Raw genomic sequence first — 64,316 nt, forward strand, 5'->3', positions numbered from 1 at the left:
CTCCAGCACCCTGTAGAAGGTATAGAGCTGGTCCAGTGTTCCACGGCCTGGACGAAAACCGCACTGTTCCTCCTGAATCTGAGGTTCCACTATCGGCCGTATTCTCCTCTCCAGTACCCTGACATAGACTTTCCCAGGGAGGCTGAGAAGTGTGATCCCCCTGTAGTTGGAACACACCCTCCGGTCCCCCTTCTTAAAAAGAGGGACCACCACCCCGGTCTGCCATCCCAGAGGCACTGTCCCCGACCGCCACGCGATGCTGCAGAGGGATGTCAGCCAAGACAGCCCCACAACATCCAGAGACTTGAGGTACTCAGGGCGGATCTCATCCACCCCCGGTGCCTTGCCACCGAGGAGTTTCTTGACTACCTCGGTGACTTCAGCTAGGGTGATGGACGAGTCCACCTCTGAGCCCTCAGCCTCTGCTTTCACGGCGGGATTGAGGAGATCCTCGAAGTATTCCTTCCACCGTCCGACGACATCCCCAGTTGAGGTCAACAGCTGCCCACCTCCACTGTAAACAGCGTTGGTAGGGCACTGCTTCCCTCTCCTGAGGCACCGGACAGTTTGCCAGAATCTCTTCGAGGCCAGCCGATAGTCCTTCTCCATGGCCTCACCGAACTCCTCCCAGGCCCGAGTTTTTGCCTCCACAACCACCCGGGCTGCAGTCCGCTTGGCCTGCCGGTACCCGTCAGCTGCCTCAGGAGTCCCACAAGCCAACTAGGACTCCTTCTTCAGCTTGACGGCATCCTTTACTTCCGGTGTCCACCACCGGGTTCGGGGATTGTCTCGATCGAACCCACCACCGGGTTCGGGGATTGTCTCCAGTGCCTCGACAGGCACCGGAGACCTTACGGCCACAGCTCCAAGCAGCCGCTTCGACAATGGAGGTGGAGAACATGGTCCACTTGGACTCGATATCTCCAGCCTCCCTCGGGATCCGGTCGAGGCTCCGCCGGAGGTGGGAGTTGAAGATCTCTCTGACAGGAGGCTCGGCCAAACGTTCCCAGCAGACCCTTACAGTACGCTTGGGTCTGCCGAGTCTGTCCAGCTTCCTCCCCCGCCATCGGATCCAACTTACCACCAGGTGGTGATCAGTTGACAGCTCCGCCCCTCTCTTCACCTGAGTGTCCAAGACATACGGCCGTAGGTCAGATGAAACGACCACAAAGTCGATCATCGACCTACGGCCTAGGGTGTCCTGGTGCCATGTGCACTGATGGACACACTTATGCTTGAACATGGTGTTCGTTATGGACAAACTGTAACTAGCACAGAAGTCCAATAACTGAACACCGCTCGGGTTCAAGTCAGGGGGGCCGTAGCATTCTTCTTAAACTGCCACCTTAAAGGGGAAATGAAGCAGTCAGTCAAGTTTACATAATTTACAAGATGGATTACCACTATAATCAAAAATTATAAAAGAAACATGACAAATGTTAACATATAAAAGAAAAAAGAAACACCGTTATGTCTTTCGAGCGGCAAGGGCGCCGCCATTGTGCAGTATTATAACTGGTGACGTCACGGGGTTGGTTGGCTCTGTGCTGAGTTCAGTAAAATACAGTGAAAGATGCATGTAAGCAGGTCGATCCAGCGAACAACTAACGTTAGGTACAGTCATTGTTGGCTAACAGCTGTAAGCATGAACTAGCTAATGATAACTTAGTGTTTAGCTAGTGAACTTTATTAGTACCAGACAAAAAGACGACGTCTAACGTTAACAAACTGCACATGGAAACATTGTTCGTGATGTCTGCAATCATATTCCTGTCTCTTGTCAACACCATGGTCAAGATCAGCGTCTTGACAGCAGATGGATCGTGCTATCGTGGCGTAATAATCTGTTTGGTTGTAAAATGTATTACCTGAATGAAATGAAATTGAATGTATCGTCCTGTGGAATCATTCATTCACAGACAGCAGAAGATGTTCAACTAATAAAGATCTTCATCGCTGGCAAACAAATTGATAGATTTGCCGATTTGCTTTCACTAGACTGTACTGTAGGTCCACGGCCACTTCATCCAACGGTCTTGATGTTCTTAAATCTTCCTGTTACAACTCCGAGTCGAGTGTGAATAGAAAGCGCGTAAGTGATTCAGTGCGTGAGGAAACTGAACAGATCATTCAAACTGATTCGCGAACCGATTTAGACAGATCTGCCAACTTGTTTGATGAAGTCTTTGAACATAAACGACAAAAAAAAAGAGTGATTCATTTGTAAATTGAGCATCGCTCGTGCCCATAAAAAAAGATACAGCGCGCTTGGAATAAACTGCGCATTTAACAACATGTTTGCATTAAAATAAAGTGCGCCGTTTGCATCCCTGTATATAACGAGATTTGGGCCATTTGGGCTGTATCTTTTTTTATGGGCACGAGCGATGCTCAATTTACAAATGAATCACTCTTTTTTTTTTGTCGTTTCTGTTCAAAGACTTCATCAAACAAGTTGGCAGATCTGTCTAAATCGGTTCGCGAATCAGTTTGAATGATCTGTTCAGTTTCCTCACACACTGAATCACGACACTTACGTGCTTTCTATTCACACTCGACTCGGAGTTGTAACAGGAAGATTTAAGAACATCAAGAGCGTTGGATGAAGTGGCCGTGGACCTACAGTACAGTCTAGTGAAAGCAAATCGGCAAATCTATCAATTTGTTTGCCAGCGATGAAGATCTTTATTAGTTGAACATCTTCTGCTGTCTGTGAATGAATGATTCCACAGGACGATACATTCGATTTCATTTCATTCAGGTAATACATTTTACAACCAAACAGATTATTACGCCACGATAGCACGATCCATCTGCTGTCAAGACGCTGATCTTGACCATGGTGTTGACAAGAGACAGGAATATGATTGCAGACATCACGAACAATGTTTCCATGTGCAGTTTGTTAACGTTAGACGTCGTCTTTTTGTCTGGTACTAATAAAGTTCACTAGCTAAACACTAAGTTATCATTAGCTAGTTCATGCTTACAGCTGTTAGCCAACAATGACTGTACCTAACGTTAGTTGTTCGCTGGATCGACCAGCTTACATGCATCTTTCACTGTATTTTACTGAACTCAGCACAGAGCCAACCAACCCCGTGACGTCACCAGTTATAATACTGCACAATGGCGGCGCCCTTGGCGCTCGAAAGATATAACGGTGTTTCTTTTTTCTTTTATATGTTAACATTTGTCATGTTTCTTTTATAATTTTTGATTATAGTGGTAATCCATCTTGTAAATTATGTAAACTTGACTGACTGCTTCATTTCCCCTTTAAGGTGGTGGAGGGGTTTGAGTACCCGAACGACCCTAGGAGCTATGTTGTCCGGGGCTATATGCCCCTGGTAGGGTCTCCCAAGGCAAACAGGTCCTAGGCGACGGGTCAGACTAAGAGCAGTTCAAAAACCCTTATGAGAAAAATTAAATCGAGGACCGTGACGTCACCCGGTATGGCGCAGCCGGGGCCCCACCCTGGAGCCAGGCCCGGGGTTGGGGCTCGTATGCGAGCGCCTGGTGGCCGGGCCTCCCCCCATGGGGTCCGGCCGGGCTCAGTCCGAAGGAGCGACGTGGGGCCGCCTTCCCGTGGGCTCACCACCTACAGGAGGAACCGTAAGGGGCCGGTGCTGAGAGGATCGGGCGGTAGCAAGACACCTGTCAAGTTGAAATCCATCGGACTAATGGTTCGAACAACAGATTTGCCCTTTCAAAATCAGTTTTTGTTTGTGTTTTTAGTAATTGTTGGTTTGGTGTGTTTGAGTGCTTATTGTTGCAATTACACAGCAAAAGTTCAGTGACATTTTTATTTGCTGGTAGAAAGCAAATACTGATACTGACGTAATGACATACAATAAATATGGAAAATTGAACTATATGGTTGCAAAACAATTTATAATGGTGATATTAGGTGACATGTATTTGGGTATCTGTGTACATAGCAGGAGTTTAGATTATATTAGATTTACATTTGTGTCAATTTTGTTGTCATTGTGCAGATTACAATTGCAAGGGTACAGAGACAATGAAAGGCGGTGTATAGGCTATATTATATTTATATAACCTGTATATTATACGTGTGTGTGTGTGTACTGTATGTTTTTTTAATCGATTAATTGATTAATTGATTTGACAGTATGTATGTGCAAAATCAGTTTTTGTGTGTGCTTTTAGTAATTGTTGGTTTGGTGTGTTTGAGTGCTCATTTTTACAATTCGCCTTTGGCTAAGCCACATCCTAGAATGTAGATTGACCAATCACAGCGCAGCCAAGAACGAGCCCCCACAGAGGTCCGACACTTTTTCACAGCGCTCCATACGCTGATTTCACGCAGCCGCCATTTTGAAATGGCTCCGGTGGGAAGAAAACCGGAAGTGTCGCCTTTAATCATAGGAGAGTCGCGAATGCGATGGCGTATTGTTGTGTTTAATGTAGAAATGAGTTATTCTAAAAATGTACATACATTTCTTTCATACTTTAGACTACATACAGTGAAATTCATTTATAAATAAAACATTTTTTATATATATAATTCAGAACGTAAAAAAAGAAGCAGGAACGAACTATATACATATCTTATATTGGATATTAACATCCAATAGTGTAAATCGCGGCAGCAGCTTCAGGTTGGTAGTCCAAGGCATTGTTGTCTATCTGTACTTCCGGGGTTCTTGCCACCGGAGCCTCGCTTTCGATTTGAAAATGGCGGCTGCGTGAAATCAGCGTATTGACTTTAACACAGGCGTCTCATATTTTTGGTCTCGGCAGGTTATTACCGCCGTAGTTTTATCAAAAATATGGTTAAACGTTGTGCCTGGGGCATTTGTAACACAGATACGCGTTTCCCAGAGAGGTTGGAGGGGGGTGTCCGTTTTTTTCCCTTCCCAAAAGGGTTAGAATCCTGACAAGTGTCGTCTAGCACACGCTGCTAATAAATACAACGTTATACTCGCGTAGTCCGACCGTTTGCTTTGTAATAACGATTATAGAAGTGAATAGAGACCTACCTAGCTTTGCATGAACAATGTTGCTCCTTGATATTGTTAGTCCCAGCCTCCGTCTCGATTAGTAGGATATGCGGTGGTTCATTTTTTGACTGTGAGTGTGACCGGTATGCTTTTGCCTCTATTTGGATGCCTTGTTGTTCCTTGCGAAATAAGTAGGCAAAAGCGGCTGCAATATACTTTCGAAGGCTATATTCATGACATACAGGTGAAACACCTGTATGTCATGAATATAGCCTTCGAAAGTATATTGCAGCTGCTTTTGCCAACTTATTTCGGACACTTTATTTGCTGCTTTATACAAGTTTGATCAAATTTCAGCAGGAAGAGCTGTCACAGCATAAGCCATGTTGATACCAAACCAGAGCCCAGATGAAGTTTGTCGGACGTAGCAACGGTAACTAAGGGGGGCGGGGCTAAGCCAAAGGGGAATTACACAGCAAAGGTTCAGTGACATTTTTATTTGTGCATGGTTGAAAGCAAATACTGATATAATGACATACAATAGACCCCTTCAATGTTTGTAAACATTGGAATCCTAGGTTGGGTGCGCGCGCAGCATGGGGTCAGAAAAATGGCGCGGCTAATAGACCGGCATATATTGTGTCGAGTTATGCACTGTCTTTACCACCACAGGAACGGGAACAGTACCATAACAAACTTGTTTTAGTTAATGGCGATTGTCTGCCTGATCCCGAGCTCATAACAGAATGGGTAGACAACGTCAGCAAGTGGCCAGATATTCACTGGCCCGCAATATACAGCTATCTGGTGGACAAGCCGAGTGTTTACACACGCGAAAAACTCAAAGCCTACAAATCGCTAGACGCGTATAATTACGTAGTCTGTGGGCATGTTCAGCCGGTTTTATATAGCGATATAGGCGATGACTTTTGTGTGTTAAAAGCGGAGGTTTTACCGAGCCAGCGCCAAGGGAAAAATAGGCTACTTCCATACTGCAAATTGCACCTGCATGGCGTTAAGTATTTATCATATTGGAGACGGATGCACTGTAGACTGATTGACTTGATGGTTATATTTCCCTAGAAAACTGTCACGACTAGGCTACTAATCACTTACCCTGCATCCGTCACCTTTCCTCCAGGGTCATTCTTGCTAAACTAAACGTGTGTCTGTCATTTCACCAATTATCGCGGAGATGCGTGGAAATCGCGTCAGTGCGTTATGTCAAAAAAAAAAAAATACTCGGTTATGTCATTAGGACACAACACACGGTTAGAACAAGCATGCGTAGTGTATAGTAGCCTGTGTTATCTGCAGTATGTCTAGTATGTCACTGCAGATCCATTTGCTGAGAGCAAGTGTTTATTTCAAGACCCACTCATAACATGAAGGATAATTGTTTGACATGTAAATTATATACAGATGCACTTTTTATTGTTTGTTTGTATGCAGATGCACATCAATTTAAGACATTTACAATTCCATTTCATTATGCAAGAGCTTAAATAAAACAAGTGACAGTAAATTATTATATGTATATGATTTTCTTTATTGGAACATGTCCAGAAACAATGTTACATATTTTGACAAAATATAAAAAACTATAAATTAGTTTTTGACTCTTTTAGAATCGCCTCTGACCGCTTCAGAGAGGCTGTCTATGGGCATGCACAAACATGTCCTTAAAACAACCCTTAACGTTCGTTTTCAAAACTGTGCTTTGATGTTCCAAAACAAGTAGCGTAGTGAAATACAGTTTCTGTCATGTTTTATTTGGCATTTTGTAAAATCGCATGATTTCTGTTGTTAAATACCGGAATTATCCTTTAATCATTAAATATTTCAAATTAATTACTTATTTAGGAACCACACTTTTACAGAGGTTTGTTAGAGCACCGCACACAGTCACTACATCATCTAGCATATCAACCTGAGACACAGTAATAACAGTTTGTAAAATTTTGAAGTTTTTCCACCGACCAATGACTCGTTCAACATGAATCCTAACCCAAGACAGTTGTCTGGATGTGTCTACTTCTAGTGCTGACAGTTGCTTTTTCCCTTTAGTGAAATGAAGCCGGCTGCAAGTCAGGGCGTTCATCTCTCTTCCTTTTCCTTTGATACCTAAAGGAAAACAAAAGGAACAATTAGTGCTGTGAAACCATTTAATCATTGTCTAGTTAAACTAGGCCTGCACAATATTGCTGTGATATTGAAATGTTATCAAAGAATTCATATGAATTGAATGAATTTACATGAACAAGGAATTAGAATGCTGTAATTGTAATATTTTTAATCAGATATTATAGATAGATACTTTTTTTTTTATTCGTACCTTTCCATTTTTGTCTTAGGTGTCTGGCTTTGTTTTGTGTACACAAACAAGGAGGGCACAAAGTCAGGACTACTGGAGTCAAGTGAAGCCTCTCCTACAAAAAAAAGAATTACACACATTGATTACAACGTTAGCTATCTACTGTTGAAAGCGCTAATGTAAAGCTAGTCTGCTGGGTCTGTAGGGATTAATTGTGACACAGGTCACAATTAATGTCAGATATCAAATTTCACCTAATTATTAAATCAGTCTACATTTTACATAAAATATTTGTTTACTTAACGTTACCATGGCTAGAGTTAAGACGTGGTAAGTAAAATGTTGTTGTCACAATGTTGGCGCTAGCCTGCGGCTAACTAACGTTACCAGCAGCTGGCTAGCTGAGCATGACATTTAAAAAACTATTATCCTGCATAGCTTAATGTTATAGGCTAGGGTACAGAAAATTGTTCATGCAATCTTTCGAGTTTAATCTAATAGAAAAGGATGATGAAGGATGATTTTACCTGATATGAAGTGAGCGCAACAAACACGAGCCTCTTTGATCATCGCGTTGTCCCAGTCTGCCCGTTTAATGGCTTGCAGCCACATGTCGTCTATTTTTTTTTAAAGGATGAGATCCTCCAGGAATCCTGAAAAATTTGACTCCACAACTCGTGCGATTTGCACAGTCCACGACGCAACAAGTAGCCATGTTGGCGAGAAATTCTCTGGTTAAAACAGTCTATGGTTACAACACGATGGAATGAACTTTCTGACCCCGACATGCGCACTGCGCACAGCGAATTTTTCTGTGACGTCAACCGTGAAGGGGTCTATATATATGGAAAATTTAACTATATAGCTTGTTTTCATATGACGTCACGCCACTGCGTTGCCATGGCGCGAAATGCAAATGGAGGGCAGGAAGTGATTTGCTGTATTTAGAAAGCACTATAACAAACTCAAAATCCCTATATTTTGCGTCGTTTGTGGTTACTTAATTCGATCAAACCACGAGGAGTTTTTATCGTGTACCAAAAGTTGTTGTTCATAAGGGGGGAAAATGCAAGAAACTGACCGAAAAACTCCGGGAAAACGGCTAGCAAACCTACGTCTGCGGTCGGGAGGAGCCGAATGGGAAAATGCCCGTGTGTGCAGTGATCACTTCGTCAAATGGGGAGTTAATACAACTTAAGTGGCTATGTTTGAGTAACGTGTAACGTTTCCGAACTTTGTAAAGTCAAAGAATGTCTGTAAGACGAGGTAGTTGCTGATATCTACCGCCTCGATGGCAGGAAAATCTTTCAATTTAGTTGAAAAATCGCTCCTCTTCATAACGTAAGGACCACGTCCAACACATGTTTGATTTTTTGTTTATATCTTTCTCTTGTAATAGTGTGTAAAGTAGTACAGTACGGACTTTCCTCCATCTCGTCCATTGCGCTCTTCACTCCCTGCCCTCCATCTGAATTTCGCGCGTCATCATAATCACGTGACTGAAACCCAGCTATTAACTACTACTGACAACTAACTACTTCTGAATAACTACAATATTCAGAAGTAAACAGTGTAGCTGACTTAATGTTTAGCTGACAGAATGTTTATTTTTAAACCATTTAAACCACAACCCTCTCTAAAGTTAGAATGTTTATTTTTAAACCACAACTTCAATGTGTGCTTCTTTTACCGATATATTTACCGATATCTTTTGCATTTATAATCCAAACAACGTCAAACTCGGCACTGCACATACTCGTGCCCGTAGGAAGACACCCGTCAAGTTTGAAATCCATCGGACTAACGGTTCGAGAGATAGCCTATTTGATTAACAGACAGATGGACAGACAGACAGACAGACAGACACACAGACAGACAGACGTTCCTGTAATTTATAGATAGATTGGAATTTCTCTGAAATTAAAAATCTTTGGGAACTTTTGGGATATTGTAAATACACAACTGCAGGAAATATATCACACTGTGCAAGTGATTTTTGCATATTTTATTACACAATTCTTACATATTGTACCTTTAAAGATCTGAAATACTTCAAATTAGTTGTGCGGATAAATGTAAGTTGCTCTTATGTATGCATTTCTTTACAGAAGCTGGTTGAAGCAAATGGTGAAGGAAAAGCAGCAAACAAGTGTCCTGAGAGAGAGGAAAATTAAATATAAACATAGCCTAGTTTCTCGTTTTTTAATTTGTTTTACTTATATATTTTTTTAAACACACAAAAACTGAAATGAATAATCCTCAGGCTGGAAATGCAAATATATGCCTGTGCATTAGAAAGCGAAGTTTAAATCAGCTGTGCTGCCATTCTGGATTGCAGAAGAAGGAGAAGAAAGTTCAACGCTTCTACTACTTCAGCATTATAAACAAAACAAAAATTAAACAAATGTGATGTTTAACTAAAGTAATTTTTGCTTATTTGTATGGTTAAATTGAATGGTTGAAGGTCAGCAGCAAAGATATTGGTTAATAAAGTGAGATTAAATAGGCTATATTTCTAGGCAGGCCTATTTAACATAACATCAGCAAAAAAACGTAAAACCTTTTATGCGTTTTGGACGTTCATATACACAACAACAGCGTTTTGGGGGCCTTGCAAGTTTTTGCAAACGATACTGTCATTATCCCCTATCTACAAAAATGTGAATTTGTGAAAATGATGACGTCATGCGCATTAGTAGGCCTATTACATGTTCAGTTAATAGGTGCTTAGTGTTTCTTTACAAAGTCACTTTGCCAACTACTGACATGAACAATACAGTGTTTTTAGTCGTTTTCACGGATCCGTGTGAACAGGGATCGTTTTGACGTTGGTGTTGTCTGTACATGAAAAATGCAAAGGAAAAACTTCAGGTTCTAGTAGTAGCCATACATCGTGTTAACGAACCCTAAGTCTTGAACTAAAATAACCACACAACGCCTCTGCAGTTTTCTCCCGATTTCTCACAGACTAACACAGTCTCATCAGCCAATAAATGAGAAAACAAAGTAACTTATTTGAAAAATTAACTTAAAAGTAGTGTTACTTTAGTACTTGAAAAAAGTAATCTGATTACTTGTAATGCATTACCCCCAACACTGATATAGTAGTATAGATGTGTCTGGACATTTGAATGATATGTCATTTAATGCAGTAAATAATGCTGTTAAACAGCTTTTGAGAGCATTGTCAATATAGCATTTTAATAGGCCTACATTAAATGCTATTTATTTATTTAAAAAAAAAATTGAACAAGAAAGCACTGGATGCCAGAGAGTCTTAAAAAAGAGAGAGAAAAAGTCACGCACTACTATTATTAACACAATCCCTGCTAATCACATTCCCAATGGCCATTAAATTCATAGCCTCTTAAATATTATATCAAAAGCTGATCCAGTCATTGATCTTCTACACCCAATCCAAGTATATATTTTAGCTATTGTTCTATGAAGCTGATGTGACATAAGCCTCTTTACCAGGCAGAGGGAGGAGGAGCCTGATGTGGGTGTCTGTGGGAGGAGACGTGCACCTGTGAATCTACACCTGTTTGCCAGAGAGAGCGAGAGGGACAGCCAAGCTGAAGAGGAGGCAGAAGAGAAGAGACAGAAACTATAATTAAAAGCTGGGTCCTATAGGGCGATGACCTCACCTGCTGGACTCAACCGAACCAAAGGATAGTGACCCCTCTAAAGCAGATAACAAGTATCTCAACGGACTGCGCAGGTGAGAGAGTCTCATTATAGCCAGAATTCACTGAGGGGAAAAACTCTTTAAACTCCATGGAATATCATCAGTTGCAATTCGTTTCATATTGATAAGTTACTGTGTTTCTTGCTAAAGGTACAATCAAATGGAAATTAATACTGAGTTCTAGAAAAAAAAAAAGCTGATCAATTGGGAATTGATATTAAGTTCTAGAGAAAAAAAGGGAATGATAGCTGTGAATTTTAACAACCTTTGGACAGACACATGATTACACATTCATAGCAAACAGTGAACCTTTATCACTGACTAACCGTGCATAATGAGGAGCCTGAGATGAGTGTGTGCGTGTGTGTGTGTGTGTGTGTGTGTGTGTGTGTATGGGGGGGGGGGGGGGGATTATTGCAATCAAGTAAACACTTTGAAATGCAAAATATTTCTTTCAGTTGTCAATAGTACAAATTTAGCGGCCAAGATGATCGTCTCTGAACGGATTTTGAAAACCTAAGCCTGACAAAAACATTGCATTGGGAAGGAAGTTCAAGCCAAGAAAGTTCTGACTTCCTGAACTACTTGAATTAAAACTAAACAATCCACAAACATTGATTTTTAGCAGGAATGAAAGTGAGGCTGTGAGTGATAGACAAGCATCTCTTCAGTGGATGTACTGTTATTTGATGTGTTTTAAAATTTTTCTGCTGACGAAACACGGCAAAAATATCTTTCCAAAAAAAATTCATTATAGACAAAAAACACAATATAAGCTGTGTAAAGTGATCTAGGAGCTTTATACAGATTTTTACAGCGAATGCCATTGAAAACACTGTAAGTCTATCCCTGACAGCCTCGCTTTTTAAACCTCATGGCGCTTTAAAGTGAGTCTCTCTGTAATTAGTGGTATTCATAGAAGAATACCAAGGGTTTAAGACGAGATCTCATGTTCAACTATGTCTTAATATGCTCAGATTTGCTTTGTCCAAAGTCTGCAATTTAAAAGTCAGAGATCTCAATATGAGCTCAAACATTCCTCATCCAATTTTATCAAAACTAAATGATCTGCACTATACACATTCAATATACTCTTACTTTAGGTCAAAAATTGTCTTATTTGAGTGGGTTTTTATTTTTATTTTGAAGAAGAAGAAGAAGAAGAAGAGACATCTGAATCGAGATCTTGAACAATGGATATTTCCCATGGATGTTAAAGGTTCTTCATGGAACCATCGATGCCAGTAAAGAACCTTTACTTTTAAGAGTTTATTTTACTCGCACGCCCTTTAAAAATAGGGATTTATTTTTAAAAGGTGTGAGAGTAAAACGAGTCAAACGACATAAAAATAAACCTTTTTGCACATTTTGGGCCTGTAAGATTGGTCAAGCACAAGAATACTTCTGCACCTCAGTTCCTGTCATTTGCACTATACTTTTACTCACTTTAACTCCCTCAGAGTGTGACTGTTCCCAGAGCGAAGCTCTCCAAAGACTTCAAGTTAACACCTGATGTTTTTTCCAACCACCGACAGGAATAATTAATTAATCAGGATGACTACAGAGACGGCTACTTCTCATGGGAGCTTCTGTTGAAACTAAATGTACTTTGTGTCGTTATTATTGCTGGCTGAATTTTTTTTAAATACTTAAGAAATTTACAAGCTGTCCGTAGTTTGTGTAACAAGACAAATCAGAAGTTAGATTTTGCCACACCAAAGCCATTGGTTTTCTACATTATCGTGATATGTAAATCTTATCAAATCCTTGAATTATCAGCTCACAGAAAGTTCCTGCTCCATTGTCATGTTCCCGGAAAGCACTTGCTTTTCCCTCTGATTAATGATTTCCTTGAACCTTATCATTATTTTTATTTTCATATGAAAACCAAATGCTAACAACTTGGAGTGTGCATGTGCTTTGCGTAGAAGTTCTCTTTGCGTGCAAAGACAAACCTTCCTTATCCAAATCCTGACTAAACCATATTATTTCCCACGGTAAAACTGAGGGTGCATTGATACAGAACATTTCAAAATCCATGTTTGTATTTTTGCGCTTTAAACTTATTCGACATAACTGCAAGTGATAAATGTGCAGTAAAACTCAAGGCTTTGTGTAGTTTATTAAGAGGTGGCATCACTTTTTGAACAACCAAATCAAAAAATTTTTTATCAAATGCATACTTATAGCTTTTCAAATATAGAGCTAATGCAATATGGCTTATTGTTAAAACCATCTGGATTAAATGGCCTCTTTTAACGTTTTATAAGGTTAAAAGCGCCAGAAAAACAAGGCTGTAAGGTTGAAAGGGAGCTGGCCGGCACCACCTGATCTCTGTTTGCTCTCGTAAACATAAAAGCAGGAGCAAGAGTCAAAGCCCTGAGAGAGCGAACAGAAATTAGCATACTGTATGAAAATGACCACTTTGTTGCTAAGCAACAGAGCCAAGCCTTTCCCGAGAATGGATATTGTCACATGCTACAGCAGTTTTGTGTGAATTTGAGTGTGGTTGAGTTCATTTTTACATTTCACAGAAGGCTGATTCAGTTCAAGATATGACCATGGACAGTAAAGCAATAAACTTTTCCAGGATATGCAGCTAAAAGTGTTTGTTTATCGTTGTCTTTGTGTGATTAAGCGTGCGGTAAACCTCACAATATCATACGAAGTTTCATTTGGACAGTGTTTCACCGTGTATGTCAAAGGCGTGCTTGCTTTTATTGTAATGGTTTACTTCAAAGAAGCCATTCTGGCATGTGCATGAACCATAAACTGTCTCTTGAGTGAGCTCTTAACACGACAATGGACTGTGTAAAATCACGTAAATTAATGAATTAATCATGTCAAATCTACAACACACTGAATATTATGGCTAAAATGAAACCATCAGTCAGACCTAAGAAGTGAAGTCTCATGAGGTCAGATGATAATGAGTGTGCTCACGTATGGCCTGAATGGAGACAGTTACACATTTCTAAACAATTAGCATCCTCTTGTTTATTAAATATTATTAGGTCCATTTAACAAAATGTTTAGTCGAGTTAAGATAACAGTGTTAATAATTTCAAAGTGAATCACCACAATCAACCTTTACAGTTTTATTGAAGTACAAATTTACCATTCAAAAGTTTGGGGCCAGTAAGATTTCTCTCTCTATCTTTTTTTAAAGAAATTAATATTTTTATTCAGCAAGGACCCAATAAATTGATCAGATGTGACAGTAAAAACATTTATGATGTCACAAAAGAGTTCTGTTTCAAATAAATGCTGTTCTTAATAGTCATCAAAAAAATCCTGAAAAATGTATCACGGTTTCCCAAAACATTAAGCAGCACAACTGTTTTCAACATTGATAATAATAAAACATGTTTCTTCAGCACCAAATCAGCATCTTACAATGATTTCTGAAGGATCATGTGACACTAATAGAGAAATCAATTATTTTAAATTGTCATGATATTTCACAATATTACAATTTTGACTGTATTTTTGAGTGAACATTAAAAAAAACTGTATAGGCCACAAACTTTTGAAACGTAGCCTATATCGTCAATTTTATTCATTCAAAAAGATCAAATAAGCTGGAGGCTACTAATGGTGCGTTCACGTGCTATGGTAATTATGGTAAATACCAAAAGCCGACGTGGAAAATGCACATGAACACCCCCTCATGTGGTATTTTCCACTGGGCAGCTCGTAGAATATTTTGATGCACGAGTTGCCGAGATGAGATAACCTTTGACCTTTTCAAAATGGCGGAGAGCAACGTGAGAGTCGTGAATGGTACTATTCAGATTCTATTCATGATCTAGAAAATATACAGCATATTATTTACCGTTTGACTTTTGATAAATAATTTTCTTGCTGTAGCAGATGACTTAAGCAATCTAAAATAGTTTTAGCTTAATAACAGGTCTGGATCTCCATCTTTTTACCACATTACGACAACAGAAGCACTTGAACGCAACACACTGGTAAATACCAGTTCACAAGTGGAAAATATCATATTTTCCATAGCACGTGAACGCACAATAATTGTGTTCAAGTCATGTCAGAAAGATCGTATTTACGAGTTGAACGGACATGGACGCCACCACAATATCGTATGAGTGGGAATTTACCAGTTTGGGGCGTCTCAGTGAGAAACATGGCGGAATACCACAATACTTATAGATATTTAGCAGTGACATTGTCAGGCTTGTTTACAACAAAATTAGCTGACTGCCTGCACACAATTTGGTAGCATTGTAAAATAACAAAATAATAGGTAATGATAAAGTTCACAGTGGCTTCATAAATTAATTATAAATATAAAAAAGCTAAACACACCTGATGGACATTCTTTGGTCTTCATTTTAGAAGTAGAGTTTAAAAACCTTGCTGTATTTTTGTGTAGTTAGGCTAACTAAGAGAAGGCACACCGCCATCTTTCTCCGACGAAAGTGACTTCGTAAACCTGCCATCGTAAACACGACTTCCCAAGAGGACTTGAATTGCACCATAAGCAAGTGCTCTGTCATTTAGCATTAGCATGGTCTATAGCATTTCCATCCTCCTAGCATATAGCTGAAGTGCAGAGTGAGTGAAATTTGAGGCCTGTAACCAGAACTCCTCAGGTTAAAACCCTATCATACCTCTGCCATATGGTGCTTATTGAATTACACTAAAAAATTCATTTGCGGCTGCCCCTTCTAATGCAAGACACAGATCTTACATTAGTATTAGCTCACACCCTCAGGCCTCAGCTTACACATTATGACTATTCTTAAATTTTGTGTTTAAACAAAAAAAAAAAACTGATTATAGTTAATTTGCTCATTTAGGCATACTCTTTGGTCTTAATCATAAAAATAACACTTTAATGTATAGAAATCTCTCTGTCCTCCTTGCAGTTTTCATCTTGATGGCGACCGCAGAACCTGCACCGGCCTGGTGGAAACTGACCTTCTTGCGTAAGAAGAAATCAGAGCCGAAAGTGCTGTACGAAATCCCTGGAGACCACAGCAGCAACGCCGGGGAGACACCCGGGACACCCGACGCAGCTGCGGACAGCCAGTTTAACGCCCGCTTGGAGCGCATCGTGGACAAAACGGCGACAAAGGGACGCCATGTGAAGGTCTCACATTCGGGCCGCTTTAAAGAGAAGAAGAGAATCCGCTCTACGCTAGCAGAAAACCCTGACCTGTTCCCTGAGGGAGAAACTAGCGAGAATAATACAACTGGAAAATAGAGTCACTGTGTAAACACACTAGCATGTGTGTGTGTGTGTGTAAAACAGCTCAAGAGGGCATTGGTCTATGCAGCACTCTGATGTCCTCTGCTGTTCACAATCACCTGAGGCTGAGCCTGAAGCAAGAAAAGGATCTCTGAATGAATAGTTACTGATCTATACTAATGTTTGGGAACAAAGACAGGCATAAACCCAAAGATCAGGTTTCTTCACAGATACACAAGGCATGGACTCCATTGTGGTCGTCTGATGAAAGGCTGACATTTAGCAAATGTTTAGAAAAGAGAAGTACAGTAAGAGCCTACACTGAGAGGGAATCAAATCAATCATATATCAGCACAAGATATCAGTAATGATAGTGGTTTTTGTTTGCTCATTATATTTTATATGCTGAAAACTATAATTGTATCTACAGCATTTGTTTCAAACGATTTAAGGAATATTATCAGCAACAATACGCTACTGTTTTAAAGGATTATATGACTTTTATTTAGCCTACAAATTTAAATTGTAGCTAATTATATAAAATAGATTGTTATTATTTATGTTATGGCCTCTGAACCACCAACTAGACCAAAATATATTTTTTGAATACATGTGGCCGTTGCAATAATACACTATTTTATGTTGATGTGTCAGGGTTATTTATGATATGTGATTTTTTAAATTCAATTTGAACATGGTGGGGTTTTAAATTTTAGCCTAAATACTGTGTTTTTATGTTAAAAGAAATTGTCATATATTTGCACAATGCCTAGTTTGCTTGGCTGGGATTTTGTAAAAATAATAATAATAATTAAGTGTTGTGTTTAATAAACCCCTGTAGATAATAAAATAATGCATTCAAGATGTGAGTATTTTGTTGTGTAAATTTCTGTTTCATTTCTCTAAAAAAAATGTGTTTGAAATAGAACCAGTAAACAAATTATAACTTGCCCTGCCTGTTTACTACAACCTATTTCGTCTCTTTATTTAGGTTTGCCATCAGCAAGAGCAACGGCCTTTTCTTTCCATTGTCTTTTTTTTCCATAACAATAATTGCCGTAAAAACAACCGAGGCAAGACTCGCCCAGTTGTTTAGTTTTCGTCCAGCAGAGGGCGACAGATCATCATCCAACACGTATGCGGAGAATGTAATCTTCCCTGAAATGTTTGTTTTGGTTGACTTTGTAACAATGACACATTTGTTTGTGTGACAATGACACATTTGTTTGTCAATCTATCGGCAGACAGACAAATATAATGTTGATATCATCAGTCGGACTCTGATTATTCTTTACAATGATGTTTCTTAGCCCAATACCATACGTTTCCCTCATTTGACATTAACAAAAAGTGATGATCTTAAAATATTTAGGTGTAAATATTATGAATATAATAACTAGGAGATCTAAAAATATTTTTGAATTCATTACTTTTCCTACGCATAATGATCCAAATTGACTAAAAGTGATGGATCTATATGTTGTCTGCGCCCAGTAACACAAAACAAAACTCTCTGGCGGAAGGATATGTCTGAGCGGCACTGCGGCACTATATAAACATCAACTCGACGTCATCATCACCTGCAGTTCCGTTCTTCTCACAGCTGAATATTATTGATACCCGAGCGATTCTGCTCTCCGCCGAAATGGCCGTGTGACCTGCTGCCTGTAGACAGCGCTCAAACTCCTCAGTGCATCAACATTGTGCACTGGCTCCATACATTTATATAAAAATGGCGTAAGTATACGTTTAATTGTTTTTGTCTTAAAATGTCACGATCGTCTCACCCATCCGATTGGGCGGGTGTGTAACGTTAAATAGCTTAGCCTTATGACCATTCATGGTTTTAGGTTATTTCGTATTCGACTTAAATATATATTGTGGATGTATTCATTTTAATAGATTATGGAAATTGTTTGCGAATATTGTCATGACCTGCGTCTCGCGCTTTAAGCACCATATGTCTAACGTTACACGACAGTGACAACATCGGTCGATGAATTTGTAGTCATTTCTGTTTAAAAATTTACCATAATGTTTTTATTTTGTATAGTGAATTTATCTCCAACACTCCTGAATGTGTTTACTTTAAAATAAGCATGAGCGAGAGAGTTTAATCGACGTTTCTTTGTCACCGCGTGCTCTTTGTAAAATGGCGTAAGTTACGTTCCTGTAAAGGGAGCGGCAGGTCCCTGAAATGGCGGAGTCTTTATCCACCTTGATAAAACAATAGAACATCGGCGTACCTTTTACCTCAAACAGTTTACGCTTTTAAGAATGTTAAGATCTTATAAAAAAGTCATGAGATTTGGCCTCTGTTAAATTAGTGTTGAGATTTAAAAAATGGAACCCAGTCTGCTGACAGTAAGGGATAAAGAACATCACGTGGTAATGTCCATATATGGGTAGGTTGTGGGCAGATGATGTCATTGTTAGTCAGGAATAACTGAGGCTTTATTTTTTTTCTTGCAAAGTAGCTTTTGTATTTGTTTACATTTATAAAATTGTTGTACAACTGATTAACTACTTGTAATATCTGTTTGCAGGTCCTTCGTGGCAACTCTGACTTCTGCTGCACCTGACAGCACGAGACTATTCGAATTCTCAGTAGAAGACTCGTTGATTCAACTTGAAATAGATAGCCATGTCTTTGATGAGCTCACAGTTTGGCCAGGACGATATGGAGGTCCTTCTTTGGGACCCATCATCACCGATGGCTGACCCTCTGGGGTCTTTCCTAGATAAAGATGAGGAGGTTCTTCCTCTCGGAGGCGCTGAATCGCCCCTCTCATCTTTCTCTTCCTCTCCACTTCCCTCTCTCTCCCCACCCTGCACTCCTCCCTCCATTCAGAGGGGGGAGAAGGCTGGGCTCAATCAGCTGTCTCTGGCCTGGTTCCCCTCAGATGAGCTGTGCCTAGATAATCATGGCAATGGTGAGGTGTAGCAAATTATTTCAAATATACCTACAAGTGCCCTAGTTTCAGCATACTAATATATTAAACATTCAATAAAAATATCTAACATGTTTCCCCCCTCCCCCATTTCAGATCATTCATTCAGTGAAATGGATTGGATGACAGAGCGAATTGATTTGAGTGAGTTTGATCTGGAGTCTTTGATTGGCTCCTATGATTCTGAGGATCCACCTAGTTCTCCTGAGGAGCTCATCACTTCTCTAGAGTCACAGATAGACCTGGAGTCCCAGCCTGTAGCTTCTGACAATACGCCTTCACCCTCTCCAGCAGCGTCTGTCCCTGAAATCGATCAACTTTCCAACTTTTCCTTCACTTTGAATACTCCAGTTGCTACTCCTTTCATTCCATCACCCTGTGAAATTTCAGATTCCTCCTCTGTGGTCCCTGAGCCCCAGGCTGAGTTTGAGATAAAGTCTGAACCGGCCTCCCCGGTCCCATCACCTTCCATCCTTCCACCCGAGTCCCCTACTGATACTCTTGAGCTTGGTTGCGAGGTAGACATAGCTGAAGTTCAGAGTCCACCCCCCATCGAGATGCAGGTGCCCAAAATAGTCCTGTCACTCACCCCAACCCGCATTGTTCTTGTACTTTCTCCCAAAGAGGAGGTTAATGCGATGATTACCCTTCCAGGTGAGATGGTTGTGGAAAATTCCCTGAGTCCAACTTCCCCCGACCCACAAATCCCAACGTCTCCCCAGTCTCGCTCTTCTAGGGTGAAGCCCTACTCCACACCCGATTCTAAGCCCACCCAAAATCAGCAGTCAGAGTTGCCTACCCTTTCAGGAAGAGTGAAGTCAGCCAGTGGCTCAAAGGTTGTGGTTGAAAAGAAAAAGCTGAAGAAAATGGAGCAGAATAAGACTGCGGCAACCCGCTACCGACAGAAAAAGCGTGCAGAGCAAGATACTCTCCAGTCAGAGTGTACAGTCCTAGAGGAGAGGAATCAAGAGCTGGCAGAAAAGGCAGAGTCCATAGCTAAAGAGATCCAGTACTTGAAAGAGCTAATGGAAGAAGTCAAGAGGGCAAGAGAGAGCAGAAGTGTGAGGTCATAGAAAGAAATGGACACAGAGGCTTGAAGCTGATAGAAATGGACGGTTTCAGCATAGCCTGAAGTGCAGAACATTAGGGATGTTGGTCATGAAAGTATTTTATGAAGGGTGGAATAAATTCCTTTTTTTTTTTTTTTTTTACCATTGTCTGAGTAGAAACGCTTCCTGTAAACATGTCAGCAAAAACTGATTTTCTTTTACCAGTGCATTTTTTTTAGTCTTGTGTATCTATTGTATGCACAGTATTATATATAATGTGCATTGTCTGTTGTTGATCTTTGTTTTGAATTTTCCCAATTGAAATTATGCTGTACAAATGCTTAAAATTTCAACTTTCTTTTTTCATAGAGATGGTATGTGTGCTTTTATTAAATTGTGTAGAACTCAACATTTTGTGGTTGTATGGGCCTTTCACTGCATATCAATTACCTTGAATGTTATTTATGTAATAAACATTTAAAAATGTTTTTTTGTGCATTTAATCTTTTTATTATGAAATGGACACAGAAATGAGTTTTAATATTTTATAAAATTGTTTATTTGTTTTTGATCAATGTATAAAAATATATTTAGCCTGTTTAGTCAAAAACAATTTCCACGAACAGCATAACCCCACTGTTTATGACCAAGGAGAACTGTATGGCTGGCAGAAAATTAAGTGTGGTTCTCGCCTTTATGTTCTCTAGGATTTCACAAATCGAGATCAAGGAAATTCAACCTCGAAGCTGAATTTGATAAAAACACCCCTTGATATGCAAAATTATTCTTTATTGGTATGAAAATATGACGTGAAAAGCATACAAAAGCTAAACTCTTTAGTCATCTCAGTGTATTCAGTCAAACCAGCTGAAAGTCACATTTGGGGCTGATATGATTGCCTATGCTGTTGGGATTTCGTAGTATATTCTCATATTGCGCCAAATTATTGTGGACAAGATAAATATTACTATGCAATAGTAACAGCCATTCCCTGAATGCTCAAAACATTGGTAAATATGTTTAAGTGACGAGGGGTTACGGGGCAAGGAGAGAGAAATGCTAACTAAGATGAGCAACCCGGGAGTTCACATTAATAAAACTCTTAATACGATTTACAATGTAGCCAACTACGCCACCTCAGGACTTTCACCCAAGGATATGTAATACTCAGACAACACAGGTTCATTCTTCCCAAGGAGGACTGAGACGGTTCTGACAATTAAAAGCAATTTATTACGTAAAATCTTTTCACATTGAGAAACAACACATTCACTAATAAATACCTTTCAGACATTTACCTCTTAATTACCCACAGATGTTAATACAGAAAAGGTATTAAAAAAAAAAAAAAAAAGATAAATACTGGGGGTTAATCAAAGACACTAACAGGAAAAGAAATCCCTGACCCACCTTTTAAGTAATCACTCATTAGACTGCACCCACACGCTAGTGACCCTCACTACAAATGCAATGAAGCAAATCCACACTCAAGTGTGTTGAACACCACATCCCAAAAGCGGGTGGGCCAAATAGCCTTTCACAAATGTCTCAGAGGGAACCCACAGCACTTAAATTACAGGTTCCCTAAATGAATACTCACAACACACAGCATATTTATACAGAAGACAAAAGCAGCAATACATTTACAATAAAGACAAAACAGCAGCGTAGTCTGGGTCCGTGCGTCCTGCTGCGTCCTGCTGATTACACAGCTCCGAGCTGGAAGCATGCCGTTAGACACGACCCCCATCTGCATCAGAACAACGTATATAAAACCACTGCGTGCTGCCACATGCTCTCACTGCACTGCAACAACAGAGATTGGAGAAATAAGTAACCCAAACTACACGACTCCATCAGGGAAAGGAAGAAAATGGAAACCCAGACATGGCTAAACACAAGCTCAGCTTCCCGTGCGCCTTGCTTTTATTATGTGCAATCATGATAATGATTAACCAGCCGGTATCTGACACAGCTGAATCCATGGGGAAATTATTCCCATTCTCCACCAGGGGGAGTAATGGAGGAAAATCCCCAATCTGCTACAATCCACCCCACCCATTTGCATCGTCGTCCCGACGATGGACCACTAGCCGATGGATCTCAGCTCCAGGGTCTAAACAAATAGAGTGGTGTTAGGCACAATCATCCAGGAATTCATTACATTCCTCCCCCATTACATTCTGGCATAATCGCCCATTTTCTAACACCCTTTTCCCTATAGGGACGTACACCACCCTCTCAGTGGTAGGGAAGCTAATAGAGAATACTGAGGGCCGGAGCATTAATACTTGTAGGCCCTACGGCTGGTGCTTGACGCAGGCATGCAGTATCTGCCTCCAACCGGGCTACCAGCTCCAACAATTGTTGCGAGTCCTCTGCCATGACGGCTACGCAACTAGAAACATGAGTGAGACACTTGCTGCAGGTCCTCTGCTATGACGGCTACGCAACGAGAAACACGAGTGAGACACTTGCGGAATGTGCTTTGCCATAACGGCTGCACAATGAAAAACACGAGTGAGGCACTTGCTGAAAGTCCTCTGCCATGATGGCTACACAACGAGAAACACGAGTGAGGCACTTGCTGACGGCTACACAATGAGAAACACGAGTGAGGCACTTACGGAAAGTCCTCTGCCATGACGGCTACACAACGAAAAACACGAGTGAGGCACTTGCTGCAGGTCCTCTGCCATGACGGCTACACAACGAGAAACACAAGAGGAAGACATTTGTTGCAAGTCCTCTGCCATGACGGCTACACAACGAGAAACACAAGAGGGAGAAAACAAAAACAAAAAAACAAACAACTTCAAATACACACCTGCCCAACCTATTGGAGCCTACTGCTGTTCTGTCTTCCCAAAAGAAATACAAATAAAGTCAAACTTGAGCAGAACGTCTCCGCCACGATTGGGTTAGGATTTAGGTAGAATGTAATGCTGCCATCAAAGTCCTAAATGGTAAAATGGTAAATGGACTGCATTTATATAGCGCTTTCACAGACCCAATGGCCACCAAAGCGCTTTACAATTTGCCTCACATTCACCCATTCACTCACTCATTCATACACCGACGGGTGACGGCAGCCATGCAAGGCGCCATCCAGCTCGTCGGGAGCAGCCGGGGTTAGGTGTCTTGCTCATAGACACCTCGACACTTGGTCAGGTGGAACCGAGGATTGAACCACCAACCTTCCGGTTTGTAGACAACCCACATGAACCACTGAGCCACTGCCGCCCATCACTGAGCCACTGCCGCCCATGTGGCTCAGTGAGCTAGTCCTAAGTAGTTGCTAAACATATCAAATTCATAAAAAAAAACCCACAAGGTTCTTAAGGTGCTCAATGGAACAGTCTGTAGAACAATTGTAAATTCAAGAATCCAGGTGTACTTAATCCCAATGTACTTAGACTTTATGATAATATAGTGAGTGCATTCAAACTAAATGTAAGCAATATTCCAACTTTGTGAAATGCAGTTTTACTAAATATATGACACTGTTTGAATGTGCATGAAAAACGACGAGGTTGTGTAAATACTGTACAATACTCGGTATGACTCCTGCTTTACACTGTGGAAATGAATAGTCATTTGGTTTGTTTGTTACCACCATTCGTTTTATAACACTTGAAAATAATCAACTCTGAAACTATTGCATGGTTTTGGCGATAGTATCAGTATTTGAGTACGGTTATTTGTGGTCTCTAGCTCACAGGATTAGAAAAAAACAAGTTTATGTAAAGATTTTGTCACCAGAAAGTGCTACGTGCTTCTAGCAAAGGTGAATGTTCTTAATTTAAAACTTTATGAAAATGTGACTAAATCTTAACATTGCTCAAGAAACCAGAAATGTAGGTTGTAAGTCTAATTCTATCAAGATGACATACAAACAGTGTGAATGGCCTTATGGGTAATAATCAGTTGCATAAATACCGCTTGTTTTGGGATCAAAAAGGTCAATAACCTCTACATTCCTCTTAGATTTACCAGAGTTGCACTTTATGTTGGCTTATATTTTACTGTAGAATGCACCTTCCACTCGTTTCCTCCTCGTCCAGTTCTTGATTTACTGTAGAACAAGGATGCAATGATCAGGTTTTACATATGAGAAATATTCATATGAACAAATTATATCCTAACCTGATGTGAAAACCAGCAATAATAATAATATAAGATGCAAACTACTTACATTTGACAGGTAAGAAAGGTTTCTGTCCATTCTCTGCTACCATTTCCTCTATTTTCTGCAAGAGTTCAGTCACCTGTGTCCTGTCGTTGTTGGCTTTGGTACAGTCCAGCACATGATAACAGTTCCAGCAATGCTGCATCAGTTTCAGCAGCTCTCCTCCATCCCGCTGGATGTGATCCTCAATGGATGTGCCATACAGCCAATCGCCACATGAAAACAGCACCAGTGTGTGAAGACACGCCTCCTCGCCAAACATTTCCAACTGGCTCTTGAGGGCCTGCCTCTTTTTGGGTGTGAGGGTCGAGACTACAGGGATTACCAGTAAGAGTGCATGTGGGCCAGGATGGAGAAGCCCTGCCCCTTGTTTAATTTCTTTTCGAATGTTGCTCGGTGTGCGCTGGGCGGAGAACCAATCCCAACCTGGCGTGTCAACAATTGTGAGGCGCCGACCAGCAACCAATGCTTGATGACGGACAGACACCTCAGTGGGGCGTCCTGATTCAAACACACGACAGCCCAGTAGAAGATTACCTGCAGAGCTCTTACCTGCTCCACGCCAGCCTACTAGCAGAACCCGTAACTCTGTTAAAAAGAAAGTGGGAGATTCCAACAAAAGGAAATTCACATGATGAAAATGCACTTTGCATGTTCTGAGGAGAAAGTCTGCAAAGGTACCAACAAAACAAAGGTACAGGAGAATGAATCAGATGCGAAACTCACCTCTTGGAGGAGATCTAAACATTGCTGCTGTCCTCTCCACTTCTGGGACTCCATCCTCTTCTCTTTCATTTTCTTCATCATCGAATCCAAGGCTTGGCCTCACCATTTCAAAGAACCAGCCTTGATTCTCCCGAACCATTTCCTCGACTTTTTGTAAAAGCTCTGCAACTTGAGCACTTTTGTCTGAGCAGGTGTTATCCAAGGCATGATACCTGCAGCCACACCTCTCCACCAACCTTTGCAGCGCTGCCCCGCCATCCACAATAAATTCCTCAACACCCTTGTCCTGCAACTGGTCCGCACAGGTGAACAAAACCATGGTGTGCCTCCATACTCCTGCTCCCAGTTCTCTAACTCGGGCCCAAAGACCTTGCCAGTGGTTTTCGGTGAATGGAACTCCGATGGGAACCACCAGCAGCAGGGCATGGGGACCAGGAGAACATTGATCAATGAAGGACTGCTGGTTCTCTGAGTCCGTCTCATTAGTTGTGTCTTCGGTTTCCAGATTCCATCCTGGGGTGTCAATGATCAACAGTCGCCAGGTGAGTATGTCTACCCAATGTTGTTGGTCTGTTTGGCAATTGTCAGATGGGTTTTTATCCTGGCTCAAGATGGTATTCAGTGTTGAGGTCTTACCAGAGCCCTGGAACCCCAGCAACAGTAGGCGCCACATGGGTGGAGAGGGTCCCTCTGCTTTTGAGAGACAGAGATGAAAGCGAAGAGATGAAAAATTAAATTGCAATCAAAATAACAGGTATTTTAGTGCATGCAGACTACATCCACAACTCCCATTTGTTTACACTGACATTCTGAGCAACCCCAGAGCATTACAACTATATCATTGCAACCTGCTGATGACCGCCATAGTATATACAGTAAATTGAAAACTGGTGCATAGTCCTGCACTAAATAACCTGAACCGTAACTAGTCTTGTGATTGTAAAATAATAACCTAAAACGCGTACATTTGACAGGTAAGAAAGGTTTCTGTCAATGCTACCACATCCAGTGGTTAAATTGGGCCGGGGCTCTCCGGGGCTCAGCCCCGGCACATAAGCCTGCTCGTTTGTGTCCTGATGTGCCTGTTTGCAGTCAGTTGCTTACTGGAAATTATGTCACATAAAATTTGATGAAAGTGATGCTTTTGAAAACATATTTCTGACAATAAATGAAAGATTTTTGAAATGGCATGTCTATTTTGTCTCGGCGGAGCTGAGATGAGAACAATCGGAACACGGACGTATTCTTGTTCAGCTGCTTAATCTCGTTGTCAGTCGACCATGATCTTGCACCGCTCGCGCATGCACATCTAGGTGACACGGATAAATGTACGCAGCAATATATAATGAATGTTCCTGGGAGATCTGTAGTTTATTGTGGAAGCGTGCAAAAGTTCCAGAAATGTACAAAAAGTGCCCTGGCCTTGAATGACAAGGTAAGGAAAATAAGACTAAATCAAAATTAAATAACCAAGACTAGGTTGACCATGTGAGTCATCTCTATGTTTGGCACATTGTATGGACCACTATATCATAACAAGGGAATACAATGTGTAATCAACTGATGACTGATTAACAATAATGTAAATGCTAAATGTCTTAATACCTGTTGAAACTACAACAATGCAAAGTATATGCTCTTAACCTTGCAGTTTTTCACATATCATGTAAGACTCAATTTCCCCATTTCTTTGCACAAAACTCCCCAGAAAGTGCCATTTAATGGTTTATTTTTCAAAAAAAAAATCCCGGGGGTGGGGGTGGGAGGGCATACCCCCCGACTTCCCTAGGGAGAGCACCCCCACATAATAAATCCCAATTTAACCCCTGAATGTGTCCTGTTTTGGTACAGTCCAGCACATGATACCAGGTCCAGCAATGCTGCATCAGTTTCAACAGCTCCCCTCCATCCCTCTACTAAATAACCCAAAACGTTAGCCTTATGATATCATTCTAATGCTGAACCAAGATCAGATTCAGTGACATTTGTGTGGGCATCTGCTTTTGTATGATGACAAACTGATCTAGAAACAGCTGAGACTCTTCTGTCTGCATTAGAAATCCCCAGAGACAAAAGAAGCGCACGTAATATGCAGAGGGGAAGTGAGTCAGCTGCCTGTGTAGGTGGGATTTGAAAGTGGAAAATTGTCTGACAGACGAATGAAGTTAAAGTTTAATGCCACTTACCAGCATTTAAATCAGAAGAGACCGTAGCCATCTTGTGTCTAGCTGGTCCGTTGTCTCTCTCTCTCTCTCTCTCTCTCTCTCTCTCTCTCTCTCTCTCTCTCTCTCTCTCTCTCTCTCTCTCTCTCTCTCTCTCTCTCTCTCTCTCTCTCTCTCTCTCTCTCTCTCTTGCTGTTTTGTCTCAGCAGCCAGTTGCCTGTGCTTAAAACATTGTTCTCCCCTCCTACTCTATTTCCCTCGCTCTCCCAGTGATTTTCTGATTCTAAAACACCCTCACAACCTTTCTCTCTGCTTCTTTTTTTACTTTCTTTCCCTCATGAAATGATACAAGTAGGAGGAGCTGGGAGAAAGAGGCTAATAGAGAGCAGAGGATGTAGGGAGGGAGTGAGACAAATATGTGACTTGTGATTCATTTTAGTATAGAGTTAGTGGGCTGAGTTTTACTTTTATTATACGGTAAGTAACCTCCCAAAATTCTTAATAAGTGTGGAGTGGTTTGCTATTCTTTCATTGTGTAGTGCTGGGTTTGGGGGTGGAGCATAGGCTGTCATTAGACCAATGAAAAGATGGAAGTAACCAGTTTAGCACCACCCACCTGATTCTGCAGTATGACCTAAACTCAGCAGCATTGAAATACTAGAGCGAGTAAAGAAAACACTGGACAGTTTTTGTTCCTTATGAATAAAGTGTCATCAAACACTACTGTATTATACAGCAGTCTAGTGAGTATGAAAAGTAATATTTATATGATAAAATAATTGTAAAAATCAGAACAAATAAATAAACAAACTAATTTATTAAGGGAAATTACATTAATTTGAAAAGCTTTACAAGTTCCAAAGTCTAGGGTTTGGTGTTTCATATTCGACAAAGTTTCAGTACTCATCTTAAAATCTGTTTTACAAAAATAGTAAATGCAACTCTTGCTTTATGAATGTCCTCCTGTGAACCAGGAAAAAAGTTTTGTGATTTTTTTTTTAAATGTCTGCATTGTTTGGAGTAAAAAAAAACAAATGGAGAAAAAAAATATAGTTTATTTTTATTTTGTGCTATGTCACCAGGACTTAGTTATATATATATATATATATATATATATATATATATATATATATATATATATATATATATATATATATATATATATATATATATATATATATATATATATAAAGAAATAAAAAAAAAGAAAAGAAATGAAAAACAATGAAAAACAAAGGCAAAAACAATGTTCTTTTTTTCCATTCACCAATCAATTTTTAGGTTTTAGGCTATTTTTAAAAAATCAAACTTTGTGTAAAGATGATTCTCAACTATAAAAGATGGAACAGAATAATTTGATATACTTTTTTTTGCTTTATACAATATATGTGTAAAATGGCTATAGTCTCTGGTAGATAGGCTACTCAATGTGTCATCTTATTTGCATATTAATGTGTTCTTGGGGCAAATTATAATAAAAAAATATGTGTAACAATGAGAGTTTATAGGAAAATTGATGTAATTTCTTTCCCTATGTACTCCCTGTGTCTCCCCAAAATGCCTGATAAACATGCTGATATGAAATTGATGCTGTTTCGTAACAAAAAGTCATGTTCTGATTTGAAACATCCACCTGAGATGTTTATTTACAACACACAATTAGAAAATTAGTCTGATGGCAATGGAGACCAAGGAGAAGGAATTGTCATGGTGAAACCTCCAAACATTTGGAATGTCTGAAAAACCCTGAATGTGCTCTTTACAGGACATCCAGACTTAAACCTATGACATATGTTGTCAGAGAACTTCACTAAAATATAATGTCCTCTTCAGAGGACAATAGGCCAGTAAGGACTACTGTAGGATACTGTCTCATTAAAGAAAGCATTTTCAAAGAGCCTTGCTTGAGATGATATTTTTAATTACACATATTGAACATAAATATTTTATGGTAATATATATACGCATATAGCATTTATTTCAGTCTTAGTTTAAAAAATATAAATATTATATTGTTTATTAATTTTTCAAATGAATTAAAAACCTTAAACTAGAAACACTAGATGGCGTCAAAAGTCCGCTGTGCCCATGACTGTGCCTAGAACAAAGTCGTGATGCTCTGTGCCGTCGATCTATTAGAACTGTCGTAAACCCTGCAAGTCTCCTCTTGGACACAAGTTGCAACCTGGTTGCAACCATAGGAGTTCATCTTCACACATTCTTTGGTAGCGGCACTGGGCGCTTCACTGATCCGCTACTGCCATGGACGGATCCGGGGACGAGTATATGAAATACCGCTCACCGCTGGTGTCGCGGTACGCCAGCAAAGAGATGGCCTATAACTTCAGCGACAGGAAGAAATTCACCACGTGGAGAAAACTGTGGATTTATCTCGCTAAGGCCGAGAAGGTCTGGATATTTCTCTTACGTGTATTTCTACAGACCGTCTACTGATGATTTTGTTGTTATTGTGATCCTCTGAATGTGATCCTGTCTTGAGTTTTTGACCTTGAGTGAGTGAGTGGAGATCTCAAGTTGCCAACTCTCTTAGTCTAAAAATAGTTTGAAAGTTTGGACATGAGCTGTGCTGTAATATTTAATTTTTTAAAAGTGGACCAGGCTGACAAACTTGCCTATACAAAGAAGTAATGTGGTGGAAGCCTACCACGGTATGCTGATGGAATTAAATAATAATTTCATTGTACATTATTAATATTATATACCGCAGTACTGAAATTTGTGTACCCTGCTATAAGGCATTTTCAAGAGTATTATCATTGTACATGAACAGAACAAAAAGTGTACCTAGGAACTTCTTGTAAGTGGTGGTTATAGCATGGTTGGTGATTGTATTAATACCATGGTAGTTTGACATTTACCATGATACTGAATCACTACTATAATTATGTTCCATGGTATTTGGTGGTACTTTGGTAAAAGTCCAAAAAGCGAAACATTACTATGTGTCTAAAACCATTGTAGTGCCATGGTAATTTGATGTAGTAGTGTATTTTTGTATGCAGTCTATAAAACTTATGTCTCTGTTTTATAACTGTCATGTCTAGCTCCTTATATGTCAGGTTAAAGGTCACTGAATCTCTCAAAACATAAGCTCACTGTAACTCAGCAGTTTAGATGATAGTGTAGGAACCAAATTAGAAGAGAACTCTCAAATTCAGATAACAGATATTCAGTTTGCTGACATTAACAATAGTTGGAATTGATAAGAAATCAAATTATTGACTGTTGACTGGTGGACTTTGCTGGTTTAGCTGACATGGAAAGGCTTGCATATTGGTGGTTTGTTTGAAGTGTGTATAGAAATCAAGAACCAAGATGTTATGATCGCCCACCCAGTGACCCATAAATCTCCAAGTAAATGCCGCAGTCTGTTCGATGAGCACTGGTCACATGGCGGTCATTCTCTGACCCGATGATGAGACAGAAAGGTTTCTGTTTGCTGCTCTGGAAGTAAAGTCACGCTGCAGAACTTTACTAATCTAGTCCTTGGGACGCACAGTACTAGAGGAAGCCCTGGGAAAGATTGTACAAGTGTGTGTTTCCAAAATAGCTAATGTAAATGTCAGGGTAACAGGAGAGTGACTTATGAGGGTTGACCTTTACCCTCTCTCTGTGTATTGCTAATGATGAAACAAATTATGCTGATAAAATGTGTTACAGCAAAATGATATGAGGATGCAACAATATTGCAATTCTGGCCGATGTAATTAGCAAATAATTTATACTTTATATTTATAATAATTGTATAATAAACTAACTAAAGCATTAAATAAATAGATAGAATAAACTTTTAAAATGCTACAAGTGAAGTTAGATATGACAACATTTAAAATGAGCCATATAAAAAATGGATATTCATTGTAAGATTTGCAAAAAATATGATAAATATGGTAAATGATGAAGATAATAGAAATGGGAATGCATTAATAATTAATATTAAAAAATTATAATATAATTTAACAAAATCTCTGAAATTGGCTGATAACCAGTATGATATTTGGTATATTGTGCTTCTTTAACATTGTAAACAATAAGCTTTATTGTGAATGGAGCTGTTCAGGTTGTAGTCCTGCAACACAGAATAATAATAAAAAAAAAATGTTCAAGCCCTGTAAAAGTTCTAATCGGTTTTGTGACTTTCATGATACTTGTTTTGTCTACAACATAAAGTACAGTCATACCTCAAATGTGAGCTACTAACAAGCTTATGCATACATATTGCGACTTGGTGCTTGAATTACAATGGGAATGTTAAATGCGTGAAAATGCAATCTATTTTTAATACATTTCTTTATCGCTCTAATATTCTGTCTGCAGGCGTTGGGTCTCCCCATAACTGATGCCCAGGTGAGCGAGATGGAGTCTCACGCGAACGACATTGATTTCGTCATGGCTGCAGAGGAAGAGAGGAAGTTGAGGCATGATGTCATGGCTCATGTGCACACGTTCGCTCATTGCTGTCCCACTGCTGCTCCCATCATCCACTTGGGTGCCACTTCCTGTTATGTGGGAGACAACACGGTGAGCCAAAAATATTATCACACCACTATCTGTTCCTATTAATTGGACTCAATGCAAAATCCATGCAAACCATGCAAAATCCTTCTAAGAAAAAGCATGTTCTAAACTCAGTATATTATTTTAAAATGGTCTTATTGAAATGTGTGTATGCTTTATCTGTAGGATCTGATAATGCTGCGTGATGGATTTGATATTCTGCTACCCAAGGTTTGACTTTCTGATATTTTCCAGCTTATGACAACTGATGCTTATTAAGGTTCTTTGTTCCATTTAAATATAAAATTAAGAAATCAATTATCAATGTACTGTATTAAATTATTTTGACAAATAAATAGTGTTAAATGGTCTAATTAATTTAAGAAATGTAGTTACATTAAATAATAAATCACTTGTCAAATTAGCAAATAAATGTATGTTTAAAACATAGTTTATTTACTTAATGCTTAAAATGTTAAGTAAATGCAGTAATAAAATACCTTAATCATGCAAATTTTAAATGTGAAAAAAAAAATAGCTTTGACCACAAATTTGGCACACCTATTCCTCCATAATTTCCATCCACTGCAGTAAAGTGTTTATTGTTTTCAAACATTCTCTCTTCTATAGTTGGCTCGTGTCATAGACAGGCTGGCTAACTTTGCAGAGAAATACGCCGACCAGCCGACTTTAGGCTTCACCCACTATCAGTGAGTAAATTCAGGGTTTAGTGGATGTACTAAACCTCTCAAATAAGAATTTAGATGTTAGAGCATGTTTAAAGTGTGCATGTAAAATTAATTGTTTCTACCGGTTTCCTTTCTTCCTCCCCATCGTCTATTCATTTATGATCTGTCCATCGAATCTTTGACATCTATTCAGCATTTACTCTTTTTGCATTATTCATTTTCTTCAAATCTCTTATTTTTCATATTCCTTCCTTTCATCTTTTCTTCATTTAACACAACAATACTAGACTGGTTTTGGGTTTATTTCCCCTCTCCTCGTCCCCATCTTTTTCTCAGACCAGCTCAGCTGACTACTGTCGGGAAGCGTGCGTGTCTGTGGCTGCAGGATCTGGTCATGGACATGCGCAATCTTCAGCGTGCAAGAGAGGACCTGCGCTTCCGGGGCGTCAAAGGAACCACAGGCACTCAGGCCAGCTTCCTGCAGCTCTTCCAGGGGGATCATGAGAAGGTGAATGCAGCTGCATGAAAATCAACAGCTGAATCGGATTTGTATGCCTCAAGGTTACTTTATACCTAGTAGTGTGGACTTTGTCTCCAGCATACGTACTATACACACTACCTTTCAAAAGTTTGTGGTCAGTACGATTTTTATAATTATTATAATTTTTTTAAATAAATATATACTTTTATTCAGCAAGGATGCATGAAATTAATTAAAAGTGACAGTAAAGACTTCAGGATTATAAAAAAAAAAAAAATCAATTTCAAAATAAATAAATGTTATTTTAACTCATGAATAGCATGAATAAAATGTAGGGAGGTTTATAATATTAATCACTATTTAAGAGTGAAGCTGTTTTCAACATTAAAGGTCCCGTATTATGCCCCTTTTCACAAGATGTAAAATAAGTCTCTGATGTCCCCAGAATGTGTATGTGAAGTTTCAGCTCAAAATACCCAACAGATCATTTTTTACAGCATGTTTCAATTGTGATTTTTTGGGGCTCAGAAAAACGCGCTGTTTTAGTGTGTGCCCTTTAAATGCAAATAAGCTGCTGCTGCCGGCACAGGGGGCGGAGCTTCATGAGCTAGCCTCTCAGGACAATTTCATCTCACGGAATGATGATAATATCAGAAACTCTCAGTAACGGTGTTCATTTCGAGTCGGACAATAATGCCTACAGAGTCAGAGTGCTGTATAGAGATGGAACAGTAAGAGTTTTTTGTAAATTGCAATAATATTTCCTAATTACTTTTTTTCACTGTATTTTTAACAAAAACATGCAGCCTTGGTGAGTGTAAGAGACTTTAATAAATATGTAAAAAATCTTACTGACCTTACATTTGACCCAAAAACTTACATTTTAGTGCTTTATCTTTGTTGCAATGAATACATTTAGGGTACGTTTACACGACAAAGATGTACTAAAAGCGGAAACGTTTTTCTTTGCGCTTTTCGCGTACAGACGACAACGTTGTCAAAACGCTCCCTGTTCACACAGGTCCGCGAAAACGACTAAAAACGTTGTATTATTCATGCCAGGCCAGTAGTTGGCGAAGTCGCTTCATAAAGAAACACTAAGCACCCAAAGTCTGAACACGTAATACGCATGCATATGACAATAGCGTTTTCACAAATTCACATTTTTGTAGTTTATATAGAGACGATAACGGTATCGTTTTCAAAAACTTGCACTTTGAAACCTGTTTTTTTGAAAAGTTTACGCTTTCAGTCCCCCAAAACGCCGTTGTCGTGTAAATGAACGGCCAAAATCGTGATGATATCAAATCAGATAGGTGTATCGTCCCAGCTCTAGTATATTCTATGGTTGAACTGACTTTTGACTGTTTTCTCTCTTAGGTGGAGGAGTTGGATAGGAAGGTCACTGAGATGGCTGGATTTAAAAAGTATGCTCAGCCTATTTAATTCCTGCTTTCGTTGTTTTATAAATGCTTCAAATTGCTTCTAATTGTGTTGTTGTCTAGAGACTTACAGTGGGCATGTTTTTGTGTGCACATGGTTATTGATTTGTCTATTTCTCTAGATCATACTTGGTGACTGGTCAGACGTACAGTCGTAAGGTGGATGTCGACTCGCTCTGTGTGCTGGCCAGCCTCGGAGCCTCCGTACACAAGGTCAGACATGAATATCAGATCAGCTTTATGAACTTATAAATGAGCTGCTTTAACAATCCACACTAGTCAGCACACAAAAGCAACAGACAATATTTGTTTGATTAGAACAACCTGTTTTTGCTGTAGATTTGCACTGATATTCGTCTGTTGGCTAATCTGAAAGAGATCGAGGAGCCGTTTGAGAAAGAGCAGATTGGTGAGTTTGTATGTGAGACAGGATTTTGATCACATTTTAAATCAACTTCTGATCTGTCATGGTTTCCTCTGTTTGTAGGTTCCAGTGCTATGCCGTACAAGAGAAACCCCATGCGTGCTGAGCGCTGCTGTAGTCTTGCTCGCCACCTGATGGCGCTGGTGTCAGACCCTCTGCAGACCGCATCAGTGCAGTGGCTGGAAAGAACCCTGGACGACAGCGCTAACAGGCACTGTTATGACATCTGTTGTCTGACCATATGATGTGGCATTGCACCATTTTGGCTTTGTGAAGATGAAACTTTAGGCTCTTTCTTTCACCAACATCCTGTCTCAATATTTTATTTTATTTTGTGCTTATTTAGGAGGATCTCATTGCCCGAGTCCTTCCTCACAGCTGACATCATCCTCAGCACTCTGCAGAACATCACTGAAGGGCTGGTGGTGTATCCTAAGGTGTGTGTGTGCAACTCTCAATGCATTTTGACTTCTGGGTCGTCTCTTTTCAACACACATTTTAAAAAGTTTTCATCAGGGCTGGCAATTATCAGTATCAGGTTTTATCAAATGAACTAAATGAGACGCTGATTACTTAGTACAAATAATTGCATATACACTACTGTTCAAAAGGCCCTTTTGTTTTTGAAAGTAGTCCTTTATGTTCACTAAAGCAAATCTAAAATACAGTTAAAAGAGTAACATTGTGAAATATTATTACAATTTAAAACAACTTTTAATATTTTAAAATAAATTTATTCCTGTGATGCCAAATCTGTATTTTAGAATCATTACTCCAGTCGTCTTCAGTCACATGATCCTTCAGAAATCATTGTAATATGCAGGTTTTCTGCTCAAGAAACATTTTCTATATCAGTGCAATTATTAATGATATTTAAACCATATAACAATATTTGATGAGTAAAGCCCCAAATGAAGATAATTCAAAACATTTACATTAGACAGTTTATTATAGATAATTATCACATTAAATTTACAGCTGTACGGTTTAAAGGGGTCATGAATTGAGAGATACAATTTTCTTGATCTTTTGACTTATAAGAGGTCATTGTACTATTAAAAGAAAATCCTGTAAGTTTCAGAATTCAAAGCCTCCTTGTTAGTCCAAAAACAGATTTTATTGAAACCAAGCTGCTCAGTACCTCACAAATACTTAAGGAATAAATGAAGAGTTTGGTTCCAAAACGCGATAAACGGCATTTAAAAAAAAAATTAGTTACTGCAAAAATCAGTATTGTATCTGGTTGGTATTGAAAAGTCAATGTTTAATTTTAAGTAAAATGCAATATCCGCCGTGTTATTCTGTCATGTTTTCTCCCTTTCTTTCCAAACCGCGACCAACGCCAGTCTCCCTTCTCGGCAGAATGCGATATATCCGCTCAACCGATCACAACGCACCATTCCACGCAATGTAAACAGTAACGGCAGCGCCTTAAATACACCCGGCTTCCTAGTTTTTCTTATCTATTTTGTACTTTTCGATCAACAAACAAACAAAAAAATGAATAATTTTGACGGCATTGATGAACCTGTGGTTGTTTCTGCGGTGGGTAAGAAACGTAAGGCATCGAAATCGAATCATTTACGTGAGGAGATTAAGAAGATGAGGCACTCGGGAGGAGGAAAAATGTTTTCAATCTTCTTTACAGTTCTATTTTGAACGGTTTTACACATATTTTATATTAATGCAATAGATTTATAGTATGTACAAGACAACAAATTCAGTGTATAAAATGAATGTGATTTTTATTCATTGTTTAAAACTTGAAGCATAACTCTGGCATTATTCAACCCATAGCCCTGTTGAGCAAGGTTACTGTGAGCTATTGATAGCTATTCCTTTACCTATCAATAGCTTGTGGTGACCTTGCTCAACAGGGCTATGGGTTGAATAAAAATCTTTAAAAAAATCGTATAGGCCTAAACAAGTGATATAAAATTGTTACTATAATATGTGAATCTTTGAAAGTATGTGTTTTTGTCTGTGAAAACTTACTAAAAATATTATACTAATAAACTTACGTTGTTGTGTATTTTCAACAGTTTCAATATGAAAAATAAAAACTTTTATATTGATTCAATGGATTAATTGCATTTTGAATTTTTTTTTTTTAAATGGATTTATTGCATTTTGGGGAAAAAAGAATCCGTTTTTATAATACATTTTTGAAAATCAAAACCTGGATTTAATTTTTTTTTGTTATTATGACCTACAAATGCTACATGAAAGTCTGAAACAGAAAATAGTGGTTTTCATCTTTCCACTTTCTTGGTAAAGAAAACACATTTTTACTCAAATTAATCTAAATGGATTTATTGCGTTTTGGAACCAAACTCTTCAAATATAAATTAATTGCCACGCTGTCTTTGAGGGGTAGACTCTGGCTCGAAGCCTCGAACATGTATGGCTGAATTCTACTGGTTGCCTTTTTTCAACATCGGAAGTTTTCAAAACAGTTGCACGCATGTAATGGTGGGGACATTGAAAAAATATTTTAATATGCAAAATGTTACAAAAATGTTACCCAATAATAGTGGGCGTTTACTTCCAAGTCTTGAATGTGGCAGCATGTTTCAAAGAGAGGGTCAAAAAAAGGAAAGAAAATAACCTATTACTTCTCAATTATGATGTTTTTTTAATATAAAAATCTTAATAACCTTATGAGGGGATCTCAGAGAAGATTATACATAAAAAAAAACAATGCAGTTCATGACCCCTTTAATCATTCTCTCTTTCTCTTTTATAGGTAATCGAGAGGCATATCCGTCATGAGCTGCCCTTCATGGCTACTGAAAACATCATCATGGCCATGGTGAAGGCCGGAGGAAACAGACAGGTCAGAACAATCAGCGGTTAATGAATGAATGAAGAAAAATCTTGTCTTGTAAATAAATTTGCTTTGGCAAATCAACCCCAAGATGTTTGCATAAATGACTTGCTGTAAATATTGTTTCTGTGAGCACAGCAGATGTTTATAGTGCCTAGCATTGACTAACACATCTGTACTAAAAAAACACACTCAGGACTGCCATGAGAAGATCCGTGTGCTGTCCCAGCAAGCTGCGGCCGTGGTCAAACAGGAAGGGGGAGATAATGACCTACTGGCTCGGGTTCAGGCTGATCCATATTTCACCCCCATACTCGGACAGCTGGACAGCGTTCTGGATCCCAAAACCTTCATCGGCCGAGCCCCGCAACAGGTACACGCATGCAGCCTAGACACACATGTTCATCTACTGCTGTCCTATTAATATTTATCACATGATTAACATAATGCTTTAATCATGAGGTAGGCTGTAATACCCTTCCAATCGCTCCCTCTCTTTCTCAGGTTACAAGATTTTTGTCTGAGGAGGTCAGAACTGTTCTAGAGCCGTACAAAAGTAAAATGGACGTGAAGATTGAACTAGAGCTTTAAGACACACACACATGTGACTCTGTGACTGATGCATCAGAACTGTATGACAATGAATAAATGCTAAGCTGTTTAACTTTTCGTGTGCTCTTTTATGTGACATTTTGACAACATTTAGTTCTCAAACTCCAGGGTAGGGTTGTAGCAGCCATTCGTAAGTTCTTTCTTAAATTGGAACGTTAAGTCCACTCTAGAGGCTTAGTAACTACTAGCTAGTTTGTAACTAACTCTGTGCTTTATTCGGTCGCACCGTTTGTTCTTAAGGCAGAACGTAACTAGTTGGTCGTAAACTCTCCGTAAAGTAATGTGTAGTCGCATGATATGACGTTTACTCTCTCAATATTCTAATAGCAGCATTCAAATATGTGAGCAGTAGTTGTTGAAATGCCATGAATTTCAGTTTATCCTTCATTCTAACTTCTTTTGCCTCACGTTACTAAAGGTAAAACAAGTTTAGAAATTCATTAAGTATGATATACTTAATCATGAATAACATAATGCATGTTTTATATAAATAACATTCAGAAACTTTATACTGATACAAAAAAACATTAGAAATGACATTTATTGATTATGATTTTATTTGACATGCACAACACGGAGCGATGGGACAGATGCACATAGTGGCTCGATGTTTAGGAAAGGGTACGTGTTTAAGAGCCGCTAACAAAGTAATCTTTTCACATAATGTTCTCTCTTTTAAAATGTAAGTGAGTGTAAATGTCAGCATTATCATATATGTCTAAAGAAGACTTAAAGTCTGTCGGGTAAAACAAGAGCTTATTTATGCAGTTCAGTCCGTCTGCTATTTTATTCCGTAAATATTTCGTTTATACGTAGAGTTATGCTTCAACTAAGTTTAAGGGTGTAACGCAAAAATACTTAGTAGTGCTAACTTATTTGTAACTTAGTGCCCATTTACATCAAAACGCTAAGTTGTAAGTTGTAAGCTGACCCCTGATGTATAGTAATATTAATGGGTAAACCTTCTGACAAACGAAATGAAAAACATTTTGGCCTTTGCATTTATATTGTGATGAGTGAAATATCAGGGGTTTCGTTTTCCCCAATAGTTTAAATGAGTTGTGAATGGGGACATTGAGGTTTTGTGATCAGAATAACAGCTTTAATGGTATTACCATACAATACAATGGTATTACCATGTATAAATCTTTTTTTTATGGGTGTATATATTAAATAAACAATATATCTCAGGAAATATAAACTGTAAAATTGAAATTAAAAATAAATGTTTAAAAGATAATCCTTAAATTGTAAAATGATGGTCTCACTTTAGATTAGGGTCCAATTCTCACTAATAACTAACTATTGACTATGACTTTTGAGTTTCAAGTTTAGGTTTTGGTAGGATTAGGGATGTAGAATATGGTCAATTAGAATACTAATACTAAGAATAAGGCATTAATATGTGCTTTATAAGTACTAATAAACAGCCAATATCCTAGTGATATGCATGCTAATAAGCAGCTAGTTAATAGTGAGAATTGGACCCTAAATAGTATTGGAGAAGTATTAGTTCTTGTCTACGAACTAGTTAATCATATACACGTGGTGTTAAGTAATAATGACACTATTTAGATGTTGAAAGGTTTCCTTTACCAATAGCTTAACTGGCTGTATAATAAAACTAATGAGGGAGGACACAAAATATTGTGTCTCTTGCTATTATAACCGTGGGTGTAAAAACTTATACAGTACAAACACACTTTGCTCTGTCTTGTACTAGTTCAAGCACGCACACCTCTAAATAACTCGCAATAGTCGTGCAGCTATAAATCAATTATCCTGGCGCAAAGTCCATAGTTACAGGGTTTGAAACCTGTTGTACGTTTACTATAACGTCAGCTTGAACCAGTCTGGCGTTTCCGCTCTTATTCTGCAGATTAACAGGGATTAATCTGCCTGCAGATACTCAGTCAAATCATCCCATGGTAAGAGTCACTTCTTATGTCATATTTCGTTCACATTTTGTAGTTTGGTTTGAACACTTGACCATTTGCGTACAGCAAGTGGCTGTCTCTCGATTGGCTGATTAGCTGATTACTTGATGAATAAAAACTAAATAAATAATACTGACCCCAAATTTTAGAATGGTAGTGTATGTGTAGTGTACATATGCTTCTTTTATAAAATGTTCAACTTCTTTTGCTTACTTCAATGCCTGCTCTCTACTTGTAGTTAAGATTTCTCACATTTTATCTTAAATTGAAGATGATGTTAACAGGTTTTCAAGTGAATTCTAGGCAAAGTGGTGGTTGTGTTGTCTTTTCTGTTGTCAAAAATAGTTAAATGGATCTGACATACAGTAGTGGTTGTGTGTTACAGATCTCAATGGATGCTACTGGTATAAGAAATCCTTTCTTTTTTTGTCTCAGTCTAATGCTTTGCATTTGTACACTGAATTCAGATTATTCTAATAATTGTCATGAAAACAGTTTTACAGGATTTTAAACATCTGACGTTATAGTGGTTGGGAACAATTTCCACAAAAGCAAAGACGAAACCCTGAGAGCAAAGCTTTAAAGGGGAATGTCATTGTACTCTGCTGGCCTGTGAAAATAATACATGAGAAATAGACTGTAATATTAATTCCCACTGAAGCTGTAAACCGCAGTCTCAATATCTGCATGCCAGACTTTGCCATTTAAAGAAAAACTGGCAGATGTACAGCTTGTAAAAAAGTGCTGAAAGAGAATTTGGTTTTGAGGTTTTAACAGTCAGTAAAGAAGACCATTTTCATTTATTTAGATGGTTGTTCAGAATAAAATACCTGTTGAGCTTCAACACCACTGTAACCAGGACTGGTGTGTGGAGTAAAACGTGAATCTCCCTTAAACTCGCTGCTTCTGTGATAACTTATTCTGCCGGGGTTGTAAAAATCGAAGCAGATATATGCTAACTCTGTTTATCTAGAGCTGCTTTCTGATTCACAGGTTCCCTTTGCAGGCTTTTGTTATTCAAAATACATGATGTAATATATTGTTTCATATATAAATGTTTACAGAATATATCCATTTGTATTCATTTAAAAATGTATGAAATATTTATTAATATAACATATGTGATGTTTAACATAAAAGTAAATGTGTCTTGATAATGCCGTTGTAACAGTCACATCTTTATTTCCTAAAAACAATAACACCTGAGGTGAATTAACCTGAATACAAACGCCAGGCACTTGATTCTTTTGAACTGCATTTAGTTCAGTTTAGTGCAGTACCAAGGTTGTGCACAATGACTGATTGATTGCTAAATTTCCCTGTGCACTTCCTGTGATGTGATATTGTATATGCCTACACTTGTTCCCAATGCCGTTGTTGGATTTTAAACTGGTTCACTTAAGATGGTCGAATAGCCTGTAAAGGATTCGTAGGGAACAGTTCGGTTATTGGAATGTTTGTTTGGTCCCAGTGATGAAGGGATTTTAAATTTATACATGCTAATAAATGTGATCTCATAATAGGTAAAGAGACACTTGATCTATCTACAGGTGATCTGATTGGTCCATCATGTGGGCGTGGGCGTTACTCCCTGTCATTCTGGCAGTGTTTGGAACAATTGGGCTTTGGGTTGTGTGAGTATTTCTTTCAGTTTCGCTCACTCTTTACAAAATCATCTTTTTTTTTTTTTTTACTCTTTCTGTTCTTGTTTGTGTGCAGGTATGCCATTGCAGTGTCCAATAACACTGTTAATATAACTGCAGAATTCCCTTACATCAGGTTTGTAATTCAGACATCATAGTTTCTTGAGTAGTTGTACTTGACTAAGGATAAGTATAATTTTTTTTAGGAATTTGTACTTTTGTTGAGTATTGAAACTGAATACTTGGTAGTAGGCTACTCTTACATGATTACATTTACAAAGCACAAATTATACCTTCTGCTTATTGCAATCTCATTTAGACCTTCAAGTACAAAGTGCTAAGTCATCATGACTTAAATCTTTCATCACTATGTTCAATTTACTGATCTTACAATACAATCTCCAATTTCTGACATCGGTGTAATCTGGTGTAAAAACAGTTTTCTTGGTGTTATTGTAGTATTGTTGAATGTCGTGAATCATTTCTGAATTTGCAAAAGTCATTCCTGATTCTAATTGATTTGCTGTCTTCCCAAAGATTCACACCCTAACATACTACACTGCCCAACAGAGCACAGCATACAAGATGATACTAGCTAAGATTCCCTGATTAAAATAAAAAAATAATATATGAATATTGTTTCCTTCAGCACATGTGGCTCATACAACCCCCAGAGCTGCCTGTTTTCTCAGATCTGCAATATTTGCTGTGTGTTGGGTGAGTCCGTCATCTCCTTTTGAAAACAGGCCTTCTGTACTGTACCTTCTGCGTGACCTCTTTTTCTTTCTTTAGCTCTATGGATTGTCACTATCAGATTTCAACAGATCCGGGACTTGAGTTGTGCGTCTCATTTAAATACAGCAGGTCTGGTGCTTGGCTTCATCTCTAGCATTGGCATTTCCATTCTAGGAAACTTCCAGGTACAGTTTATGTGTGTGTGTGAAGAACGACTGGAGGTTACTTGAGTACTTGTGAATTGTGTTGGGCTTATTTGTGTTTGCTCTTGCATTAAAACCCTGATATACTCCAAGCAAAATCGAAGAACAGACTGGTGTCATTTCAGAGCCTTTGTCACTGTCCCAAATGGCACACTTCATATGCTCTTACGGTCTTGTTGACTTATAATGGCTGAGTATAATGGCAGTTTACGTGTCTGTTAAGTCCATGAGACTGTAGGGTGTCCCATTTGTAATTTTAGGTGTCATAAGGGTGCTCGCGCAGTGGTTGATACGCGCCCTCCATGCGCACTTTTGCCAAATACCGCACTGGTGCGAGCACGGCAGCAGACTTCTTCCCAACAGTCAAAGCGGCGTTACGTCATGAAAGTGCAGACTCGAAGGAAGACCGCGAGTGCTTAGGGTGCCATTTGGGACAGGGCCCTTCAGACTGGACTCCATCGCAGCTTTCATTGGCCAAGGCCCACCCAAGAGGATGTTTGACCTACATGTAACGCAACCAATCACAGTTCGTTTTGTTCTGCGTCATGTTTAGGGGCGTGAAAATGTAAAGTTGATGTCCCTACGATAAAAGACCGGCATGCATCTAATAAATTATTCATTCAAGAACGTTGTGCAAATTTATTGCAACAATGGAGCCTCGAACTTCACATACTTTTGAAAATCCAGCGTTTAATTGATCCTGGTAATCGCTGATTGTCACAGTCAAACATGACAGCTTTCTTCTTCCATGAGGGGGTTTGGCGTCACGACGGCTTTGTTTCCAGGCGGACCGTTAAAGAACGCGACACACGTCTCCCAGACATCCTGTAGAATTCAGATTACAACTTCGAAACTCCTGAAGTGTTTCCAATTTTGTGTGCCTAATGGATCAGACGTTTAGCCAACGGTTGGGCTGTGCAATTAATTAAATTTCAATTTTGGCTCCCAACGATCACCAAAATAGTACAATCGAGTAAAAACGATTATTTTGCCATGTTCTGTTTTGCAAGAACACTCTTATTTTGTCTTGTGTTCTGAATGACAACCCCACATCCGCCCCTCCCGAAGCCATAAACTCTCTCAGCCAGTCAGGGAGGCAAGTCGTGTGCATATCATCCGCACCACTAGCACAGTTGACAACTCTGGATTCAAGAAAATGATTAATACGTTGGATAAGTGCTATGCTTGAATGTCTGTTATATTATTTATTTTAATAGTTCAAAAAGTACAATAAATGTTCAAATTTCGATTTTTTTTAAGAATTGTTGAAAGGTGTCTTTTTAATAAATGCAACACATTCCCAAAGTCATGTGAAATAATCATGTTACATAATCGTGATTTTCAATACTGACCAAAATAATCGTGATTATGATTTTTTTCCATAATCGAGCAGCCCCAGCCAACGGTCCGTGGGCGTGACTACAGTAGGAGTGGCTCTGAGGCTCCGCCTTTAACGTGGATAATATCTTCTCGAGTTTATTTCTTCTGTTCAGTCCTTTGAGATCAGATCCAAGTTTTAACATGAACACACCGGAGAGCTACTTTATAGTAGAAATTGAAATTAATTTAAAGCGAGACTGACACTTTCATGTTAAAGCTGCTTGCTTTAAAGCAATATGTTGTTATGTGCTTGTAAATAAACATGACGTGACTTGGCTGGAGAGGCGAATTGCAGAGCTCGTGCAAACATATCCACATCGCTATGATCAGATGCTGTCTCACCGCTGCCAGGTTTGTTGTGTGTGTATTTGGTTATTGAGAGGAAAGTGAGCACGACCAGCACATACAGCATTTACATATTCATCTAAATGTTCGCAAACAGTATACCAGTGAAAAGGTGTTTTGAACTTCTTTTTACCACTAAACATTGAATGAAAAAGAACGTTGATGTATATCAGGGTCTTTATTTGCTATACATGCATGATTATGTCCATGTGTGTGTCCATTTAGCAATCTGTAGTGAAGGTGGTTCATCTGCTTGGGGCGCTCCTGGCCTTCTTCCTGGGGTTGGCTTACTTCTGGGTCCAGACGTGGCTTTCATACTACAGCCCGCCGTCACATGACCGCTGGTGGGTGGTGCCTGTGCGTGTCATCCTCTGCAGCCTGTGTACTTGTCTTGTCATCTGCAGTATCCTTCAGCTCTTACAGAAAATAAAATTAATAACTGAAATGAGTTCTGAAATGAGTGCATTTTCACTACACATTATCATGTGTTCATTTTGTTGTCCTTAACCCTCTGTCTTCTCAGTGTTTGCTCTCTATAGCGCAGGGTTTCCCTCTGAAGCTGCCATGTGTGAGTGGGCTCTGGTCATGTGCTTCTTTGCGCTGTTTGGGATTTTTGCAGCAGAGTTCAGACACATTGACTTTCACAAGCTCACTGTACAGGAGAAGGGGATGAAAACCGCCAGTGGTGCTAATGGTGTGTGGACATTACAGGAGATTCACTGAGGGAGAGCTGGCAAGCTGTGGTAATGGGGAACAAACTCACCATATCATATGGACACAACATTGGACTAAAACCTGCACAACTTTGCTCAGTGCACAATTACACACATAATATAAAACACACATTTTACAGTATAAATGATTTTGTAGAAATGATTCATGAGTGAATTCATGAGCAACATTGTTTACATATGTATATACCTTAAAATGATTATAGTGTATAATGTAAAAGGATGGTATCAATGTAATATTCCACTTGTTAATGTTATGGCAGTACAACAAAACTGTTTATTTATATTCAATAACAGCTTTCTTTGATAATGGTCAGATAAAATTAAATTATTTATAACAGAATATATTTAATAATATCATTATGCAAATAAAGTCATTAAGGCTACAATAAAGACCAAAGAGATCTGGTTTGAGGTATTACCAATTTGACAATATTAACAATTGCTGAGTTAGTCTACAAAGTGAACATTTAAAGCAAACGAATATGATGGTATTATTGTACTCTTTAACTGTTCAGTAATTCACTTGTTGTAGTATAGTATAAAGTCGGCATTAACGGAAGTTGCGATACACTTTTCCATATTGTAACGTATGTCCAAGTCAAACGGCTTCTCGATGTAGGGGAATTGGGAAGTGATTGGATAGTTGTGGTTTGCTATAGAGTGTAACAGCCGGGTTCTTGAAGTCAAAATTATATTCCTTTTCTCCATAAGGGAATTGATTATTAGCCCTACTGTGAGCTCCGAGGTCGTTAATCGATTGTATTTGCTTCTGATGAAGCCGTCAGCCCACATTTTAGCCCCAGGTTTAAAATTGGAATTTATGGTGAAAAACTGCATTACCCATGATTCTGTACAGATAAATACCACCAACCAGAGTCTAAACAAGAAGCAAAACGTGGCAAGATATTTCTTTAGCTCCGCCCACTCCCATGCAGCACAGCAAATGATGTAAACGAGTCTTCCTTCCGAGCCCTCTCAATATATATAATCAACTTCTTTTTTCTTTTCTTTTTTTTTTGATTATGCAATGCTTCATGGGATTGCAGTTCTTTTCCTCACTAAATCAGTTAAGTACACAGTCTTGATCCTTTGCATTTTCTTCAAGTAAAATAAATCTGAAAGTACTTTTTTGCTTCTTAAAAGTTTTTAATGTTATGATTCACCTTGTTGTTGGTTGGCATGGTTCATGGCTTATAACGCTTTAACAAAGACTTACAAAAATAAATAAAAAAACCCTACCGGAACCAATGCCACTGAAAAAGTGGGTGGACACTGTTGCACTGTGATGTCATGTGACTGACAGGTTGTCCCGCCCTTACACCAGAAAACACGTATTCAGAGAAGGGAAGAGATGTTATTTTGATTAAAGATTTCTGGGCACATGAATAAAATATATATATATATATATATATGATGTGATGGATAAATAATTTATAATAGATACCAAAAAACAAACTAAATTGTGAATGTTGATTTCATGATGACTTTTTTTACAGTCTATGCTTTAAATGTAGTGAAAGAGCATGTACACAAAGTCGACACCAGAGAGTGCTCTAGGCCTGAGGTTAGTTGTCTCACATTTGTCTCTCTTGTTTACATGTGTTCAGCTCACAGGTAAAATGTATAGTGTTTTAGAATGCCACCTCCAAATAGTGTTATTTTATTATACATTTTAATTTAGGTTTAATGTGAAAATGAGAAATACTTCATTACATCTCACTCATATGGTAGATCAATTGAACGGCACAATATGGGCTGTTGTAAAACCCAATAAGTTAACTCAAACTGATTAAGGAAACTGATTGCTTCAAACCATTTAAGCTTAAAAACAGATAGATATGAGTATTGTGAACTTATATATATTGAGTCATATTCACTCATAATTGAGTGTTGGTTTAGTCAATCATTTTGAGTATGAATATTTTAAGTTCATTCCATTAATTTAAACTAACTGTTTTGAGTTTATTTAATAAATCTAATCAAGTCTAAACAACTATATAGCTACTCAAATGGTTTGAGGGAACCGATTGCCGTAAATGATTTAAGTTGATTAAACTCAAATTAATAAAGTTATAGAAGACAAGGGAAAAACATTGGTATAAAACAATGATGAAAGAAAAGGATGCAATTATTAACAGTATTTATTGAAAATCATTTATTTTACAAAAGGTTCTCAGGCATGAATGTTGTGAAAGATGGTCAATCAGTCTCCTCACTGTCAAATATACAAAATTGCACAGGACACGTCTGTCTGCCAAAGTGTGAAAAAACAATTAATCTTCCACTGAAAAAACTGGTTTACTCACAGCATAAATGGTAGAATAGAGGTTATGCCTGTGACGTCACCGTCGGCCGGAGTGACTGAGGTTACTCCCACTAAGTGACAAAAAGACTGAGTGGCAGCATTGGTTTTCTGAGGTATATTTTTACAGACTGCCGAAAGCTACAGAACAGAGAAGCAAATGGATCGCTGTAATTCAGAGAACACTGGATTTGCAGTTAACATTTGTGTCAATATGCTGAATTTAGGGGGAAAATCATACCCTATATATTGTATTGTTATATATTGTATTGACAACTCATCAATTAAATTTACCTTCGTATATTCTGAATAATTGGATGTTTTTAAATAAACAATAGAATATAAATAATAGAATAGGTCAGCTTGTAGTACCTTTTTCTTTAGTTTTTGCCGCATGTATGACAGTCGATATGGAGGATAGTCAGTCAGTCTCCTCACTGATATAGACCCAAAATTGTACGGGACACGTTTGTCTATGCAAATACGTGAGAAAACACAAAAATATGAATTAATCTTCCACTGACGAAACTGTAGTTTACTCACAGCATTATAAATGAGGGAATATGTCAGCTTGTATTACCTTTTTTATTTCGTTTTTTCTGTGTGAATGACGGTTGGTGGATGATAGTCTCTTCACCGATATATATCCAAAATTGCCCAAGGGACACTTTTGTCTATGCCAAAATGTGAGAAAACACAAAATATTAATTAGTTTTCTACTGTCAAGTTTTTGCCATGTGAATGACGGTCGGTGGATGATAGACATAGTCATCACTGATAATGATCCAAAATTGTTCGGGACAATTTTGTTTAAGCCAAAATGTAAGAAAACGCACACAAATTAATTAATGTTCCAGCGTTTTGGTGGCCATTGGGTCTGTGAAAGCGCTATATAAATGCAGTTCATTTACCATTTACCATAATGTTCCACTTTAAAAAAAAATAGTTTACTCACAGCATTATAAATGAAGGAATAGGTCAGCTCAGGCCCGTCGCCAAGAGGGGCATTAGGGGGCAGTGCCCCCCCAGATGACACAACGTGCCCCCCTAATCACAGTCTAACTATGATATTATACTACATAGCCTTAAAAGATAATGAATTTCAAACCTGAACCAAAAATGTTTTTATTCAAAGATCAACAGTCTGTCATTAGTCTTTAGTCTGCCACAAAAAAAAAAACAACACCATTAAAATCATGAACTCAAATGTCATTGTGAAAAAAATAATAATACTGTTGTAACAGGGCGTAGGCTAAATCAGACCTTTCAGGCTATAGCCTAATGCTAATAAGCCTTATGCTTAAATTATTATTACAACTAAATTGTCGGTCATTAAATAGGAAAACTAAATAATTGTGTAGATGATTTGCTTTGTGTAACCCGACATCAGACATTAGGCCCGGCCGAAGTATTTTTTGCACACAGTGCCGCGACCAATCAATCACTCGACTGGCTGCCTGCACATTCACTGTCCTCGCGGCTGCGGCTGCTGCAACTTGAGGGGGCTGGCTGCAGGATGACTCAACCTCCACGGAGAGTTTTTAATGTTTTATATCAAGATTTTGCTTTAGTATAATTTTCGGGACAATTAAGGCCGGTTTCGGGATTCGGGACAACAGCTTAGATTTCGGGACTGTCCCGAATTTTTCAGGACTTCTGGTCACCCTATTTGTAGATCATAAAAAAGTTTATTTAGTTTTTGCCGGGTGACGGTCGATAGATGATAGTCTCCTCACTTATATATATCGTACTCGGTTACTAACGTAACCTTGGTTCCCTGAGAGTAAGGGAACGAGTATTGCGAAGCTATATGCAGTGGGGAAACTCCTTTTCCTCGAGTTCTGAAGCTTAAAATGTAAAACGCATTTTGCAGCTGCACAGCTAGCACAGTGAGTGTCTGGCTCACTCATTGGCTGTGCTGCGGCAAATGCACATCCAATGGCGCGGGCGGCTCCAGCGTGTGAGCCAATGAGCTATCATTACGTCAGACACGTCAAAGCCCGCCACAAGGGGCTTGGCCATAGCCTATAAAAGCCCCTGAAATAGCCATTATATAAGGTTAAATCGACTGAAGCGACATATTGCCATGCTACTCAGTGCGGCTGGCTACGCAATACTCGTTCCCTTACTCTCAGGGAACCGAGGTTACGTTAGTAGCCGAGTATGTTCCCTTTCAAGAATGTCCACTTCGTATTGCGTAGCTATATGCAGTGGGGACGGCACGCAAAACGCCGCACCGAGTAGCTGGTTGAACTGCAGCTCTCGAACTCTGAGCTTACAGAGCCAGCCAGAAACCAGTGTATAAAAATAAGACCAGACACTGTCGGGCCTCATAATATAACTTTCTATAATGTAATGTCCAAACATTCATTTCTTTAATCCCCTAACATAAGACCAGACACTGACGGGTCTTAAAAATAAAGGGAATGATAACCGGCCAGAGGCGGGCTTTATAATGAATGAACCAATGTGTGCTTATGACATTGACATATTATGTGGGTAAGACCGGACACCAATTCACACTGAAAGGACCCTTGCCTGCAGGGAAGGAACCTCCATTTTATAGAATTTCACAAATGTATGCCGCACAGATATCGTGAATGGGAACCCCAGAAGACCAAGCCCAAGAAGAGGCCATGCCTCTAATCGAATGGGCTCTAGTACCAATAGGGCAAACCTGACCCACTGAGGTGTATGCCAGAGAAATAGCATCAACTATCCATCTGGATAACCTCTGCTTTGTGAAGGGCGACCCCAGGCGACCACCTGTGCTCTAAAGGGAGTAGAAAGCACTTTAGGCACATAGCCGTGTCTGGGTTTGAGAACGACCTTCGAGTCGCCAACACCAAACTCCAAACAAGAGGGGCTCACCGAGAGCGCCTCCAAATCTCCAACTCGCTTGACAGATGCCAGTGCCAGCAGGAGAGTAGTCTTTAACGAGAGTATTTTGAGATCAACCGACTGAAGTGGTTCGAACGGTGGACCCTTCAGGGCCCCAAGGACCGTGGAGAGGTCCCAAGACGGAACAGATGGAGGTCTGCAGGGGTTAAGCCTTCTGGCTCCTTTCAGAAACCGTACCACCAAGTCATTTTTTCCCAGTGACCGGCCAGCCACCAGAGCATGATAAGCTGCGATGGCTGCCACATACACTTTGAGCGTGGACGGGGTCCTGCCCGCGTCCAATAGCTCTTGTAGGAAGGAGAGAACCACTGGTACCTCACATAACACAGGTTCAGAACGTTTGTCCAGACTCCAGCTGGAAAATACTGACCATTTAGAAGCATATAGGCGCCTGGTAGAGGCGTTAGTAGCCGAGTAGTAGGCGCCATGCTCAACTCTGGCTCTCAACGAAGGCGGTCGCATTTTCTTCCCCTCCTCTCCCTCACCTCCCCTGCTTTGCTCCTCTCGTCTCGTCTAGTCCACTGTCTTGTACTTTGAGAGACTCTCTCCACACTGCTCTCTAAACTAAGAAATTATAGATTTGATCAACTGGTCTCTCAACGCAATTGACACCATCTTCTCGACGAGAAGCTTGGGTTCGGGGGAACCTGACTGCCCTGCCGGAACGTTCGCAGCTGGCTACATGATGGACGCGTGGGAGAGGTGGCGGGTCGTGTGTCTGGCGGCTCTTTCCGTGGAGGACGTTGAAGATATCTACCTATTCGGAACCATGATAACAGGTTTTCTGCTGATTGGATCAGGCATTGCCCTGGTTTATCGAGGAATTAAGAAGTCGGCAACAGCTGTCCAAAGCTCCACAAGGCTGCCCGTCATGATTGAAGCGGTGGGCAGAGCTGTCAGCACTCAGACTGTGACTATGAACCACAATATGGATAACATCATGGAGAAGCTCACAGTTTTGCAAAGACAAATGGATCGTTTCGGAGACCAAAATGGACCAGGAGCTGTGTAAATCGGAATGCGGCTACTCGTCCCAAGACCAAACAATCCCAATCTTATCTGCTTTCGGCCCCCCTCATCCAGCACTGGCCTTGGCCAAGGCCGCTGTTGGAACAACAACTCCCCCGGAAGAGCACTGCAGCGAGACGCTCTTGTGTTCCTTCCCCCACTCCCCACAGACACCTGCTGATTGTTGACTCTGTCTGGGACCTGATCAGAGTTGTCTCCATGGCAACTTGCTGTGTATCGCTATGAAAATCCTGCGGACTTGAGGCACCTAGATTATGATGCCAGGCGCAGCGACTCTCCAGGCCTACACATACACGAACTCTGACATATATACAGATATGCAATCACCCCCCCACCCCCCATCCCCCGCCTTCAACGCTTCGTACCACCAGTCTGACAGGCGGGTCTGTGACCAGCGCCGAGAATGGCTGCAGGACCGGACGGATACCTGTCTGTGCTGGGTTACCTCCATCCCCCACTCCCCTCCCCTGTTGCAAGTCGTGTGTGTTCATGTTGTAGACTGTACTGATTGTGCTAATGTTGCTGAGGTGTTTTTTACTGTTCCCAAACTGTACTCCTCACAGGAGCATAGTCCGGGGGTTGCCTTTTTTTCTCCTCACCTCTCCTCATGTCATGCTGTATTTTCTTCCTCAATGTTCTGTCTTTCTGTCCTGTCTACCCCCTTGTCATATTGTGTGTATGTCTGTATGGACAGGTTGATGGCTAATTTCGCTGGTACTTGTGACTAGTGACAATAAAGACTTACTACTACTTACTACTACTACTTGGCTTCATTGATCGTGCTCAGGACCTTCTCAGGAAGGTCCCCGGGTACCCATTGAATGGCTATTTAGGGCTGTTTATATAAGACACCACAGATGTATTGTCCGTCCGGACTAACATCTGGTGTCCCCCAATGTTTGGCAGAAAAGCTTAGAGGGCCAGATAAACTGCTTTCATTTCCAGGCAGTTGATGTGTAAGCTCTAATAAAGGGGGACCATGAACCCATGTGTTGTGTGCTTGAAACATACTCTTTTTGTGCTTTATTTGGGTCGCCGTGAAAACGGCAGTTGTTTACAAAGGCGCACGCATTGCAGCGGGCCTGTTTACAGCAGTAAAATCCCCAGCCGCCAACTAAACAGGGAGCTGCAAGAAGTTTTTCTTTTGGCTTCTTGGAGGGTGGTCCGGCTAGCGCGAGACACAAGCCCTCCCTTTTCCCCCCGAGTAAGCCGGAGGTCTGGGATCCGACGTGCCGCTGGGACGAGGACCCTGGCGCCGGGGATACGGGTGGTGCTTAGCTTGCTTAGCGAGCCGGTGGGCTTCAGCCACAGGGCGGGGCTGATTGGCCTGCTTGGCGGGCTTCACTCGCTGAGGAGACGGGGAAGGTGCGGACTTGGGCCTGCTCGAGGACGAGCTAGAACGCTTGGGGAGGAAGTGTTGCATCGCCTGGGACGACTTCTGAGCCTCAGTGAACCTCTCGGAGAAGCCCTTCACCGCCGGGCCGAAGAGGCCTGAACTGGAAACCGGGGTGTCGAGGAACACCGTTCTATCTGCCTTCTTGATGTCCGTGAGCGTGAGCCACAGCTGGCGCTCGAGCACGACCATGTTCGGCATACTCCTCCCGATGGCCACATCTTCGACAGCTCCTGATGGACCTCGGGGAAGAACGGAGCAGGTCTGTGACGAGGGGCTTGCTGGCGCCCCGGCAGAAACCAGCCGTCGAGCCGACTCCGAAAAGGCTCCGCGGGTGCGACCCACTCGAGCCCGAGGTCCACGACGGCCTTTGTCAGGATCCGAAGCATTACAGCGTCAGAGTTAGTCCTGGTGGCTGCGGCGCTGGCGCCAGACTGAGAAGAGATGGCGAGGTCCACAGAGCCCGACCAATCCTCCTCAGAAGCAGCGATAGAAAGGCTGTCGTCGTGGTCGTCGACCGATCTGCCGAAAGAAACCAGGCCCACCGCGTGGCGGGGGGCGCTGGTCTCCCTCAAACAGAACCGGAGATGGCGTCGGTGTAGGAGAAAACAAGCCACGTGGGGAAGTGGCCGGCGTGGGCTCGTTAATCTCCATCACCTCCGGTTGACGCTGGCTGCGGCTCTTCTTTTTCCCGGGCCGCAGAAGGGCGGGGAAAGGAAGAGCAGGGGAAGCGGCATCGCCATCTTGGGAGAGAGCGAGCCGCGACCGCAGCATCGCGACAGGCATGCCCTCACAGACCGAGCATCCGCCGGCGGAAAGTGCAGCTTGGGGCGGAACCCAGGCACGCAACACACTTAGCATGCCCGTCCGCCTCGTGCAGAAGAGAGCCGCACGTGGCGCATGAAGAGGGAGGCATTTGTAACCAAGCTTGCTGTCCTGAAAGGAAAAGCAAACAAAGGATATGCGTTGGTCGCCAGATAGCGACAGCAGAGAGGCGACAGGGGAAGACGGCTTCTGGAATGAAGGCGAAATCCGCTGAGAGATGCGCACTCTAACTGTAGAGCTGGAATCGACGGCGAAGCTTTTTCAGAGGACTCTGAAGGAGAAGGAGATAAAATCTGCTATAATGGCTATTTCGGGGGCTTTTATAGGCTATGGCCACGCCCCTTGTGGCGGGCTCGGACGTGTCTGACGTAATGATAGCTCATTTGCTCACACGCTGGAGCCGCCCGCGCCATTGGATGTGCAGTTGCCGCAGCACAGCCAATGAGTGAGCCAGTTTTACATTTTAAGCTTCAGAATTCGAGGAAAAGCTACGCAATACGAAGTGGACGTTCTCGAAAGGGAACCAAAATTGTGCGGCACACGTTTGTAGATGCAAAAATGAGAAAACACAGAAAAATATTCATTTTCCACTGAAAAATCTGTGGTTTACTCACAGTATAATACATAAAAGAATATGTCAGCTTGTATTACCTCTTTCTTTAGTTTTTGCCGTGTAAATGACGGTTAGTGGAGTCAGTCAGTCTCCTCACTGATAAATATTCAAAATTGTGCGGGACACGCTTGTCTATGTCAAAATGTGAGAAAACGCACATATTAAAAATTACTTTTCCACTGACAAAACTGTCGTGTACTCACAGCACAACTACTGCCGCTGATTAAAAAAAATCTCTGAGTAAATGCAATGGCAATGTCGCGGTGGCTTGTCGTTTCTATGACGTGACACAAATTACGTAACTTACTACAGAAGTAACTTACTTTAGCTAGTCGGTCTTCTTAAGATGAAGAGTTACGACAATACAACGTTAAAACGTATAAAAGTGCTCTAAAGAGGATTAAGCAGTTTGCCGTGGTTACCTGTTAAATCTCTTAATGGCCGCCATCCTGTTCCGAGTTACTCCATGTGGGGGATGGGCAGATTGAAATAAATATGCGGGGTAAATACGGCGTGAAGAGACCTAAATGTAGGCTTCGAATGAAGCTGAAAACTTTAAATGTATTTATTTATGTGTTTATTTCAGGAGCTATGAAAACTATAAAAGTATAGGCCTTATTCAAAAGTAATTTCTTGAAAAATAAAATTTTAAAGAAATTAGAAAGCCCCCAAAAAATTGTAAATCCTCCTACTGGTTTCTAATTTACTTTTAATATTATTTTTATTTTCAACAATAAACATAGCCTAAACTAATTAAATTAATTAAATTCAACTTAAATGTTTAGAGCTAAAATAAAAAAAGGTTATTCATAGCTTATTCGGTTTAAGTTCTGCTTAATGCATTGCAGGTTTTGAGTTATCAAATTTTTTAAGTTAAATTAACTTTTTTTTTTTATAAGTTAAATGTACTCATTCTTTTAGTGACTTTCAGGGGCTGTTTACACCTGGCCACTTCATGCGTTTTCTCAGATCGGATAGCTATCTGATTTATCAAAACGATTCCATTTACACCTGGTCACATAAATGTGTTTTTGCAAAACGGATATAAATCCGATCTTCAATTCCCGCGCTATATGCAGATTTAATGGAGTGCACGTCACCGAAAGCAACAGATATGAGCTGCATTTTATTGATCATCAGCTAATTTCAAAATCAAAGACCGCAATAAGAGGGAGCGGCAACAGCCCTGGTAAGATCATTTCGTTTCTTTACTTTTAATGAAGATGATTAGTGTGTTAAGCGTCTGCGACTTACTTTCACTTTGATTTGCGATAGTTTGCACGTTGGCTTGATGAATAGATGCTCAGCTGCTCATCTGCGGTAATGCGTGTTGCAGTAGCGACGTCATATCTGACTATAACATGACATATAGCCTATATAACAAGCTCTCACACGTTTATTTTTTAGCATTTTTGTGAGGAGTGAAATTTGCATATGTGGTTTCAACAACCAGATGCATTTACACTTGTCCAGTTTCATCTGGAATGCGGCCCAGACCACCTCCTGAAGTGGTTTGAGTGATCGGATTTAAATCCGTCTCGAATGCGTTTCAGAGGGCATTTACACCTGGTCTTTTCACGATCGGATAGCTATCCGATCACGGAAAACGCATGAAGTGGCCAGGTGTAAACAGCCCCTCAGTGTTAGGTTTTAAATCTGTTGTTTACAAATTCACATGCTTATTTCATTGGCTTATGTGTAAGCCAATGAAATAAGCATGTGAATTTGGACACAACCGATTTGTACATGATTTTCGGATGGGAAACACTGTAGAGGGCAGTCTGTTCGTCTCATGATGACATTCTTTCACATACACATTGCTCTCAATGGGTGGGGAAAACACACAGAGAACAAAAAAGGAGAGAGGGACACAAGGGGGCAAATGAAGGGAACTTAAAGGCATGTTGAAAAGTCCTGGGAATCAGTTATTTCTTTCTCTTTTCTATTTCAATATCCTTTCATGTTCAGTGTTTTTCTAAAATCTGAGCAATCTCCTTTGAACATCTTTGACGCATTTTTGGCGCAGGGTCAACTGAATAATGCTCTCATCTAAACACTGATGTACTCGCGCAAAAGCTTTAAATGTAAGATGCAGTTGGTATTTAATTCAAAACCAGTAATGTGGGGTAAATCAAACTTTGCATTCACTGGTAGTTTGTGAAGTTTCTCAAGATAAAATAAATTAAAATTTGCAATGAAAAAAAAAACAAAACAAGGATGAGAGATGACTAGACCATAAGAAGTTGCATTATTTATTGCATACTAATAATTCAAGTTTGGTGAACTTTGACCTGCCAATTTGTATATTGAAAAGATGTTTGGCCAAAAATGGGTCTAAACGTCACATTGATCTCTTCACTATAATATTGCATTAGTAATTATAAAAGATTCATCAGTTCACATCACTGTTTTTTTAAAATTCATGTGCGCTTGTAATCTTGAATCAAAATATCTTCCCCTCCCTCTTGCAGCTCATCTTTTCTCTTGTCTGGTGATGTGTTCACTGGCGCGAGGGCAGGGCAACCTGTCACTCACAATCACAGCAATAGCAAACCACAACCATCCAATCAATTTCGGATAGACAAAATCAAGTCCCACCCATTTCTTTCTTGTTCGAGAAGCCGTTTCACTCAGATATACATCACAAGGAAAGAAAGGACTATCAAGACTTTGTTTAATGCCGCCACTATGATTTATTTATTAAAAAGAAATGCAACATCATATATTGTTGCTGTCAAATATTCTTGGCACAGTAATGTCACACACTCAAAGCCTAGTGTGAACGCATCTTTTCTCCCCTAACCAGACAGTGTCCCTGACTGCCATCCTTATCCACCATGAAATTCATGGCATCTCTGACCTTTTAAGTGACTTGAACAGACATTTAATTCAGAGGCAAAGCCAAAGGGCTCTGGTGTTAGATATGGGGTAAGTGCCGTGTTTGGTTAAAGGGCATGAAGTCTGTCTGGCTCTTATGTAATGCCTCTGTGAGTCTGTATCAAGCGTGCATTTGTTCTATCTTTGTTTTAAAAGCGCAGCAGGCCGCAGGTCCACCGTGCCTTTCACATCGGCCGTAATCTCTGTTTACGCCTGCGTTATTCCAGATTATTCTTATCCCTTGCACAACTCCTGCTGTGCAACAATAGCACTACCGTACTATCTGCAAAGCAAACGGCTTGCCACACACAGCTTATCAGCGAACAGCCAAATCCTGCCCTGAATGAGAAAGCAAGAGTACGGAAGAAAGCGAGTCGGTTCGACGAGTTTAAAATGTTCCAGCTATAAGAGCACAACAGAGGCATACAATCTGATTTAGGCCTAAACATCTTAATCTCCTCGATCCATAATCTAACAGGTCTGGAATTCCCCCAGCTGTTAGGAGAGAGGGAGCGAGGGGGCAAAAGTCGTGCCGCTGTATCCAGCGAGTGGGCATCTCCAGTCATGATCTCATCCCGCAGCGCTGGCACTCTCAAGCGGAGAGCTGCCCTTTTCCTCAAAAATGCCAAGCGCACCACATTCCTACACACACTCTGAAAAGTCCCTAATCGCTGAGAAACACATTCAAACGGCCAGTTTGCCCTCTCTTATAGAACAATCAGACAAGACTTAATTATATAATTATATGCGATCCACCCGCACACAGACCGACACACTTCGGGATGTTTGTGACTGTGCACAAGATTTATTCAAGGAGAAGAGAGTGCTACGCTCAAACAGAAAGGATCTTTATCAGAGGTTATTAAGTGTCTCTGTGTGATTCTCTGTGTAATGTTATTCTACACTCACCTAAAGGATTATTAGGAACACCATACTAATACTGTGTTTGACCCCCTTTCACCTTCAGAACTGCCTTAATTCTACGTGGCATTGATTCAACAAGGTACTGAAACCATTCTTTTAGAAATTTTGGTCCATATTGATAGGATAGCATCTTGCAGTTGATGGAGATTTGTGGGATGCACATCCAGGACACGAAGCTCCCGTTCCACCACATCCCAGAGATGATTCGAGCTTTGTGACATGGTGCATTATCCTGCTGGAAGTAGCCATCAGAGGATGGGTACATGGTGGCCATAAAGGGATGGACATGGTCAGAAACAATGCTCAGGTAGGCCGTGGCATTTAAACGATGCCCAATTGGCACTAAGGGGCCTAAAGTGTGCCAAGAAAACATCCCCCACACCATTACACCACCACCACCAGCCTGCACAGTGGTAACAAGGCATGATGGATCCATGTTCTCATTCTGTTGTAAACGCCAAATTCTGACTCTACCATTTGAATTTCTCAACAGAAATCGAGACTCATCAGACCAGGCAACATTTTTCCAGTCTTCAACTGTCCAATTTTGGTGAGCTCTTACATATCGTAGCCTCTTTTTCCTATTTGTAGTGGAGATGAGTGGTACCCGGTGGTGTCTTCTGCTGTTGTAGCCCATCCGCCTCAAGGTTGTGCGTGTTGTGGCTTCACAAATGCTTTGCTGCATACCTCGGTTGTAACGAGTGGTTATTTCAGTCAAAGTTGCTCTTCTATCAGCTTGAATCAGTCGGCCCATTCTCCTCTGACCTCTAGCATCAACAAAGCATTTTCGCCCACAGGACTGCCGCATACTGGATGTTTTTCCCTTTTCACACCATTCTTTGTAAACCCTAGAAATGGTTGTGCGTGAAAATCCCAGTAACTGAGCAGATTGTGAAATACTCAGACCGGCCCGTCTGGCACCAACAACCATGCCACGCTCAAAATTGCTTAAATCACCTTTCTTTCCCATTCTGACATTCAGTTTGGAGTTCAGGAGATTGTCTTGACCAGGACCACACCCCTAAATGCATTGAAGCAACTGACATGTGATTGGTTGATTAGATAATTGCATTAATGAGAAATTGAACAGGTGTTCCTAATAATCCTTTAGGTGAGTGTATATACAGTATGTTACACTTAAACATGCTGCAGTGATGTAATTTTGTATGCCAACCTAGAAGTTAGTATCATCCTGGTTCACACAACAAAAACCCAATTGGATTTTTCCATTGGCTTTTGGATTATTGCAGAAAATAAGCTCTGTGCACAACATTGATTCTTACATGTTTTATTAAGAATTTTCACAAATGAACAAAACTTGTAGCCTAAGCTCAAGTTTGCCAATAAAAGAACAACATTTTAGATTTTTTACAATCTACAAGTTGGAAAGTTTGAGTTAGAATGCTATAGGCAAGATTGCAAACAAACGCAAGCAAACTAGTGAGTAGGTGAGTTTTTTTGTTTGAAGTGATAATGCTTACTGTCACTGACAACCTTACCTAGTCCCATTTAGCCACTTGTTAGCAACTGATGCGTTAAAGGTTTAAAAAACATGAGTGGGGTATTACTGATGCAATTTATGTCATATTATAAGGTTATCAAGCTCATATTTTGAGATTGAATAACCACAGATTTAATTTCAGGCATTTAACCAAAAACCATTCAATAAACCCAATGACTTCAGGACAATGCAACCAAGTGCAAAGATGCTAACTTGTTTCCGTGTTTTATGCCTGAAGCACTCGATTAATTCCGCTCTGTTTTCACTCACTCCACAAATCTGCTAACTTTCTTTTTGTACCCTTTCTTGAGGCCCCAAAGCTTCTGCCGTCTGGGCACTTGCCCCTTAAAAAAATTCCCACCTCCCACAGTCCAACACAATACCTCACCTCTCTGAGGACTTCAGTTTAGCTATTCCCAACTCACCTCAATTGAATGTAGTGCATCTCAAATCAAACTCCAATTGAACTCCGCACATCCCATCCCAACTCAAATCAACTAATCTCATCATTGAATTTCATCTCAGGCCAATCTCATCTAATCTCATCATTGAATTTCATCTCAGGCCAATCTCATCTAATCTCAACATTGAATCTCACCACAGGCCAACTCAAGTTGAACTCAACTCAAGTGACCTCATCTGAACTCATCTCATTTTTTCAAATCTACTCAAGTCCACTCGTCTCAACTAAAGTCCACTTATTTCAAGTCAACTCATCTCATTTGAGGTCATCTCATCGTTAACTCAAATGAAATTTTCTCATCCCAAGTCATCTCAATTTAAAGGTACAATATGTAGGATTTTTGCAGTAAAATATCCAAAAACCACTAGGCCAATGTTATATATTTTGTTTAGTTGATTTCTTAAAATATCCCAAATGTTTCCAACTATTTGTAAATCGTACGAAAATAGCGATTTTAACCAAGGAAACGGGACGTGTCAGCAGAGGTGAGGAGTCGCCAGTCAATGACATCATATTCACGTTACCCTCGGTTTCCGCTCGTACCGCCATAGTAACCATGGCGACAGACGTGGACAACTGGGTTATGCCTTATGGTTATGCCTAGCAGGAGGCTCACGCTGTTGTTGTTTTGTTCAAACATTATGGACCATGGGAAGCAGACTTTGAGACAAAAAGAGGACTAAAACAAAGATCAAAATCTTTCGAGATGCCGAGAGCTCCACGTCCGCGACTAACTTCAACTTGACAGAGAAGACAGGTGAGCAAATGTACGTTACATAAAACTAATCAATGTTATTTAGTTCAACATGATGAAATGTTAGAATATGATCTGTATGTCATTCTAATGTTGATCTAGCTTACTGCTAGTCTCATATAGCCAACAACCAAACTAACTAACAACATTCAACACACTCAAATGCAGTTTAGTGTGATAGTATAACTGTTAGAGCAAGTGAAACAGCGCTGCGTTACCTCAAGTTTAATTCGTCTAATAAACTGACCTGTGTGAGTATTAATTCAGCACTTGCGTGCAGTTCGGTTGAATGAAATGTCCTTATTCCTTTATATCCGCGGGACTCGCTGGTGCTCGTGTGGCGCTGGTATACGTCTCTCATTAGCAATCGCACCCTGCTTCATACCACAGTCATGTAAAAAACCTCAATGTATTCACTCATCCATAAACGATCCATCAGCTTGACGACAAGATCCATAATTCCGCTTAATCCTTTGCGTCATCAAAATACGCCTTTGTTATTGTAAGAGGTTAGCGACCCATGGTGGCGAAAAATCCTACATATTGTACCTTTAAAGGGATAGTTCACCCAAAAATGAAAGTTCTCTCATTTACTCATTCTCATATCATTGCAAACCTGCATGACTTTTTTACTGCTGAACACAAAAAGAAGATATTTTGAGAATTTCCATGGGCTCCAGTGTTGTTTGGACCCCAACATTTATCAAAATATCATAATTTTGGGTTCTTCAGAAGAAAGAAATGCATACAGGTTTGGAAAGACATGAGGATGAGAAAATCATCCTACAGAATTTTTATTTTTGGGTGAACCAAATTATTTAAATTAATCTCAATTCAACTAATTTCAATTAATCAAGTCAACTCAACGGATCTCAAGTCTTCTAATTTCATGTCCTCACAACTCCACATAAAGGAAGAGGTATATTGTGTTGGACTGGGAGGTGGCGATTTTTGGGGTCAAATACCCAGACAGCTATGGGGGTGCATTGAAAGAGAGGAGAAAAGGGAGTGAGTGAAAAAGAGAGAGTTATAGGGTAAAATGCACAGAATGACAATGATTATGATCGTTGGCGTATGGATAGAGATAATCACGCATAGCCACAGACATTTATGACCTCTGTGACTGATAAAGATCCTTTCTGCTCACCCACACGCAGATGAGACTGCATGCCGCTGTTGACTGCTGGCTCGCTGTCAAATCTCCCAGTATGTTTTCCTCTGTAGGACACTTATCAGGACACAACAAGCTTTTATCATCACATTTGAACTTCAGAGGAGAGTAGAAAGTATTTAAGTTCAGTTCAAACTCCACTCACTAAACTGATTCTCCGTCTTTCTCCTTTTTCTGGTTTTTGTTGGTGCAATAAACAATAATTACCCACTGAGGGCAGAATATGGGTGTATCTGAGTAAGATATTCCTTTTTAAACATCTAAAGCTCCTGGCTTCTCTGGCTTGGTTGAAGCAGTCATGTGGTTCATCAAAGTCCTCTGGCTAGATCAGGCTCTTGTTTAGTGGTAGACACAGGGTGCATGTGTGCTTTGAAACGTCTGTGCCTCAGGCTCTTTGCATTTATGTTTGATGTGTGGCATGGTGGTGGTTTCACGGATCTCAGTGGCTTTAAGATGAGCACATTTGTCTTTCTGGGAAAATGGAGCAGTTCAGAGTATTTTTACATTTCGGCATGTTGTACTGTCCTGTTCCTGAGAATGTGGATGGTCAACAGGTGCTACTGTCAAAAATGAAAAACATGCATTTGATACTTTTTTTGTAAAACATGTAAAATACTTTAAAGGAATAGTTCAACCAAAAATGTAAATTACCCCATAATTTACTCACCCTCAAGCCATCCTAGGTGTATATGACTATCTTCTTTCAGACAAATACAATCAGAGTTATATTTAAAAAAGTCATTGCTCTTCCAAGCTTTTTAATTGTAGTGAATGGCGGTCCTGATTTTAAAAAGTCCAAAAAAGTGCATCCATCCATCATAAAAGTAATCCAAACCGTTCCAGGGGGTTAATAAAGGCCTTCTGAAGTAAAGAGATGGGTTTTTGTAAAAAAACAAATTCCATATTTAAAGGACAAGTTCGGTATTTTACACTTAAAGCCCTGTTTTAAGATTGTTTCTGATGAAATAGAACGGTTAAGATTGAAATTTGGACACATGCTGCTGGCCCGAGAATTTTCGTTTTCTGTGGTCGCATTAAACTTTAGTTTACAAAGACGTGAAACTCACCGAAAATCGCTGCAAAAGATGCTTTCCAACAGGTTTTATCTTAGTTTTTGTCCAACTCCATTGACTTGTATTGGATGTGCTGTGAGGTACGGTATTACTCCGCCGCCGGAAACGGAAATGGGGTTGTTTGTATTCTTCTGCTTCTTCTGTGTATTCAATGAAATGCCAGTGGTTTGCTTGCAATTGGCAAAGGTGCATTATCGCCACCAACTGGGCTGGAGTGTCTATTATTCAAGCTCTCAACCTATATGGGGAGGCTGCAGACCTGGGCCCGTATTCCTAAAGAATCTTAATGTAAAAAGTAGCTCCTAGTGACAAAATTCTAAGAAAATTCTTAGAAATGTGGGCGTTTACTCTTAAAATTAAAGAAAAAATCCTAGTAAAGAAAAAAGTAATTCAGAAAGCATCTTAACCCTTAAAAGAGGTCTTAAGGTCAAAATTGTTAGGAGTATGGATGAGGACTTTTAAGAGGCTTAAGAGTTTCTTTAGCAGAGGAGAAAATGACAGAACGATGAAGAGGGAGAAGAAATGTGATGCAGACAATAGATGACGACAGTGAGTTAATAAGACGCTATAGATGAGATTGTGCAGTGATCATGTTTGTGACTGATCTTATTAGAGACACGCTAATATCTCCGACACAGCGCAGGAATGCCATAACGCCAGAAATGATCACTACATTAAGATATTTGGCAAATGGGAAAATACAATAAAGCAATAGTGATTTGGGTCTGTGACAACCTTCTGTAAGCAGTGATCACACAAACATTACAGCACTTTCAGAACCTCTTATTGTGTCGCAGTTCATTTAGTTTCCACTGGACATTCCCACCTTGCAGGCTCAAAAAACTGTATTTATGAATATAGCAGGCTTCCCTGGTGCGCACAAGCAGGGGAATGAACCGTTAATAATGTGCGCTATAAGCTCCCACGTCCGCTTCTCGCTCCATGCTGTGACACCCTGCCCGAATTTTCCTTTAAGGACGGCCTAGTGTTCATCCACTAACTCGGCTAACAGTAAACACGGTTCTTCTGACCAGTCAGGCTTTCTCGTCTTTCTTGTTTTTTAATCCATGTTTTCAAAACAAACATTCAAACCACCACTTAAATAGACAGCAATCAGTGTAATTGGAAAGAGTGGAACAATTTTTATCATTCTAAGCCAATCAAATTAACAGCAAGGTAAAAAAAAAGGATTTATATACATAAATATAATGTGTGTGTGTGTGTGTGTGTGAGTAAACTCTATACTTAAAATGGCTCTT

At 40.0% G+C, this 64,316-nt stretch overlaps 5 protein-coding genes across 9 annotated transcripts; 4 read left to right on the forward strand and 1 right to left on the reverse strand.

The window, feature by feature from the left end:
- The first annotated feature begins 15,827 nt into the window (after positions 1 to 15,827).
- Positions 15,828 to 16,234, forward strand: prr15la (proline rich 15 like a). Its single transcript, XM_056234639.1, has one exon. It carries the CDS (start codon positions 15,831 to 15,833, stop codon positions 16,197 to 16,199), a length of 369 nt encoding a protein of 122 aa, XP_056090614.1. The 5' UTR covers positions 15,828 to 15,830; the 3' UTR covers positions 16,200 to 16,234.
- A 1,529-nt stretch (positions 16,235 to 17,763) lies between these two features.
- atf4b (activating transcription factor 4b) lies at positions 17,764 to 20,672 on the forward strand. The gene is made up of 3 exons (XM_056234645.1): positions 17,764 to 17,921; positions 18,731 to 19,117; positions 19,232 to 20,672. The coding sequence occupies exons 2-3, from the start codon at positions 18,829 to 18,831 to the stop codon at positions 20,206 to 20,208; spliced, it is 1,266 nt and encodes a 421-aa protein (XP_056090620.1). The 5' UTR covers positions 17,764 to 17,921; positions 18,731 to 18,828; the 3' UTR covers positions 20,209 to 20,672.
- A 3,311-nt stretch (positions 20,673 to 23,983) lies between these two features.
- si:dkey-110g7.8 (GTPase IMAP family member 8) lies at positions 23,984 to 27,502 on the reverse strand. 3 transcript variants are annotated; one of them, XM_056234679.1, is made up of 4 exons: positions 27,286 to 27,502; positions 25,100 to 25,789; positions 24,380 to 24,961; positions 23,984 to 24,259 (listed from the first exon to the last, which is right to left on the reverse strand). In XM_056234679.1, the coding sequence occupies exons 1-4, from the start codon at positions 27,314 to 27,316 to the stop codon at positions 24,207 to 24,209; spliced, it is 1,356 nt and encodes a 451-aa protein (XP_056090654.1). In that variant the 5' UTR covers positions 27,317 to 27,502; the 3' UTR covers positions 23,984 to 24,206. The 3 variants fall into 3 exon arrangements, with proteins under 3 accessions (XP_056090654.1, XP_056090653.1, XP_056090655.1); XM_056234678.1 differs by having other exon boundaries at positions 25,100 to 25,792; XM_056234680.1 differs by lacking the exon at positions 27,286 to 27,502 and adding an exon at positions 26,881 to 26,913.
- Positions 27,503 to 29,497: 1,995 nt separating this feature from the next.
- adsl (adenylosuccinate lyase) lies at positions 29,498 to 38,306 on the forward strand. The gene is made up of 13 exons (XM_056234629.1): positions 29,498 to 29,670; positions 31,600 to 31,803; positions 31,966 to 32,010; positions 32,410 to 32,489; positions 32,805 to 32,976; positions 34,330 to 34,376; positions 34,514 to 34,604; positions 34,731 to 34,800; positions 34,879 to 35,026; positions 35,162 to 35,252; positions 37,562 to 37,651; positions 37,839 to 38,015; positions 38,147 to 38,306. The coding sequence occupies exons 1-13, from the start codon at positions 29,524 to 29,526 to the stop codon at positions 38,231 to 38,233; spliced, it is 1,449 nt and encodes a 482-aa protein (XP_056090604.1). The 5' UTR covers positions 29,498 to 29,523; the 3' UTR covers positions 38,234 to 38,306.
- Positions 38,307 to 38,557: 251 nt separating this feature from the next.
- On the forward strand, positions 38,558 to 45,628 carry tmem150b (transmembrane protein 150B). 3 transcript variants are annotated; one of them, XM_056234631.1, is made up of 8 exons: positions 38,558 to 38,875; positions 40,134 to 40,182; positions 41,742 to 41,825; positions 41,911 to 41,970; positions 42,484 to 42,551; positions 42,627 to 42,754; positions 44,723 to 44,900; positions 45,021 to 45,628. In XM_056234631.1, the coding sequence occupies exons 3-8, from the start codon at positions 41,761 to 41,763 to the stop codon at positions 45,218 to 45,220; spliced, it is 699 nt and encodes a 232-aa protein (XP_056090606.1). In that variant the 5' UTR covers positions 38,558 to 38,875; positions 40,134 to 40,182; positions 41,742 to 41,760; the 3' UTR covers positions 45,221 to 45,628. The 3 variants fall into 3 exon arrangements, with proteins under 3 accessions (XP_056090606.1, XP_056090607.1, XP_056090605.1); XM_056234632.1 differs by lacking the exon at positions 38,558 to 38,875 and having other exon boundaries at positions 39,906 to 40,182; positions 41,715 to 41,825; XM_056234630.1 differs by lacking the exon at positions 38,558 to 38,875 and having other exon boundaries at positions 39,907 to 40,182.
- Positions 45,629 to 64,316: the final 18,688 nt, after the last annotated feature.

The sequence above is a fragment of the Rhinichthys klamathensis genome, unplaced genomic scaffold (genome assembly GCF_029890125.1).
Source record: "Rhinichthys klamathensis goyatoka isolate OS25496 unplaced genomic scaffold, OSU_Roscu_1.1 h1tg000401l_1, whole genome shotgun sequence".
In the NCBI taxonomy this organism is placed as follows: Eukaryota; Metazoa; Chordata; class Actinopteri; order Cypriniformes; family Leuciscidae; genus Rhinichthys; species Rhinichthys klamathensis.

What these genes read in the sequence shown, in the direction of transcription:
- tmem150b (XM_056234631.1), top strand. Translation starts at nt 41,761, where the DNA reads ATGTGGGCGTGGGCGTTACTCCCTGTCATTCTGGCAGTGTTTGGAACA. An exon ending in ACAATTGGGCTTTGGGTTGT is followed by an intron (nt 41,826 to 41,910) that starts GTGAGTATTTCT and finishes GTTTGTGTGCAG; the next exon opens with GTATGCCATTGCAGTGTCCA. An exon ending in GCAGAATTCCCTTACATCAG is followed by an intron (nt 41,971 to 42,483) that starts GTTTGTAATTCA and finishes TGTTTCCTTCAG; the next exon opens with CACATGTGGCTCATACAACC.
- si:dkey-110g7.8 (XM_056234678.1), bottom strand. Translation starts at nt 27,316, where the DNA reads ATGGCTACGGTCTCTTCTGATTTAAATGCTG. An exon ending in CTCTTCTGATTTAAATGCTG is followed by an intron (nt 25,793 to 27,285) that starts GTAAGTGGCATT and finishes GTCTCTCAAAAG; the next exon opens with CAGAGGGACCCTCTCCACCC. An exon ending in ACCTTTCTTACCTGTCAAAT is followed by an intron (nt 24,260 to 24,379) that starts GTAAGTAGTTTG and finishes CTTGTTCTACAG; the next exon opens with TAAATCAAGAACTGGACGAG.
- adsl (XM_056234629.1), top strand. Translation starts at nt 29,524, where the DNA reads ATGGACGGATCCGGGGACGAGTATATGAAATACCGCTCACCGCTGGTG. An exon ending in TTGATATTCTGCTACCCAAG is followed by an intron (nt 32,011 to 32,409) that starts GTTTGACTTTCT and finishes TCTCTTCTATAG; the next exon opens with TTGGCTCGTGTCATAGACAG. An exon ending in GGCTGGTGGTGTATCCTAAG is followed by an intron (nt 35,253 to 37,561) that starts GTGTGTGTGTGC and finishes TCTCTTTTATAG; the next exon opens with GTAATCGAGAGGCATATCCG.
- prr15la (XM_056234639.1), top strand. Translation starts at nt 15,831, where the DNA reads ATGTATAGAAATCTCTCTGTCCTCCTTGCAGTTTTCATCTTGATGGCG.
- atf4b (XM_056234645.1), top strand. Translation starts at nt 18,829, where the DNA reads ATGTCTTTGATGAGCTCACAGTTTGGCCAGGACGATATGGAGGTCCTT. An exon ending in CCTAGATAATCATGGCAATG is followed by an intron (nt 19,118 to 19,231) that starts GTGAGGTGTAGC and finishes CCCCCATTTCAG; the next exon opens with ATCATTCATTCAGTGAAATG.